This window comes from Pyrgilauda ruficollis, unplaced genomic scaffold (genome assembly GCF_017590135.1).
Source record: "Pyrgilauda ruficollis isolate IOZ18807 unplaced genomic scaffold, ASM1759013v1 scaffold25, whole genome shotgun sequence".
NCBI lineage: Eukaryota > Metazoa > Chordata > Aves > Passeriformes > Passeridae > Pyrgilauda > Pyrgilauda ruficollis.
The window spans coordinates 7,850,284-7,900,785 of NW_024523822.1; the positions used below are offsets into that span (position 1 = coordinate 7,850,284).

General features: G+C 41.5%; 1 protein-coding gene across 1 annotated transcript; it reads right to left on the minus strand.

Moving 5' to 3' along the window:
• Positions 1 to 306: 306 nt before the first annotated feature.
• On the minus strand, positions 307 to 49,312 carry NIPAL2 (NIPA like domain containing 2). The gene is given in 12 exon segments (XM_041470844.1): positions 307 to 401; positions 710 to 804; positions 2,171 to 2,234; positions 4,033 to 4,121; positions 6,471 to 6,606; positions 10,645 to 10,741; positions 16,732 to 16,853; positions 18,822 to 18,881; positions 28,066 to 28,237; positions 31,898 to 31,966; positions 49,219 to 49,293; positions 49,295 to 49,312. Coding segments are annotated over 12 exon segments (1,092 nt in total).
• Positions 49,313 to 50,502: the final 1,190 nt, after the last annotated feature.

Below are 50,502 nucleotides of genomic sequence, written 5' to 3' on the forward strand. Positions count from 1 at the left end.
TTTTATAATCCTGTTCTGTGCTCATTGCATTTAAAAGCAATTAAAACTCTAAAAATGTCCTCAAGAGGCATTGATACTGGGAGAATATTCCATTTCATTAATGGTTATTTGATTTTTGTTAAGGCTTCCTTTATCTTTAGGACACATTTGGTACAATCATGGGATAAATTAATTTGCATTAAATAATCCTATGACTCATCAACATACAGGAGTCCAATGTATACTTAAACATGTTCAATAAAAAGGTACTGATCCTTGTTCCGTGGTGCTCCTCCTGTTAATTGGCATGTAAAGTACTTTCTTCTTTCAGCTTTGCCTTTTCACCAAGCCATCTTCCTTGTTCAGTGTGCCATAGCATGAACAGTGAGAATCTGGTTGTATTTTGCCTGTCAGCTTTTGTCCTAAGGAAATGTGGTGAGAGAGGGAAAAAACAACTTTGTGAAGAATTTTAATAAAACAAATTCCCCACCAATCCATCATTTAAACATTCTTTGCTCCAGCAATCATTGTTTTCACTTGACTGGTTGTAACAATAGCTTGGAAAAACCCTGAAAAATTATTTGAAAAATCTGTTGGGAACAAGAATAGAAATTAAGTGAGAAGTATATTTATTAAATATGACTAGAGCATATTTGTGACTCAATTCTCCTAGGTCATCCCATTATCTGATACCTCATTTAAACAGAGACATAAAAAAAGCCCTACTTACCAGGAATATGTCCACAGTCAATAAAAGGAATTTGTAAATGCTCCTCTTTTTTATTTCTTACAATTATAATCACACCAAGGAAAGATAGGAGACACCTGCAACATAACAGTGGCACATTATCATTAGAAACAGTTCACTGCATCTGAGATGAGAATTTCTTTCCATGTTTCTTTTTCAAGGACTTCCAAACCCAAGTTGCTGAGTTTATAAAGAAACACTTCTTCCTGGCAGCTCTGTAATTTATTTTGGGCTTCTTTCAGTCTAGTTTTTGCCTCCTGAAGCTTTATTATCAGTTCCAAAGGCTCCACAGCCAGAATTACACTTCCAGCAATATATACCTAATCAGATGCCTGTGGGTGTGAGACCTCAACATCTGAATCCCTGAGCAAATCTTTACAGAGCATCCAAGCTAGCATTCTAGCATGTGCAATTTCATTAACAACTCAGTCTAGCTGCGGACAATCGACATCTCTGTTGTTTTTCTCATCTGATTGTGCGTCTCAGGGGCAGGCTGTAAGCCAGGAGCAGTGAAAAACTGCTATGGCTGGACACATCTTCTATCCACTGTGTCTTGGACACATCTTCTATCCGCTGTGTCTTGGACACACAACCCCTAACTCCTAGCAGCCAAGTACATGGTTGCTCATCTCCAGTTTTTGTGTCTTTTCCAGCAGTCAGACAAGATAGTGGCTGTGTGCACCTACTCCAGCCCAGCTGCAGAAGATGAAGATATCTGTAGCTATCAACCCCATTTATTTGACAGTACTGTGTGCAAGACACCTCCAGCAGTTCTTTTAAACATTTTGTATTGTAGGAGATCTTTTAAACATTTTGTGTCCATTATTATAACTGGCACCTCTCCCAAAAGTTGTTGTGGTGCTGATAGCCGGCAGAAGGTTTCTGCTCTCACAACACCTAGGCCATTCTTCAAAACAACATTTAGCATGCTCTGAATTTTTCTGTAGGCACACTGTGTCTTTCTTGACACAGGTAGATGGGGGAGAGTTATTGCAGCAGTACTGCCTTCTAGGCAAGCAGCTCATATAATTGCCCATACCTAGGGGTAGAAAAAAACCAGCCAGACACACCAGTGGAAGGTAACATGGGAGGAGATGTCTCACAGCTGAAAAAGCACCCCCTATAATTTGATATTTGGTGGAGAGCTGTGGCTTCTCCTTCCTGCTGGAGGAACACATGATGCTGGTTTTTCATTCCATCATGAGATTAGTAGTTCACAAGTGTCTTACATTTTTACATATTTGGATTCAAAACCAGGCCTCCAAACTCCCAAAGCACAGACATCAATCTTTCCTTTAATGTTTTTTTTATCCTACTATAATGGCTATTCCATAATACTTTAATAACAAGGCGGGTTTCTTCTTACTGAGAAAAGAAGAGATTCCACAAGGCAATGCTGTTTCAGTGCAAGCCTTAGTGCAGGTTTTAGGCTGATACACTTACCCGAACAGAAACATGAACATGCTCAGTAAAGCCGCACTTTGGAATTCCCGATAAAATATGACCCCTGGAATGTGACAGAAACAAGAATTGCAGATCTTGACTGGCTTCCAAGTGATATGAATTACAGCTGGGAGGGTCAGGAGAAGTGTCATGCTTAAACGGAGCAAAAAAATCCCAAATAAGGTATTAATACACATTGTGATGTGTTCACTTTATGTCCTATATCCCATAATCTAGGCTTTCTCAAGATGCTGCATAGGACTGGAGAAGATTTAGTCAACCAGGCTGGAACACGTGCTGGGTTAGTAATTGCACAGATGCACGTATCTTTTGCATTGTCAGCAACAATTTCTGTGCAGGTCAAACTCGAGGTCTTGCTCACAAGCAGCGACATACCAATACAGCTAAGAGGTTCTTCATGGACTTCGTTAAGCTACTCCAGCAGACCATGTGGACATTTTAACTCCAATTGGGAACAGATTTTCAATAACTAACTGTGTCCCTGACGTTTACACCAAGGGAAGGGCTCCAGTGGCCAAGTTTGCCAAATCTTTCTGGCTGAAGGGATCACTAGCTCTTTCTGGTCGCCCCTCTTCCAGGAATTAGCACCTCTGTAGTGGAGGTGACAGAACCAGATGTGTATCTGGATCTCAGCTGCCCCTATTAACAGCCAAGTATATTAGCTTTAAACCACTGATGAGCACAGCTCTGCTTAGAAATGCCAGTGGGACCCAGCGCAGCTGAAGTGTGAGTGTGTCTTCAGAGGCTGTAACTGGGGATGGGGGAATCATGACACCAGGTACCTTCCACGAGCACCCCAGCAAGATTCAGCAGAGGATGCATTTCAAAGCCCTACACTGGTTTAACTAACCTGGTGCAAATGCATGTGTATCCACTCTCAAAGCTATTAAGCCATTCCTGAATAGGTACTTGATCTTATAAGGAGGCACCAGGCCAAATTCCCCATATGGTCACAGGAACACAACCCCCTTTTGGCACAAGTTTCTTCTTGGTCACAAAGTGTAGGTCTCTTCTAACACAGGTGTTGAGGCAATCTGTGCGTGAAGCTAACTCCCCTTCTCATTAATGGCAGCTCTGCATGAGAAACTCCTGCACAGCAATGACAGGAAAGCCCCCAGCGTGTGTTAAAATGAGTCATAAATGTTCTAACAACATGATCATTTTGGCTCATTGCTGATACAGCATCTTAGTCGTCCTCCCAGCTCATGTTCTTACGGTGCACACCATTTCCAAGATTTGCAGTCCCTCTTTAACAATGCTGAGTTCAAAGTTCTCACCCAGAAGAAAATGTTAAATGCTTAAAAAGTTTTTGTAGTCATTTTATTTCCTTCACTTAACCCAGGATTCCACCTTCTGAAATGGAATATAAGCTAACTACTATGAAGCACAGCTGGTTGTCATTTGAGTAGTTTGCCAGGCTGTTAAAATTACTCTACCAGTTCGTATAGGGAGGGACTGGTGTGCACATGGTAAATGCATTTACTGGATGTCAGTAGGAGGCTAGGATAAATGCAGGTACTTCTAGTAAGCCAGCAAGGTACAGTGAATCACACATAATCTATTTTGGAAAGGTTAGAATTTGATTATTTTTATAGAATTATAGAATGATTTGGGTTGGGATGAACCTTAAAGATGATCTAGTTCTAACAACCTACCATTTATTTTGTTTTAGAAGTTGTGAACGTACTCATTTTTTAGAATTTAAACACCTATAACTTAGGAAGAAATCATTTCTGTGAAGACACATATGACTGGTTTGGGTTTCTATTCACAGAGTTCCTGTTCTTAAAAAACTGATGTTTAAAAAATCTTTCTGTACAGGAAGAAGGTCAGAAACAAACCTGAAATGATGGCACTGGTGGTGAAGAACACAAAATTAATGGGGACAACTGCTGTTGCTTCATACAGATGCATTGCTTGATTCAAGAACCTGAAAGATAAACATTATTATATCTCATTCCCAGAGGAGGTTCCTTGCACTTTAAGTCAGGTTAGGCCACTTGTCAGTTTAACAATAAGTGTGACCATTTCTTACCACAACAGCAAGTAGCCCTGGACAGCATACACATACTGAATTTCTGGTTTTGACTCTGCAGTGTACAAATGAATAGGTGAAAGCAAGAAGGTTGGCATGGATTCTTCTGGCCATAGGCTTTCAATGGACATATTTTTGAAGCATTGCTGGAAAAATTTTGTCTGCGACAGATAAGGGAGGAATGCTGGGGTATTATTGCTTATGATCTGCATTGGCTCTTGGAAGCAGGGCTGCCTGCAAGCAGCCAGGGACAAGTTGCTCTAATTCAAACAGGTTGGCTAAGGGTATGTTGGCATCATGGACATGAACATGTGAATTCTTGTAGGAACTGTTTCACTTTGCTGAAGTTCACATTGCTGCTACTGCTCAATCCAGCTTGGCTGAAACACCTGTTTGTATGTTTATCCATGCAATCACACCCAGAAACACTTTGTCCTACAGGGAAAGTCCAGGAAGGTGGCTTCAAGCTCCTTGGGTCGGAAACTCTCTGCCCTGCTCTTCAGAAAGGCAACATGACCTCTCACCAGAACCATGAGCAAGAGTGTGCAGGACCACAGGAGCATGCACTGCACACAGACCTGCAGGACTGAGACACTGGCCATGGAACATGGAGCAGACTGCACAATCTGCAAAAAGGCAGAGCAAATAACCCACTTGTACAGAGACCACAGCTATCACCATTCACCCACAGAGTGATGAATCATGAGCTGACATTGTGGATGCACCTGCAGATATTCTGTTATGTGAATGGTCATTTCAGAGAGAAAAATCAGGAGTCTGCAGACTGTATTCAAGCCTGTAAAAAGAACCACACTTGAGCATTTCACTGGTGCAATATATGTGCACAGTAAAAATCCAAGCTTGGATCTGTTTTAGCCATTAAAATAATTGCGTGGTTATTTTAGCAACTGTTGAACAGTCTCCATGGTGCTTTAAAAATAAAGAAATCCTACATATCCACAGGATAGTCAGGATTTTGAAGTCATTGAAAACACCTCATTATTTTCTCCCATTTGCAACAAACTTGGTCACAGGGACTAAAACAGTGATAGCAAAGCCTGGTGTTGGATCCAGGAGATTATTGCAGCCAGGCTGTTCTCAGCTAATGAATGACAGTCATATAAAATAAGAGAGAAAACAAATAAAATGAAACATTTAGACTGACAGCACTGTCCCTGTTAGTAAATGCATCCAAAAGAGTAGAGAGAAAGGGACACTGAGCCCAGCGAATGAAATGGGCACATTTCACTTCTGCCTTAATTTTGGCCAGCAAAAGAAAGAAAGAAAAAAATTACAAGATGGAGAGGTTAATTCAGCAGCTACTTATTTACCAAGCTCTTATTTCCTATTGTAAATGCCCGGAGCTGTTCTCCCAGCGAAGACAAGCTGGATGTAAATCACTTTATAATCTGTTACAGGGGAGTTCCTGAGTCAGCCATGGAGAGTCAGTGCATAATAATGCATGGACTTTCTGATTCCACATGGGAATGGTATGTTCTGCCATGAAAAAGCTGGGTTGGCTTTTCTACCGGAAAATAATCATGCAAGTAACTACTCAGGCTCACGCTGGAGCAGTCTAGATGAGATTACTGAAGGCTGCTATCAGCACCAGAAGCAGAGGGACAGGCAGAAAGGGAACAGCCGCTGTTCAGCTGCAAGACATATTTTACCGTGCTGGCACCCCCAGCAATCTGCAAAGGCAGCATGAACCAACCACTTCACAGAGCAGGGGCGCGCAGGGGAAACTTGGAAGGTACAGCCATGCAGGACAGCAAAGTGCAACATGCAGATTTAACAGAGACTGGGAGAAAATTGGGGAAAACTCCCTTCTTCAGTCTGACTAGAGCCATAAAGCTGGGGAACAGACATGAATAATGAGCATAATCACGGTCATTTGATTATTCAGCAATAAAGATTACTAAAAGTAACCCCCAAATGACTACATAAGCATAAATTTCACTTAGTGTGTTAAGACCTGTGCCAAAACTAGACAAGTAAATTTGGGAAGACCTTGTTGAAGGTGATAATGAGAGGAGGTGGTGTCCATAACAATAAATTATAAACTAAGAAATAAAGTTTAAATAAACAATACAACCAGCTGGAGGCAATTTATGCATCTGTCAAGGCTCTGCCAGAAGTTGTTGCCTTAATTTGCATCTTGTATCTGGAATCATTATCAATACCAAATAAAACTGTCAGATAAAACATGTGTGAAGGTTAATAGGTAAGTAGAATCTCACTTACTTGATTTGGAAAGCACAAGAAGCTGCCATTAAAACACTCATGATATAGAAAACGGAGTAAGTTAGCTGCATTTTCCCCTTCACAGAACGTGCTATCATGCTGGACACAGCCTTAACAGCAATGACAGTCAGTGATGCTGAAAGGGAAGGGAAGAGATTAGCAGGGCAGGACTCAGATTAGCAGTGAATTCAGTGCATCAGTGAGGGAGGACAAGGATCCAGGTCAGAGCCACAGGACTGATCACTTAAAATAAGACTGAGGAAGGACTTGGGCACCTAAACCAAGTGTATGATTTGATAAATGCTTGCTGAGCTACTGTCTAAGCTCAGTGACCTTAGGTACAAGTATGCTTTGTGTTTTGCCTTTAAGTCTTTTTAGCACACTGGACTCCCAGTTGAAGGTGGTACAACAGCCTCCACATCTTCCACACATACTTTATTTAGCTCCACATACTTTATTTCGAAAATTTGGAGCCCATGTTACAGTATTCAGGAGACATCTGAGAGGTCTGGCTATCTGCTCAAAGCAGTTAGGATGCCTCTTTATAGCAGCCTGCAGTGTCACTGGCAACCTCAAATAACTCATCATCCTCAGGATTTCTCTTCTGAAACAGGAGCTGGACAAAGTTGACTTCTGGGATCACATCCCAAAGCCCCTAACTCTCCTCAGGCCTTACACATATGAAGAGCAGACAAACAACACAGGGGTCTGCAGTTCATTTCAAGAGCCAGGCTCTTGAGACCGTTTACTGGATTTATCCCACAGAAAGAATATTTCAGTAGTGTATTGTCAATCCATTTAATCACTACCCTTGTATCACCACAAACAAATTTCAGACAGCAGGCAATGGTTTTTATACATGCCCCCAGTTTAGAGAGGTGTTGCAAGAGAAATCTTTCAGAAAAGAGAGGGGCTGAGAGTTTAGCTAAGAGTTACTTTTGATTTCCTTTTGGAGCTCTTGGTTTGTGGAAGCTAACCCAAGAAGTCTGTGATTACTGCAAATGAAATGTAACAAATTCAAAAAACCTTAAAAAATTCAAGAGTCAGGCTGCAGAGATGACCTTTGAAGAAAGGTAATTAATTGTCAGGAGCACCATCCCCCAGCTGAGATCCAGCTCCACCCTCGTGCGGAGCTGAGGAGTGTTGGATTTCAGTGGTCTCATTCATCCTCCTGTAACATTCAGATTGGCAAGGAGACCTGTGCTGTGCAAAAGGTTCAGGCCAAAGGTTGGGAGAAAAGGAGGGGGAAGAAGAATGAATGCAGGTTTGTGGGTTTGATTGCAAGCATTTTTCTTATAGAAACTCCAAAAGTTCAGGAGGAGTTTAAGAGTTGCATACATCCTGTGATGATCCTGTTCATCACCACAAAATTCACTGGTTTCATGACAACCTTTCCCCCCAGCACTTCTCTGTAATGGAAACAGGTGAAGTGCTTTAACAAACCCAGCTGTAAAACTGAGCAGAGGTCAAACACTGGCCTGCAGTGCTGCAAATGCTATGATAGAAAGTCAAAAACACACTCAAGCCCAACAAGACATCAACATAAAACTGAGATTTGCATTCTAACATGGGGAAGTTTAAAAGAACACTTGCAGGTAAAAAATAATATTTTGAATTGTCATGCTAAGGGTAAAGATTGCTATTTTTTTTTTAATTTTTTTTTTTTTTTATTTTATGAAAGGGCAGTTTCCAGGCCTTAAAGTTTTAACAAGACAGAAATGAAAGCACCAGGGTGCTTAGTTGGTTGGTTGGTTTATATTCTTTGAGAAGTGAAACTACCTTTTCATTAAAGTAACTCCAAATCAATTTTCAAACCCAGGAGTTGTTTTCTCTGTCAGAATGACCTCCCCTCAAAGCTAGTGTGACAAATGATGTCACTTTCCAGCTGTCAGGGCAGAAACCTCTGAAATCCCACTATAATCTGAAATGTTTCCCCCAAACTGATGATAACTGAGTATATGCATGAGGTAAGATGATTCTCACCAAATGAATCTGCAGAGTTGTACTAAGCAAAACTTCATCAGGTTTTGTGATCACCTCTGCATTTTCTTGAAGGTGAAAGTAGCTTGCATATGCAGTGAAACACAAGGCTGCCCTCTCTGTAAAGAAACCTTTCCACATTTAATTTACATCTGTATGAACACTCCACCAGGACTATATCACCGTCTATGAGCACTCTTCTATGAGCACCCTTCAGCAGGCAGGGCCTTGCAAGGGCAGTGCCTGTGTCACACAGCTGGGAGCAAAGTCATGGACAATTTTTCAGCCTCTCCATCACTTCACTCAGCAGAAAGGTCAGAGACCAACCAGAGTGCTCTACGTGTGGATTTGTGGGGACTGCCAGGCTCCAGGACAGCTGCAGGAACCAGAGTCAGGTGCAGTTCTGAGTTTCATGCTCAAGGGAAATGTCAGTATTTCAGAAGGTCCCGTGAACCAGGATTTGCTTGTTTGTGTCTTTTCTAACAGAGCAGAACCAATGACACATTTTTCCTCAGGTTGCATAAGCTCACACCAACCTCAGCAGCCCCCAGCTGAAGATATATTTTTGGCTGATTGCAGGCAGAGCAGCGGACTGCAGTCACTCCCTGCCAGGGCACAGGATTGCAGCGCCGCTGCCATCCCGCACTCCGCGGGTCCCTTTGCCACCGGGGCTGGCAGGACACGGGGCAGAGGCAGCAGGGCTGCCCACACCTCCTGCCCATTCATCCCAGGGCTGCCCACACCTCCTGCCCAGCCATCCCAGGGCTTCATCGGGGCAGTGTCACGGTGGGCCAGCCCACAACTGCAGCAGTGATGTGGAGGAACACATCTGGAAATCTTCAGGCTTCCAGTTATGCAGGAGGAGGACCTGGACCCGGTCCAGGACTGGCTGGACCTTCGCTCAGGAGTGCACAGTGCTCCACACTCCTCACGGCCATGCTGGAAGCTGTGGAGCAGCTCAGGAGAGCTTTGCCAAAGCTCCAAGGCTCTGTGCTAGGAGCTGGGGGATAGCCACCCTCACACTTCCCTCCTCCAAACCGAGAGCAGTTAGACCTAAGGCTCTGGGGGCTCTTCCATCTCTGCCTCATGCAGGGAGCATGGAAATCCTGCAATGCTTCTGCAGAGCTACAGATCCTAATACTCTTAGGGCTGGGAAACCTATGTAGGAAGACTGTCCCCAAAAAGTTGTTCTGAAAGTCTGAGTTTTTCAGCTGAATAAGAAACCACTCAGGATTTTTACCCTGAAGGAAGGGGGTTAATATAAATCTGTGAGGGTTTTTACATTCAGTTAAATCCAGTTTTGTACCTGGCAAACTGTAGTGAAATTCTATTTTATCAAAAACCCTCATGGTCATCTCCATTAGAAATGTAGACTGATACATGCAGCCACCGAAACTGCAGAAAAAATAACCTTTGACTTCAATGGCACCTTTCACTTCAACCAAAGACTTGTGTCCCATGAGGGTTTCACAGAGAAATGACAAGACAAGGACAGGAGAATTTGTCACATGAGGTGGTGAAAATTCTTGATATAACCCTACAAGAATAGGAGCTTTAGAGATGAACTCCTGACATTTCTCAAAATGGATTCAAGTTTAACTTTATTGAAAGATGCTGATAAAATTATCTCCCGTATTTTCCCTGGTTATTGATTGTGGTGATAATGATAGCAAACAAACTGCAGTGGCCCACTGAGTTCTTGTTCTTCTTCAGGAAAAGTGGTAAAATATGAAATGTTGGATATGCAAATAGTCATAGATAATTTAAAGTTGTTGTATAGTCTCAGCACATCACTGCATTTGTTTAGAGTGCTTGCAAGGTCTTCAGCTGCTCTGTTTTAGAGAACTGATTTTCACAGCCTGCTCTCCAAAACAAAGTTTTGAATAGTCCATTTTCCCAGGATCAAAACCTAAAGTGTTATTTAAAACAAGTTTCAGAATACCATTGCACATAGCATATTAAATTGAGGGTATCTGTAAAAAGAAATGGTCACAGCAATAAGCATAGAAACTGTTTAATAATCAGCTTTTCTCTTCAAAAAGAGACCCCAATAAAAATCCTGTGAAATGTTTCAATGATTCTTCTTCAGCACACTGTTTTGAAATGGCTCTAATCTAAACTGTCTGGAGAGATGGAGTGACAAGGAATTATCAAGTAACAGACAGGAACATTAAAGTGAATAATGTGTACTTACCCAGTAGAGCTACCATCATTAACAAAACCATGATGTGTTTCACAGCCTTTCTTTTGTAAAAATAGAGGAGAATGCAGAATATTAGAATTTCTAAAATCTGAAAATAAGAGAAAAGAAAGTAGAGCTGTGAAACTATGTAATGAATGCTTCATGCAAAGTCTTTGAGATGTCACATTCATTTTTGCTGCTCTATATGTTCAAAGCAAAGAATGGCTTTATAAAATATCTTCTTCTAAAAAATAAATGTTGACAGTTGACTGAGCTATCAAACAACTGTTGTCATTTATCTTTTCTGGTTTAGCAATAAGTTAAACTTTGAGTATTTTTTATATCTTCAGTTTTTTGTTTTTTACTTCTATCTATATTTTGTCACAGGTAATATTGAGAAACCTTTTTTTAACGTGACAGCAAAAGCACCAATATTTATCAGTAAATAATAATACTTACAGAGAGTCTGCCTATAATTCCTATGGAGTAATGTACTTAGCTAAAGAAAGAGAGCAATCTCTCCTTCTAGCTATAGTATTCCTAATGTCACTCACTCTTTGTTATGTGCAAGCTTATTTTTGTTACCCTCTTTGCCCTTCTCACCATTCCTACGCAAAACTCCCATCAAGACTTTGTCCAAATTTTCTGCCATACATCATAAGGAGGAAAGCATTTATTTCATGTGGTAGTTCTCAAATCACAGGTACCTGCCAGGACCTTGCCTTGAAAAGTTCAATGGCACACTAGCAGACCACACTATTGGACATGTTGAGATGCTGAAGCAGCTCCACCTACACCTGCATGGTCCAGTTGTGCTCCTTCAATAACATGTGACAACTAAATGACAGTTAAAATTGCTGACTTCCTGTTCTTATATCTCTGCAGATTCCCTCAGTAGCTCTTGCACGGGTAGCATGGGTATTTTGCCACCTACCCAAAGGGGTTGCCCAAATATCCCTCTATGCCTAAAGAGAAGAGTCAGTGCAAGGGCCATAAAGCTTCTGTGAAGCCCAGAAGACTTGTGAAAGCAGGAGAGATGCACCTCTGCACTAAGGGGTGCTCAGAAGCCTGGTAGCCTTAGAGACAACATGAAGATGAACAGGTTCATTTGTGCATGTCAGAAAGTAATCAAATGGGGGAAATAAGACAGAAAATTAGATTGTCATCATTACTGAATCTCATTATTGTTATTTTTTGCCAACAAAGCAAATCATAGAAACACCTGTTAATCTCCTTGATTTTGTCACCAGCATACTATTTTATGTTTTATCATGCCACTTCACTCTTAAACCAACAGCCACCTTAAGGCAGCAATAGACTCAAGAGTACCTGGGTGTTGTGCTGCTGAAATATCCAAAGAGGTGACTGAACAGTTACCAGCGATGGTTATATAATGTAAGTAGCCCATTTCTCATTTTGGAGAGTGATTGCAACAGGAAAGCTGTCAGCTCTGCCCAGTTACTAAAATTCCCTGCCACACTTATACCCTCCCCAACTCAGCACTGTTTAAAAACATTAACAGAAGATAATTATACTTTAGTTCAATTTTTAGTTACCTTCATGTGGATCCCTTGCTCCCAAAGACAACCAAGAGACAATTGTATTTCAAAGCACGAAGAACACAAATTTGGATTTTATACCACCTTTCTTTAAAATATGTCAAATATTTATCACAAGATTAGAAAAACCAAAACAACAAAGTTGAGGGGGAGAGGGTGTTTGCTTGGTGCTTGTTTATTTGTTTGTTTATTTTTCAAATGCGTTGAATAGAATAAAACATTTGGCTGTTAATTTAAAAGAAAAACAACCCAAAAAGAACAAAAAAACCATTCCTGGATTACCAGGCTAATCCTAATTGAATAATCTTTGCAATCTCTTGTGAAGTGCTGGTCTCATCTTCCTCCAGATTGATGTCCCTCCCTACCAGGCTTGCATCCAGAGATGAAAACTTGGCCACCAGCTGGGAGAAAAGAGGCTTTTGCCTCAGTCTCACAGTAAGTAACTTGGCCAGCCTCTCCAGCTTTATTCAACTGCGCAACACTGGGTAAGTCTAAATCAGGAGCCAAGGCACAAGAAATGTCAAGATCTGCAGACAGGTGAGTTCATCTTGGCCTCCCTGCTGAAAACTATGGCAAGGTTTTGAAGGGACTTGAGAAGAGAAGCAAAGGTGACAGCTTTGCTTTTTGTGCTGCTGCCAAACACGTCTTAGGGCCAGAGGGGAATATCACATTATCCGGCTGCAGCTACAACAGCCACTAGGCTGTTCTAACGGGGAACAATTGGTAACAGAACAGAAGAAACCTGTGCTAAGTAAATATTCCCCACTCAGAAAGGTACCCATGTTAAGAAAGGAGTCCCAGAGATGCCTTAGGTATCCTCTTCCATGACACAGCAGTCCATGGGATGGTGTGACTGGGACTGGGCCATGGCAGCAGGTAACACTGTGACCTCTGCTTCCCTCACCAGTGCAAACCCGAGCACCAGCCACTCTTCCAGACCCTTGGTGTGGTTACCAGAGGTTGTACAGAAACCCAAGAGACAGCCCTACTGCAGGCAGCTACACCTACACTGATTCATTTTATGTCCTCTAGGCAATCACAGCAGGGGGAAGCCCACCATCTGTCCTGTCACTGAGATTTCAAACTATGCAAGAACAATCATGCAAAAACAAGTCAAGGGGCAGTCACTGGCTCAAGCTGTTCCATCACAGCAGCTCTGTCATTCCACTCCCTCTTCTACCTCAGTCCAACCTGAGTGGCAGGTAGTGCCAAGCAGCACCAGCTTTGACTGAACCAGGTCATCATAGCTGGCTCTGTCCATCAGCCTTCTGTTGGTCCTCGTCATTTCATCATCTCTTCTCTTGCTAAAGCTACAATAAAGCTCCACTGTCATCTCCTCCTGTTTAAAAGCACACCAACCCACCAAGAAGACATGTCTCCAAGGAAACAGCCAAGCAAAATGATAAAAAGGACACTGGAGGCCGTGATGGCAGCTCTGGAAGGGGTGCACAGGGCTGTGTGTGTCACCACCCCTACCTCCTGGGGAAACCCAAGAGCAGCCGTGGTGTAGGACCAGAGGTGGCAGTCCTGTGGCCAAACCTAGGGAGATAAGCGATGTTTGCTTTTCAGGGCTGCTGTTTAAGTTTACTCAGCTCTGTCTCACATACTAAGATGGAAATCCAAACAATTAGTTCTCAGTGCTGCCCAGCAGCCTAACTATTCTTCTGTGGTTCTCTGCCACTTGGTGACCCACCTACAGGTCATCTTTAATCAGAAGACAAGGGACAGTGTGTGACAATTAAGTGACACTGCAAGCAGAGTCCATGGCTCCTAACAGGGCCTCACACAGCTGGGGTGCCCCAGCTGCTGCCTAAAATTTTCTTCTAAGAACTACCCAAAACAGTCCTTAGTCTTAGTCATCACTGATAGCTGTGGTAGTGGTAAACATGAAGTCCAGGAATGGGAAGGGCATAGATTATATCAGCTTCACATACACTGTTTAGAGGAAATGAAGTAACTTCACCTGCTTACAATCATCTTTGCTGTTACAACTAATCTCTACTGAGGTCTCCTCAAGCCCACATATCATCAACATTTTTTAATAATCATATTTTCCATGTTTCTAAGCTCTACCAGAAGGCACCAAAACAAAATACCGCATTGGCTGCCTCAAATGCTTTTCTGGCATATACAGGATGGTTTTCTAGGCACTTCAAAAGAAAAGCAGAAGTGTTTTGAACCTGATTTTGCAGAGATTAAATATTAACAATCCAATTCTTACTATGATTCTGTTTAGGGAAACCTAAGAGCTTCATCTATAATTTATGTCTTCTGTAGGGATTCCAAGTGCACATAAGCAAAAGAGAAAAAAACAAGCCAGGGTAGTCATTCTTGCTCAGACATAATTCTGCTACTGCAGAGTCTCAGATGGTGACTCAAAGTTGTCTTGTGGGAATTAGAGGCTACTTCTCCAGAATATACCAGTGGAGTGCCACATGGGGATGGTTTACCACCCACAGAGAACATTGTGTACCATTGGAGCTTTGTATTTCTCAGCAGACCACACTTTGGGGCTACTTTTAGAAAGATCATTGGACTACGTTATACTTCTGTACTGTCTCCTCATTGTATATTTATTCTGGAAATTCTGCAGCTTCTGCTGCACTTTTTTATATCTCAACAGCCAACCTGTGCTAGGTATTTTATAACCAATTTTGAAGAGCTTGTTGCCTGCCCAAAGAGAATGTTTACAGCAGGGTCTTTTTGGTCTTCCAGGAGCATACCAGGGTAATCTGGCTGATATCTCAGTCTCTTGTGGAGCCTTTAGCTCGTCCCCTTTCTTTGGTCAGAGGAAGCTCAACACAGATTATCCCACAGAACAGGAGTAACACATAAAGTTTGATACATTGTTGAGTCAAGATTTGCTGTGTATTTGCTCCATCCTTCCCTACAACCTATGCTATACATGCAGAATTAGATGCTGGCTGAGGTAGGGAAAAGAAATAAGAGGAGAAACAAAGTTCAGAGGTTACGTTCTACCTCCTCACAATGTGTCCTAAGAAGAATACAGCACACTCTTCCTACACATTCAATTGTATTCTTGAAAACTTTTCCTGAAATTAAGTCAAAAAAGTCCTTAGATGGGGAAAAACCCTTTTTCCAGAAACCTGTTGTTTTCAAGAAAATGTGAATGATATATCACACAGAAATTTCTGGTGTCACTGAGTGTGGATAGGAAGTTTTCTCTCTTCACTGTTTCTACATAAATGGGTGAATCAACAATTTAAAATCAGTGTCTAAAATGTCAGGCTACTTTATCATCTGTAAGTGGAACTGCATGGTAGAGGGTGATATTCAGTAGAAAAGAAAGAGCATTGATATCCCTATTTTGAACTCCCTCCTCTTACTCTGCTGATTGTATGGACTTCTTGAAGCACTTGTAGATGCTGAAGCTACCCTTACTGGGTACCCCAAAACTCTTGGGTATTGCCTTCAAAAGCCTCTCTACTGCCTGATTAAAAGTACACGTTGTCAGTTATACAGCATGAATACGAATTTTTTCCACTGACCTGAATCAGCATCTTTCAGGCTCTTTTAAAGGGCACAAAAAATTGAAAGAGAGTTCCAAAGGCGCAACAAATTGAAAGAGAGGATCAACATGTTTTATGGTAGCATGTAATTTGTGTTTAATCGGTAGTTAGTGGATAGTTTGATGCATGCAAAATCTGCAAGTTGGCTAAAAGATTAAGGTCCTTAAACTGCCTACTCAGTGGCTTTCTAACTGAGATTCCTACTAAGAAAAGCTTGGGCACTAAGAATCTAACTTGAGTGAGTCTCTATTTTGGGAAATAGTAACTGCTTCTGAAGCCCCTATATTGCATCTTTTACATTCAGCTGGAAGAAAACATTTTCAGCTTTCTAGAGGAAAAGAGGGACAGAAATTCATCCTACTCACTCTGGTCTTTTTCCTGATGTTAATTAAATACATCAAAGAAGATGTATGGTGTTTGAAGTTTGTATAAAGATACTTTAATCAAAATGGTATATTTGTATTTGAATTCTATCTCAGGTTCAGATTAATCTAAGTGGCAGTGAAGTAGGCCACCCCTTCACATTTCAGCTCCATACAAAGCTCCTTTCAGCCAGGCTTAACAACATGGGAATAAAACAGAGTGATATGAAAGACAAAAAGCACTAGGAACATAGATAGCCTGATTTTTAAAAGCACAATTCCATCACACTCCAGAAAAGCCCTGAAATTTAGATGTACAGGCAGACAAGGTGGCATGAACACATATATAAGAAATTTAAACAGTACCAATATTTAAGTTTTCCCTCAAGTTCCCCAAATACCAAAATCTTTCCGCTCTTCTTAATCCTGCACAATTATGACTTTCCCCTGACATGTAGTTAAAAATAATCTTTTGTTGCCGCATATTTTCAGTTTGGATTCAGTAGGATGATGAGGGACTTTCTCTCCTTTGAAAATCACACAATTTATCTTCAGGAGCAGTTTTTCTACCACTAATTCATAATGCTATAAAAAGCCCAGTAAGCCCAGTTTTTCTGATTAAGGGAATAGTATGAACCAGATACTCACTGAATATGCCAAAAAAGGCCAGCTCACTAAGTAATTCTGCACTTGTCTTGCTGTGAGCTCTTGAGGTACATTTGGAGTGAATGTCACCAACAAGTATATCCCTGTTATTGTCAGTGCTCCTCCTTTAAAGAAAAGGACATGTTACTTTGGCAATACAGTATTTGGTAATCATGGTTATACTTGACTTCAATCTAATTAGGAAATAGTTTCTAGAAGAAAATTTAAGTCCATTTAAACAGATCTATACCTAGGCAATTGGATTGCCTTGCATTTGTGGTCTTATCTAGTCTAATTTTTATGAAGAACTCAAAGAATTTTGGAAATGTGAAAAAAAGTTGTCAGTAATGCCATGTAAATTAGGGTTCCAACTCAACAGCATTTTCAAATACTGTCAACTCTAAACCCAAGTGTATGACAAAGGCGAATTAATCCTTTGTATTTCCCCCAGGCACAAAGCTCATCACACAAACTTAGCCTAAACTGAAGGGACAAGTTTCCTACTAGTGCAGTCAGTTAGATCATTAACCAGTGCAAATAAACATGACTGTCTCAAAGTCAGTGTGGCCACAGAGATCTGCACCAGCCATCAACCTGCCCTGGAAGCATCAGATGCAGCACACATGTGCCAGTCCAGTGCTCACGTGGAGTTGTCATAGGGCCAACATTCTGGCTGCTCCCTGTTGTATTTGCAGATCTATGAACTGTTTCATAAAAGGATGATTTGCAATAGACTGTTCAGCCACTAGGCTGCCAGGGCCCCTTTTCAAGGTCGAACTTGCATTATTATGCTTTTAATAAAAATCTGCAAGTTCTGCATTGTGGACATCTGCCTGTGACAAACACAGATGTTCACTGAAGTATCAAGATAGAAGTGAGATGATCCTAAGATCATAAACTGTATTGGATTAAGGAAGATATTAGCTAATCAATTTTTCTTCAAGTAATCTTTAAAATTCTTGGTAAACCTATAAATCGGTGAGGAATGCAAGGCTCAGGAATACAAAACAAAGCACATCCGGAGGGCTTTGTTGGCACTGCTGTCTCAAACAGCTCCCTTGGAAAAGCAGAACTGTGTTATATTTATGTTCTTGCAAAACCATCACCATATTTCCCATCATACAGCTCATTCTTATGGAATGTAGCAACATTGTTAAATCCATCTTGCAAAGTCAAACTCACAGAAATAAAATAAATCAGCTGAATGCTAGTTAAAGCAACACACAGTGTTTAAGGCCATAAGGGAAACATGATCTGTGAAGGGAGGGGGGGGTTTGAATTTAGCAGCTGAGCTGGCAAACTTGGATTCCAAACCTAAATAAATCGTATATAGTATTCCTGGAACGATACTGAACAGATCTCTCCAACACATTCACGAGAACAGCTGTCCTCACTACAGTTTGGACAATCAAGCCTAGATGTTAGGAACCCACAGAAATATCAGGTGCCCTGCATCAGGTGCACTGTCCCAGTTGAGATGGCTTGGTGTAAAGCCCAAACCCCGAAATCTGCTTTTCTCTCACTATTACTGTGTTCAAGGTGGGCAGTTTTAATATGCAAAAAAATCTTGGACACAGACAAAAAGTTGACAGGCTTTTACAGTGAAGACCACATTTCCCAACTGAACACTTGACAATATGATTATTTGTTTTTTGAAGTGATAAAACTACAACCAAAGAGAAGTTATCACTTTAAATTGAGCTTGACTTTTTTTGCAGTAGCTATGCAGTAAGAAAAAAAAATTCTTATATCCAAACAAGTAACTCAGTAACTTCCCTGATTTTATTAATTTTTTGTTGTACTCATAAAGATAATACTAAAGACAACCTCAGAGGCAAAAATAGAAAATGAAAATAAATAAGGACACATAAGGAATGAGTTATGGTGTAAGAGCAGAGGATTTGGGAATACAGTCTTTTCCTCATGCATTGAAAATTTTGTCTCTTTTTATCACTTCTTCCTAATTTTGAAAGTATCTGCCTTGAAACACTTGCTTGGGAAAGTGGGAGTGTGAAGGTGGGGGGCTGCGTGAGAGTTACAGCTTGCTAAGCATATGGCAGCACACATGTCTAAATTAGCAAATGCTTACTTACCCAATATATCAGCAGTCCTCATGGTCTTCTTTAGGAAAAAGATAGAAATAAATGCACTACCTAGAATAGATATATAAAGACCTTTATATATACACATATATTTGTTAGAATATCAAGTGCTACAGCAAAAACCTGCCCTGGGACAAGTTTAAATATACCTCATGGGTGGTGTTGTTGCACCATACCAAAGATATAAACAGCCAGCAGTCCATTTGTGCAAGCCACCAAAACTCAGTTTCTGTAAGATTTCAGATGTATCCAGCAGTGATACGTGGTTGAAAAGATGCAATGCCCTTCTTATCTCCCACGCAGGGACACTGCTTAAACTGCTCTGATTCAGTCATGTGTGGAAATGTCAGGAAAACTGGGCACTGATCAACCTTACTGTTTCACTGCCCATTTGGCTACCAAGTCACTGTATGGACTTGCCCAAGGCAAATTGCATCATAGAACAATACAATTCTGCTTCTTTAGTCTTCAATGTATTAGAGGCTTAAAAGCAAAGTAACAGCAGTACAGCTGAGAAGAAGAAAGTCACTGCAAGAACATAGTATTTAGTATGATCTAAGTGGTCATGATGTCTGCAGACAAACAGGGAGAAAACCCCACACATGTACAGGAGCACTGTCTGTGGTCTTTCACAGTGACTTGCCCTGAGGAAGGAGAAAGCTGGAAGTGAGTCCTAGAAATGATTTCCTGTTTTCTGGGAAGCACTTTCTCTCATTCAGCTCTTGCATCTGACCTGTGGCAGCTCCTAGTCCTGCCTCCTCAGGATGGCAGCAGTGGGGAGAGCAGCAGCAGTGGGGAGATGAGCAGCAGCAGTGGGGAGATGAGCAGCAGCAGTGGTTAGGGCAGGTTTTGTGGTTAGCAGCTCAGTGTGGACATGTGCTAGAGAGGAAAGAAGGGCTTTGAACTTAGGATGGATGAGGCTGAGAGACATGGCTCTATTCCAGCACACAACATCTACCTCTAAAAAGAAGAAAAAGAGGCTGGATAAAAGAGATGAGTAAAGTCCTCTGTGAGAGGTGCATCAGCAATGTTAGATTCATTCAGAAACCTCAAAGAAAGATTGCTCAGGAGGAGCAGTGAAGGAACACATAGAAATAGTCATGGGATGCTGCTACAAGAGCTCTCTACTTCTCTACAGCATGGTTTATTCTTGAAATAATGGTTCAACATTTTTACAACTATCTTTGCCTCTTTATCTCTATTGTTCTCATGGAAAACTTAATTTATGGTTAGCTAGTAGATGTACTCTAGAAAAATCTAGAGAGGTTCATACCAAGAAGTAAACAGAGAACTGGAATTCAGCATCAGGCCTCTGTTTTCCAGTCAGTAGAAAATCAGATAGAGCAGAAGCCATAAAATTAAACTGTAGCAAGAGTGATGGGGATCTGTGCAAACGAGTAAGTGCAATAAAAGGATCTTCAACTGAAAATGCTTCTTTGAAATTAGGTTGCCTGATATGGTTTTCTTTATTCAATTTTGCAGTGATGGCATTGCTGGAGTGAAGACACTGATGGTATCCAGGCAACACTGGTAATAGCAGAGCTACGTAGGTTTAGAAAAAAAGAGACGAAAACCGGTAAAGAAGCAGCAGCATCCAAGATAGTGCAGGAATTAATTACTGCTTTGTCTCCCTGCTCTCACAGCTTTTACAAATCCCACCTCAAGCCACTAACCTAGATAGTCTCTGTCACAGCAAAGAGCTGCTGCTTAAAGTACTGATACCTCAGTGATTTTTTTTTTGCTGTTCTTTTTGTTTGTTTGTTTGTTTTGAGTACTCCATGTCTGGACTCTCTGCCTTCAGCAGAGGTCTAGTAAATGCAGTTCCACTGTTGGCATCCAGTGTGGGGTAAGATGAGTTATGCCAATGTCAGCTTGGGGATCACAACCTCTGAGGCTGGCAGTGGGCACAAGGAGGTGCTGGAATGCAGCCAGATGAGACTTGTCCCTCTGCTTTAATAATGCATTCAAAAGCAGCAAGCCCTGTCTCCAGAGACAGCTGGTATTGCACCAGAGATCATGAGCTTAACAGAATCTATGTATAATTAATACTCTATGATGTAGAGAATATGTAGAGGAATCTAAAAATAGGAGAGATTTTAAGAACACATATTAGACCATCTGGGAGTAGAGAAAAAACTGCAGTAGGAAGGGAGGTACAACACCAAGATGAATGAGACCCAGGAGATACTCTGAACACAAAACACAACTGTCTCTGGGGTAAGCTGCCAGTGCTCCAGTTCCATTCAAGTGAAGAAGAAAAGGAAATGGGGTAAATAAAAAAGAATAAGCAGAGAACAGTTGCACAGACCTGATGAGATGCTAGAAGACATACATGACTGATCAGAAGCCTCGCAAACTCTGGCTGTTACCTCCGGAACTAAACTTTAAGCAAGTTATGGTAGCATGGCCAAGAGAATGTGATATTTTAATTTTACTTTTGTTAGTTTTCTGGGGTCTAAGCTCCCAGGTTTGACCTTGGGGTAGTCTTCCATATTCTTCAATTTTCGAGGTAGGCTTGAATCAGATTAAAGCAAAGAATCCAAGAGCTGCTTGTTTTGTTGCAGATGGATCAGGGAGGAGGAGTATGAAAGGAGGCCTGGGAATGCAGGCTAGTGTTTGCCAGTTTTGCCTTCTGCTGGCTTTGCAGCCTTTTCTGGCTGGTGAGACAAACGACAGACATCAAAGTGTCCCCCAGGAGCCCAGTGAGACATCCACAGCACTCCCAGTGCTCTGCTCCTCCTCCTTAGCCTCTTTGTGCTCCCACTTACAACCCTGGGTGCACTCAGTGGCTCAGGACATCAACTCCTCCCGAAGAGGCAGCTTAAGGCACTTTGCCAAAAGGCCAACACACGCTCTCTGCTCTCCCCTCTGCTGGGTGGCCTCCAAGCTGATGCTGCTTTGAGCAGGAGGTTGGGTTAGGCACTTCCTGAGGTTCCTTCTAACCTGAGTTCTCCTAGGACTCGTGGACTCTTTGCAGGAGAGTGGACATCCAGAGGCTGATAATTAGGCCTACCAGACATATGAATATAAGCCCTTAGTGTATCCCAAATTCAGTTCTTAAATGCAGACCTGCTGAAACTCCCCAGTCTCTCCTCTCCTTTCCTACCCTCTCTCTGATCACAGGGGAGGTGTCTTGCATCTTCCCACCTCTCCTCCTCTCCACCAGTGATTTTATACCCCCATACTTTCCTCCTAGCCCACTGCCCCTTGATTTCACCCCATCACCACAGTGTAAGTTTAATTCCCTACCACTCAGCCCAAATTTTTCCTTTCCCATGCCAGAGTTGTTTTGCTCTTCCTCCACAGAAACCTCTGCCTCCTCCACCATTATACTGATGTGAGAAATAAACTATTGAACATTATGTTTTTGTCTGTGAGTGAATAGACTGAGGAACCTGGGTAATTGCTGTGCTAAAAAGTATGAATACATCTTTGCAATTTTTTTTAAATTTGCTTTCTTTTTTTAAAAAAGACACATAGTTATAGAGATTGAGATCTGTGTCAAAGTGAGGAATAGTTTTCTTCTTGTTGGTTTGGTTTGTGGTTTTTAATTGGTTGGCAATAGAATGCAACAATACAGAAACCCAGACAAAAAAATCATGCCAAAGCTGGCAGTAGCTCAGGAGCAAAACAAGCAATTTATCATTGTTCTGAAGCCTTGCTGGTTTTGAACCACTGTCTCTGGGAATGCTACACACAGACAGCCCTAGGCCTGGATTATCAGCCTTCAAGTCATCAAGGCAAAGCCTGGTCATCTGAGAAGACTTGTGTACTTTTGGGTGAATCAGAATAATTTTTTAGCTTTTTCACTAATTATTAAGGTAAAACTTCCAAAAGTAGGCAGAGATGCAACTCCCTTTCCCAGTGACAATGGTAGCCTGCTAGATGAAGAGAAGGGCAGAAAATCTGTGAGATGATCTGTTAAGGATTAAACATCACAGAACCAGCACATCCTAAGGTAAACCTTGAGTTTGTTTCATGCCTTGATTGCATGCTTATATTAATACCCATAATTTGAGAAATAAATAGGTCCTGTAAAATACTTGTATCTATACTACAGAGCCTTTCTTAATGCTCCTGAAACTCAAATGGAAAATATGATTTGACACTACATCAGAATCATGATAAATAAAATAAAAACTGTTGGGTGGAAAAGGGGGGAAAGGGTTTGTTCAGGAGCATCATTGTTCTCTAAGAATCTTCATCTTTTCATACATCAGCATAAACCAGGCTGGTTTACATTCATTATTGAATGAATATATTAATTATATATTGAATGATCATATATTCACATATATTGAATGAATGTGTATTCATTGCAGCATGTGAACTTTAATGTAAATTGAAAAAAATGATAAAAAAAGTGATGTTTTTTGTGGTATGCAATTAAGTGACTTGAGGAAGGGCTGTAATGGTGCTACACATAGCTCAGGCAGCTGCTCATTCTCTTAGGAGAGTGATCATTTACAATTATCTCCATATGTTGGTTTTCTCCAGCACAAATAGAAATAAAGAGTTGTGCGATGTGTGGGTTCTGCCACTAGCAGACAATGAATTGTGAGAATCCAGCTCACAAAATAACTCCTCTGCTTCCTAGACATGAAAGCTGCAGTTAGGATAAGGTTTTGTTTCTTTCTTTAAGAAAGGGATAATACACAACAGGAGGAAAATATAGAAAATACATACTGACTCATTGCATGTGTTCTGTGTATTTTGTCCAATCCAGCCATAAAAACTCAAGTGAGTGTGCTTGATTTATTTTTCCTATCCAAAACTATTTCACTACAATTCACTATTAAGTTGTTTTCCTAATACTCAAGCAATTTCTGAATATGATCTTTTTACTTCTTGTTTTTACTGTCTAATCTTACACTAAATAGTTTTTGTAACAACAGCTCATAACTTCAAATATTATTATATTATTTCTTTTCCTCTTTTCAATTTCTACATGAGCTTTATGCACTCTTTAAACAATTAGTGCTCTCCTTACAAATGCAAAGACTGCTTGCATTACTGTCTTCTCCAACAGTTTAAGAAAAAAAAATCCACAAAATTTCATATTTGCTTTAAATGTTAATTCTCTTAAGCTTAACAGATTCAGTCAGGTAAAGGCATTTGAACTCACCCATGCAGAAGAACACTTCACCAGTGGTCTGGATGAAAATACTAAGGGAAGAGAACTAGATATGATTCCAAGACTATTGCACCTCTCTCAGTTTGTGCAACAATATTTCACTTTGAGACCAAGCATTTACTCCGTTTTATACAACTTAAGGGTGTGCTTCCATCTAATCAAGCAGATTAAGTTCACCCAGTTGATTTTGCCCTAAATCAGTTGAGCAGTGCTCAAGTTATGAGGATGCAGCTGCTGGCAGTCACATTCCAAGATGTGGCCTCAGATTATGCTTTATATGAACAAACCCTCAGCCCCTCTTCCAAGCTGAAGTGATTCGGGACCCTCCCAGTACTGAAAACTTGAAGATGCTTCAATCCATCCCCAAACACAAGCTATTGTAATCTGCCACAGAGTCAGGAAATTCTGGAGAGTTGATGAGTTACATGGTGCATTTAATTGCTGCAGCTCAAATGACACCTGGGAACAAATTCATTACATCTAACTGACTTCTAAAACCTATTCTTAGTTTATATGATGGAGATTAATGTTCCACTGAATACAAAGAAAAACATTACAGATACCACTTGACAGCTGTCTTGCACACTGAACCTGTAACATTTCTAACATGATCAAAGATTAGTACTGGAAAAGTGGTGAACAAAACATGAAACATTTTCCCCATCAGAGAAACTGCTCAAAAGAGAGACCATTAAGGTGAGGTTAATTCTGGAACCTGAATTATAGGACATACACACTGCAGAGAGAAGGAAAAACCCTGAATATCCTTTTTTTTTTTGCTTTTTCTAGACAAGTACAAATCAAGTCTTTTAAAAAAATAGTTTAGTGAATGTTTCTTAGATATCATTAGTAACAGAGTCCTCAGAATTCCAAGTTCTTGGGCCACAAAGATGTTACATTACAGTGAGTGGGAGAAATCCATTTCTACAAGAGTATCTGAGAATCTTCCTAAAGCACCTCAGGAATATAACTTTCCTAAGACTGAAGCCCCCCACTGCTGTTTACAAGAAGCATATAAAAATGCAAAGGGATCTTAACAATGTCAGGCTAGGTGAGGCAAGTGTAAAACAACTCCCCACAGAATGATGAACACTGCAGAAGAAATGGTCTCCATTGCCACTGACCTTTCCTCACCTTTTCCATCCCCAAGTCGTTCCTGCAGGCAAAAGCAAGATGATGAGCTAAAAACCACTGCAACCTAAAATTACCCAAAACATGAGTTTTACTTTTTAAGTATAGAAAGTTTCTTAATGATCACATCAAACATGTATTACTCCTCCACTTTTAAATTAAAAATTTACTAATTTCTCCTCTTGAAGAAAACAACTGCTGTCTTCTCAAACTATTTAAAACCCTGAACAGATGTAGAGCTTGCATCATTGCAAACACACACAGAAATATTTCTACTGTGTAAGAAGAAAAAGATATAGTTTTTCTAGCTTAATTCTAAAAAAATTTAAATCTTTTGGCACCATGCCAATTCATGATCTTTGGTGCTGTATTCTTTTTAAAACAAGACACTGGAACAATCCGGCTCAATAGAAAGAGGCACAAAGTTTTCACTATTTAATTGATACCGGGTTAAGTGCAAAATCCAGTTGGATGTAGTTAAATGTGGTAGCAGAGATAATAGATGCTGGCTCCATCTATTTTAAGAAGCTTCCTGTCTCAGAAGTCTGGAGATATATGATGGGTACAGCCCAAACTCATTCTGGGCAGAGACTCCAGTCTGTCTTATCCTCCTCCAAACCCTGGTTTCCAAGCAAAGGAAACTCTCCCTGCAAACCCAGCATCACGGAGACCTGCAGAGACTCCCCCTGATGCCTGGACATAGTGCAAAGCACATTTCTCCTCAGCACACCACAGGTACTGCATTTCCAGTGTCAGAGAGAGTCAGCCCCTACCATATGGGACATGTTGACACCGAATTTGGGAGCAAAGTGCTTCTCAGAAGGTTGGACTTTGGGTTCAGGTATGCATTTGGAGTTTGTTATAAAGTACTTAATTTGTTCATTAAAAAAACTAATTTATGAAAGACATTCAACAATACCTCAAAAAAAAAAACCCTATGAGCTATACTCTGCAAAGGCTACCCTCCACCACTTAAAAGTGGTCACAACTCAATGAGAAAACTATTGCTTGATCTTTTAAACTGGAAAACCTGCCGCCTAAACTACCCTTGGCCCAGTTAGCAGAGGATGCACATATGACTTGGGCAGTTTCTCATTGCCCTAAATGATGAACTCTTTTGAAATTGAAAGGATGCTCTCTCTCTCTGGCATTAATTTCAGAAGACATGAAAGTATCTTGTAGTAGGAAGTGTTACTGGGAAGTTATTGCTGTAATTGGCTGTCTGTACAATTTTTACTTGCTCTTCCTTAAGGGAATGTTTGCTAGACTAAATAAAATTTCAGATATTTCTATTGTTTGGGCTATGAAATGGATACTGTCAGCTGATTTATGGGAATGGAATACAAGATATTAAAGTGCTTTCTGGGATCTTCCAGAATAAGCATTCTGGGACAGTTAAAAAAAAAAAAAAAAAAAAAAGTGGATGAGAATTTTGATAAGACATAACAGTGAGAAAAATGGTTTCTTGGCATTTGTTGTAAGTAAGGGAAGTGGAGAATGAAGGAATCACCAGATGTAACATTTTTTCACATTTTGCAAAAGCAAAGAAGGAATCTGATTGGAAAAAAATCAACCCTAAATGTGTTCTCATCTTTTTCAGTTTAATAAATATTGGGAATTTTCTTCCTACTCATTGATTTTTGCTTTTTCTTTCTAATTTTCTATATTTGCATTTTATTCCGTTTGGACAGCAAATGAGATTAGCCAATGTTCTTGGATGTTCAGCAATGTCTGACAATGCCTACAATTGTTACAGATATAACTACTGCCACCAAAATCACACTGGGATATGTCATATTAATTTACATTTTCATCTCAGGTAATATGTCATTCATTTCTTTGAGAACTCTTTCCTATTATGATGAACTAACATGGCTTTAAATCTGAAATTCTGCAATAGTTTAACATTAAAGGTTAGCAGTAAATTGCCTGCAGTTTCCTTCTCCCTCTCCTAAATTGCACCTACATATTGTTAGCTGCTTCCTTCCACTACAGCTAGGCAGTCCACTGGGAAGCTATTTCATCTTTTCTACCTTCCCACGGAGAATCACTCACTGCAATGTCACTTCCAAGCATGCAACTGGTAGCTGGAGACCAGAAATGTTATCACTTGCCAATAGCAAGTAAATGAGCTCCAGCATATTCAGAACTGTTGGGATCTCTCAGTCCTGGATGTTTCAGCTGTGGATGTGAAGTGCCCAGGTTAAGGGATGCAGCTGCACCCTCTATTCCTGTTTTTACAGCTTCTGTGCAATATTGCCCTGTCTACCCTGCTTTACACTAGCACAACATAAAGACATATTTTCAAATGTGTGTTACTTTGTCAAAGAGACAGACATCTCATACCTGAGCACCTTAACAATAAAAACCCCCACATGAGGTAAAGAGTGAGATCATGTCGCTTCAGCTAAAGTCCAATTAATCTGTACATAAAGGAACAAATGAACATGTTTAATAATGTCCTTAAATGTACTAAACATTTTGGAAATTTTGAGGCCCTTTTTGTCACACACTATGGGGTGTCAAGCGAGTTTGTCCACATCAACATGAATCATGGTGAAGGGCAGGGAACAGGCAGCAGAAACCATTTCTGTGATGGTAACACAGAACATGCATTGTGGGTACTCGGGATCAGAGCACAGCTCTGAGGATGCAGCAGGATGCCAGTCCCCCTCTTTGGGGGCTTGCAGAGCTGGCAACACTTACAGCACTGGGCAGAGCTAGCAGAGCACAGTGACACAAAAGACAAAACCAAGGAAAAAGAAATACATAGAAGAGTCTTTGATTTAAGTAGACAGTTTTTGTCAAACTGTCAGTTCATGTAATTATATGAACAATTTCTTTTCAAACGACGACATTAACATTTTCCTCTTGTGTTCCTGCTGCAGTTTCTGTGGTATTATTCCTCTAGCCAGAAGCAAGCATTTGATTAAAGCACATACCCGAGCAAGAAATGGCAAATTGTCTCACCTATGACAGAAACACATCCCAGTGGAGCGACCAGAGCAATGGGGGCGAGTCCATAGGCTGTGAAATTGCCCAGCTCTGCAAGCCCCAGCAGGGCAATCCCACACCACCACAGCTTGCTCCTGTAGCAGGGCTTCGGCTCTGCTTGGCAAACCAGTCGCAGATGAGCGCATTTCTAGAAAATTAATTATTAGGAACAGGCATGAATAGAAAGACTTCCATTGTGTTCTTATGTCTGACAAAAGTGGAATAATTAAGGGGGCTGTCAACTTCAAATTCCAGGTGTATTGAGGTTTTCTTTTTAAACATGACTTTGAACATGTTGTTGCAGAGCTGTGTGTTAACTCGGTGCTGCTTCAGATGTGCTTTCTTAGCCATGGTGGAAAGGGCTGAAAAATTAGGCCTCTGAATAAACCTGAAAAATGCTAAGTGAATACTCCTAGTGCTTCTTAGCTATCTCTGCACACAGCTGCTCCTGTCTCAAAGCAAAGTTCAGCAGTTGTGCTCTGAATCTGGAAACACTCAAGGGCAGGAGATGGGGCAGAATCAGAACTGTGGCAACAAACTGGGGCAGGGGGAACAAACAACAGGGTGTTCCTGTCTGTGAAACCTATCCTCACCACAAATATACCTTCAAAATGAAAAAAGCAGCACTTACATCTTCTGTAGGGAGAACTCTAAATTATTAAATAGAATTCATGATTTGGCTACAGTCTCCTGTTTGACCTCAGAAGGAGATCATAAGTAAAGCATTATTTTCTAAAGAAAAAACAGTTGGCACAGGTGTAAAATACACTCAAGTAATACTTCATCAACACTTCCTGTTACATGAAGAAGGTATCATTGGCACAAGTTGTAATTGTTTTTTCTCTGGCTGTACAGCAAGAACATGTATATAGCAAGACAATTTGTCTTTGATCACACTGATCTTCTGAAACAGAGTCCAGGCAGTCTCCATCAAGAAAGTGTCATAACTGGGAATGATGCAATGTTTACCAAATTAATTCTGCAGATTATATTTTCCTTTCTTAAATTACTCTCCAGCCTTTCTGCACATGGGTCAAAAAAGGTGGAAATCAAATGATACAGTTATTACAGTACAAATGGTAGTAAAATAAATCTTTTTCTCCATCGCTTGATATTTGATTTTAGAAGTCTCCCTGCAGAGCCCGGGGAGGTTGTAAAGGATTTTCCTCATTCTCCCCTCCCTCTCTGTAGGCTACTTCACAGAGCATGGGACAAACAGCAATATCTGTCTGTAACAGCCCATAGTCTTAGTCAGTGCTCTTGTTGAGAAGATGCAGCACATTATTGCAGCTTCATGCTGTGGAATGTGTTCAGGGGATGAAATTCTAGGAGGAAGTTTAGCCCTCCAAGAAGAAAAAAGAGCAAAAGAAAATCAAACCTGAGCCACCCATCCAAAATGGATTTTCCATTTTTATAAACAAATAAAAAAAAAAAAAGCCCAATAAAGATACAAATTAAATTAATAGTAAATAATATTCAAATTATTATTCAAGAATCCAAGTTTCTGACAAAAATTAAATAGGACAAATTCTTAACTGAATCCTGAAGTGTATTTTCACACCAGATTCCTGTAGGATTAACTTTTGAAGGTCCAGTGAGATTGAAAAGATGTGCAGCAAACCCAGGAAGGTGAGTTCAGCAACTCCCCTACAGCCTTCTTTCTCCAGATGTCTGTCTTTGCACAGTGATGTGTGCAAATGGTATTTAGGTGGAGGCTGTCTATAACTCAGCTGAAATACATTGCAAATGATGAGCTGTTCTTTAGTAGACAACCTGCTAGAAGGAAGAGAAGCAGGACAATGGACCACATGGTCAGAAAGGGACAGAACAAAAAAAAATTTGGCCTGTCCAGTTAATAGGATGTGAAAATAAATGTTGAGATCTAGGAAAAGTCATTATTCATATTTAGAAGATATTGTACTAAATGGAGAAAAACCTAATTTAAGGATAAAAAAATCAGTTTAAATTTTCTGTCAAATGGCAATGGGAGCCATTGGGTTTCCCTAATCAGCATTTAAAAAAATGATAGTTCAAATCCAGTAAAGTTATGATTACATGCCAATGGAAGTCTGCTTGTATGCCTTGGAACATCCTCTTGCAAAGCATCTACTTTGGCACCCAGTACCCTCAGCAGACAAAAGATATGAAATCTGAACAACCTCATTATTATGGCTAGACTGAATTTCCACTTCACCTTCACTTTTCTTCACTTCATCTTTACCTCTCCACTTCAACTTCAGAAGTTTTCCTAGAGCCTGTTCTAGCACTGTCACCACCCATTGGAACTCATGTTGGAAAGGCAGCAGTCTTCTCACCTTGACTACCTCCTCTGGCTAAATAGGTTTCTTTCTATGGGATTCTCCAGCTAATGATGTTTAAATAGAAGGGAATCACTGAAGAAACTTCTAACTTTAATAAATTGGGTTATTATGAACAGAAGCTTTCATATTCCACAACTTTCTATTTTATCCTTTACAGAAAAAGCAAGAAGTAGCTTTATATGAGACCTGTACTTCTTCTAAAATACTAGCTAGCAAAAATACTTCTGGACAATTTACACAACAATGTCTTCTGTGCTTTAAAAACTTTTCTTAGAAGACCTCAAAATACAACGAAGCCTACAAGATACAGATTATAATAAAAAAATTAACTTTCTACTGATATGTATTCTAATTATTAAAACAGAAAGGATTTTATAATTGACATCCTGCAATGCTTTACCACAGTTTTGAGGACAACACCTTCCTTTATTTTTATTATTTAAATAGTGTTTACTCAGGTTATTTTATCTTAATTGCAGAAGAAGAACTAAACTGGCCAAAGTTGGTTTGGGGTCCAATATTGTAAAAACATTTATGTCTGTATGCATTTATGGACCAGGTCCTCAGGGACCTGACTCAGAAAGATGCCCTCCTTGGTCTGCTGCCTGTCAGCTCTCGTGAGTGACGTGGTGACTGGCACCGTCTTGGCCACAGAGACCACAAAATGCTCAAGCTTAAAATCTTTGTTGACAGGAGGAAAAGTGCAGCAAAGTTCTGAACGTGTACTGCTCCAGCTGGATCCCTACAAGTCTGTAAGGCCTGATGGGATTCATCCAAGAATCCTCAAAGAACTAGCTGATGTCATCACAAAATCTCTCTTAATTTTTGAACTGGGAATCTGGAGACATCTCAGCTGACTGGAAGCTGGTGAACATTGTCCCAATTTACAAGGGCAAGAAGGAGAACCCTGAAAAATTCCTGTCAGTCAGACAGGAATCAGAATTGAGAGCTGTCAGTCTCAATCCAGTGCCAGGACAATCATGGAAAAGATTATTCTGGGAGGTATTGAAAAACACCTCGATGTCAACGCAGTCATCGGTCACAGCCAGCACAGCTTCATCAGGAGAAAGTTATGCTTATCAAACCTGATTTCCTTCTGTAACAGGGTAACCCACCCAGCTGATCTAGGAAAGCCAGTTAATGTAATCTTTTTGGACTTCAGCAAAGCTTTTGATACTGTCTCTTATAGTGTCCTCCCTTACTCCCAGGTTCAGTGGGACCATGAGTGACTCACAGCTGGCATTTCTTTCTGGCAGATTAAAAGGAGGAGGAGGAGGAGTTATGAATATTTCTTCTATTCCTGTATGACAATCACAACACAGAACAGGCTGAGAGCTCCCAACAACTCCCAAATCCCAGCAACTATAGCAAGGCACTACTAGATTACAGTTAATGAAAGCTGCATTTTGAACTTCATCAAAACCAAACAGCAATGTAAGTACTTGCTAAATATAAACAACACTGAATAAAGAGAAACAATATCATACCTGTATATTCAAAGAGACACTGATGAGAAAATTTGAAGCAGCAGCAAGTAAAACTCCAAACAGTTGAGTCTGCAAATCACAAAGCAAAGAAATACAAAAATACTTATTAGTTTAAGAAGAGCAATATAATGCTGGTTTTTTGATAGCACATTATGACTCAATCAAAACCAAATTATTGTACTTCTCAGGCACTGAGTTCCTGCTGCAGTGAGTAAAGTGATAAGAAATACCTCTGCATAGTTGATTAATAAACTTGTAATAAACAAGTGGGAATGGAAAGGCATGTTGGTTTTGCTGTCCTTCAGCAGAACACCTTCTTAAATCTCATGAAAGACAAAACCAGGCAGTTGAAACCCAAAGACAAGAGTTTTTTCCCCCCAAAAAGCACCTAGTTTTTACATTATCCAGAAGGAAAACCATCAGCAATCAAACCATTCCTACTGGAACACAATTATCTTATGTGTTAACATATCCACTATTTGACAGGGCAGCCAGGAACATAGGTCTCCTGAAAGTTTCTTTAATGCATTGTGTTATTTCATTAAATAACTTTCTATTCAGGCTGTCTAAATTTCAGTAAGATTTGCAAGCTTTCTATGAAGCCAAGAAATTAAAAACACTCAAGCAGGATTCATTATTTTGGAAAGAAATCTTTTAAAGATGCCATTTCAGCAAGGTCAAACAACATGTACTTGATAGAGCTCCTTGTCCACTGTCAAAATGTTCTAACACATTGCAAGCCATCCTAAGTGTATTAAAAACCCATTCAAGGTCACTTCTGTAGTGCTGTGAGGAGCCCCATTAGCTTGTAGAGAAGACAAACATACCATCAGTTTTTATAAACAAGGTCATGGTAATATAACCCAGCATAACGACTGCTTCCAGGCTGTAAAGCAGCATCCAGCTCTGTGCTTACAGCCTCATGTTTCATCATACTTACCCAAGAAGGTCCCTGGGCAGCTCTGAACAGGCAGTGCCTACCAGCCACAGAGACTGCTACCCCTCAACATTTACAAAGAGCAACATGTTGTCTCAAAAGCACTTGGAGGGGGGATTGTTGTTGTGGCTATATAGTTCCCAGACTAAGCAAAGGCATCCCCAAAAGTGTGAAGAAACAACAGCCTTATTACAAATCAAATATAATATTTAAGCCAAGTAGCAGAATCCAACTGTTTCCAGCCCCTCTGTTTCTGTAGTGGCTTGGAGTCAGCAGGAGAAGCAGACAACAGAACTGCTGTGAGAAAAATGCTTGGCTGCCTGCCAGGTGTCACCAAGACATGACTGATGGGTCCAAAGGGATTCAGAGACAAGAGAGCAGGAAGTGAGAGGGCTCCCTCTGCTAACTATTACAGCATCAGTGCCACAGCTTGTGTACAAGAAACATCCAGTGAGAACCATCACTCAAGGTTTTAGCCCATAGCCTCTGGTGCTTGGCCTCTGGAGGTCCTTCCCCACTTGCATCCTCTCCCTGGGATCCTCCAGTGGGATGCAGCAGCATGTTCTGGGCTCTCACACACACTCTGGGAGCACACCTCACTGGAGCCAGTGTGTGATGTGACACCCCAGCACAGACGTTCCTGCAGAGATCAGCACCCACTGTTACAGGGACACAGCAGCCTCCTCCCACTCTGGGGACACCAGCTGTTACAGGGACACCACCCAGGCCTTGCAGAAGCAGAGAGGATGCGTTTTCTTTCCTTATGCCTTGATGCTGTAGCATCAAATTCTGAGCACTGATCTTGCCCAGAGTTTGACCACTTCATCCTGCCCACACAGCAGCTTCAAAAAACACCAACTAAATCAAACTGTTTTCTTGCTGCTGAAGACTTGTACTTTTGAAATGACAACATGCTCCCTTGTGAGGAGGTGGAGAAGTGGCCTTGTCAGCCTTGTCATGAAGTGTTTAAGAAAAAGGAGACAGAAGGGAATAGAAAACAGAAACTGCCCCCTCATTTACCCCATCGTTTTATTGCACTTACATTAGTAATTGTAACAAATCCCCACCACTCCCAGCAGAGAACTCAGTTTCTCTGTGGCTCTTGTTGTTCCAGAGGCTGATCCTGTCATTATGGTTGCATCTCTGGATGCAACCCCTTGGAGCTCCTTCCTCCCAGTTTTCAGTTGGGGGTCACAAACCTTGCACAGGATTCAGTAGGCAACCAGCACACCAGGGAGGAAACACCACTGATCTTAAGCCAGACCACAGGAGGGTCTCCATCCAGCTCTTGAATGCAGCTGGTAAGCAGAGGGTGAGGTCATGTGTTCCACTGGTCATCTGAAATAATGTGCTAAATCAGATCCATGTGTGGGTACTGATGATGACCTGAGTGTGTGCCTCTAGAGGCTGTGAATCAAATCTCCAGCAGTGGGTTTTCCAATGCCCTGCATCAGGGGTGTCCTCCCCAGAGCAGCAACTGCTTTTGCACCCCAGTGGTTGCTTCTCCAGGTACCTGTGAGCTTGGCTCAGATATCACTGTGGGACACATACGATTTCTATCACGATGACCAGCCTGTGTCTGAACAGAAACAATCTTACAAAGGTCATTTCTCTTCCTGGAGAAACACAGAATGGTTTGGGTTGGAAGGGAGCTTAAACATAATTTAATTGCAACCTCTCTGCCATGGGCAAGGACACCTTCTACCACGCTGGTCAAAGCCCCACCCAACCTTGAACGTTTCCAGGAATGGGGCATCCACAATTTCTCTGTGCAAACCGTTCCAGTGCCTCACCACCCTCATTGTGAAAAGCTTCTTCCTCGTATCTAGTCTAAATCTACCATCTTTTAGCTTAAAATCCTTACACTATGACACTCTTCTGTGCCTAACTTAAGCAGCCTCCTGGTCTGCACCCAAGAACAAGCAGTGCCCGTGTACGATCACTGCAGGCTGGGCTCAAGCCTCTCCCACATGGCTCGGGTCACCTTAGGGCACTGACCACGTTTCACCTGAGCGCTGCTGTTGCCATGTGTACTGCACTGCCTGCTCCAGGCTGGCAGCTGTTAATGAGCCTGCTTAGCATGGAGATGCAGCATCCTTCCAAAGCCAGGCCTGGATAGACCCCTTAAGATTAAGAGCAGAGAACGATGCCCTAAGGAGGTCAAATATGACACGGATCCATTCAGGGAGATGAGACGAAAGCACAGCAACACCAAGCAGCTGCAGCATGGCAAAACTGTCTCATGTGGGTTCATACCCACACATGCTAATATTAAATTAAAAAATGGGGGGAAATGCAGTGAAGAGGAAAACTACATTGCAAACGTCTCAAATCAGAGTGAATCAAATCAGCAGCAATTTCTAATGAACCAGGGTTACCACATACAGCAGCGCTCAGAGGAGAAAAACCATATCTCAGGTTAGAAAAACCATTCATGAAAGACAACCTGCAACTGAAGACAGATTACAAAATTGCTGTACTGCCCTGAAAGCCACCAGAGCCCTTCTGTTCCCATCTTATCTGTGCAGTGTCTGCCATTTAATATGCTTCAGAGGAAAAAGGACTGGTGGAACAGTCAGTTTAATAAGTAATAAACATGATATTCTCTGAGTTTCCAGTTGTGATATCCAGTTGTGATATCATCCACAGCACTGCAGAGCTTCCCACACATAAGTCTCAAGACAAACCTCAGCTGGGGAATTCAGTTGCAGACACAACTTCAGAGCCATGGTACTACTTCAGTCAACTAAGGACTTCTACAGGAAAGAGCTTTAAATATTCAAAACTGTTGGCATAAAATGCAAGTTTCTTCATCACCGAAACATCTGTCTGAGCATACAGGCCACTTTGTCAGACCCCAGATTTCAAACTGTTGACACATTCTTCCAGTGCTTCCAAATGCGTGAGGCTTGTCACAGAAACATCTTGCCCTTAAGTTTTCCAGAAAATAAAAAAAAAAAAACCAATACAAAAATGCAATTTACTTCACTTTAATGTGTTTTGGAACAAGCCATGAAAGTCACCTACCCACTTTGAAGTTCTTCCTAGATAACCCCTGAGCACACAGACCATGGACTGAGATTGTGGATCTGCCAGCATTTTACTTGGTTGCAAAACTGGCTTGAGGATTGCTCTCCTCTGGCCTGCTGCTCCCTCACTGCCTCGTTTAATTGCCTGGAATAATCCATCCAAAACATACCCCATTACCATTATGTTCTTTATCAGCCACCTGCCAATGTTTAACACTAAAGGAGGGTCAAATTCACAATTCACAGCAAGAGATTAAAACTGGTGACCCTGTGCAGTTTGTCAGGGGTGACACTGACCTGTACAGGGGGTCCTGGGGTAAATGAGTTCAAGAAATGACAATTTTGCCTCAAGCAAGGCACCCTCAGCACTTGCCTGGCATCCCCATCCCAGCCACATGAGGGTCCTGCACAAGCTGAGCCATGGGGAAGGAGGTTTGAACCATCAGTCAGAGAAATCCTGGAGTGGCAGCACATTGCTGTTCAAAATAAGTGAGCAGCAGTGTGGCCCTGGCTGGGTACGGTCCTGCTCCCAGCACTCAGGCAGGACCTGATGATTGTTTACCAGAGAACCTTTTCACATCATTTTGACAGTATTTTAAAATGACATTTTACATGCAAAGTCTCTATTTATTGTCAAAGTAAAATAAGGGTTTTATGGCAAATGAAAGCCAGGCTGAAATCTGTATCTTTGGCAATAATTCCACTAAGTTTATCACTTGCAGACTAAAATCTGCATTGGAGACCCAGTTATATGGTGAAATGCAATTTATCCATATTACATGTGTGTTTTCCTAAAGCACATTAAACTGCAGTTGCCAGGTCTGTGAAATGAAAACTTAGAAAAAGGAACATATTTTGCATTGACTAAAAGGTATACACCATTATTTATGGAAACTTGCTATGCATATAAATTGAACTGATGAGCAGAAAAAACCCCAAACACTTTAAATATCTGTTGTCAGCTCACTCATCAAGGCTAGTTAAACTGTTGCTCTATTTTTTCTTGATTTCTCTATGTATTTGTGATCTAAAGGTGTTCCCAACAAATTTAATGGCGTGTACTGTTTCAAAAGCTGCGCACCATTTCCAATAACTGGGATTTTGTCAGACCTCAATGGATCTTATTAAAAAAAGAGAGAAAGGGGTGGAACATGTTCTAAACTTCCAATTATGAGTTAACTCTGAAGCAAGAGGAATTCAGAGTCCTTAACAAAAACCATATTTTTCAAAGAGCTACCATGTGGAATTGGGAGAGGCTTATCATTTAGCTATTATTATTCACAGAGCTCTGGCTGTACTCAGTACTTCACAGATGTATAAATAAAATAAGGTCCTTGTTCCAATGGTTTTCATAGTGAAATTCATATACTCAGATGTCAATTAAGGTCCATATGAAGCACTGAAGGACAGCTGAAATAAGAGTAAAAGGGCAATTACCAGTGTGGGAACATAAAATGAAAATACACTTGATTTTTTCACTGTGACATAAAAGAAAAGAGGCATTGTTCAATATATGAGAAGGAGAGAGTTAAAACATTTGGCATCATCATTGTTAGGAATAGAGAGAGGAGACTTGGTAACTAGATTACCTCAGAAATTTAAAATTTATCTTTTTCCAGAAAAGTAACAAATTGCAAAGGCTAGAATGAGAGTCTGGTAAGTTAAGAAAAGGTGGGAGAACTTCAGAGGATACAGCAACTACAGAAATAGGACTCTTATTTATCTCTGTGTTTTAATCACTTTCCTGAGATCCTAATTATATTCATCACTCTGATTATTTTAATTCATATACATAGCAGGTAACAAACCAAGCTGAAGAATATGAACTGTGAAATAAAGTAACCAAAGTAACTTTTTATGTGCTTACTAAGGTTATATACAAACATATCCACCCACTGTATTGTTAATAACCCTAGAATCATAGAGTTATTTAAGTTGAAAAAGACCTCTAAGATAATTCAGTCCAACCATTAACCCAGTACTGCCAAGTCCACCACTTAAACCCTAAGCAGCACATCTACGTGTCTTTTGAACACCTTCAGGGATGGTGACTCAACCTCTTTCCTGGGCAGACTGTTCCAATGTTTGAGAATCTTTCCTGGGAAGAAATTTTTCCTATTTTACTATTCAAACCTTCCCTGACACAACCTGAGGCCATTTCTTCTGGTTCTATCACTTGTTACTAGGGAGACAAGAATCACCCACCTCACTACAACCTAGTAGCAATTTTTTTTTCCTTTTTGAAGAGTTAAAGCCAAAACTCTCAACTTCTACATTTCAATTTCTTATTCTCAGGAATGAAGTCTTAAAACTAGAAATAAATGGGAGAACGGAGAAGGGGCAGAATAGATTTTTACACTGTTTCCATGAGCAGCCTGTGATACTTTGGGACATTTTAGTTCCTGGGACATTTTGCTGCACAATCAAAGACTATTTCATATTTTTAATAATGTCTGCTAGATTGCAAATAAAAACCTCTCCCATGACTGTATAAAAACATCAATCATAGCTGAAAACCTCTTAATAAAAGATTTTCTCAAGTACCATCACATACCATCTCCATGGCAACTACAGAAATTAAATACCAGGAAAAGCAAGAATAGGATTATAAACTTTTGCCAGTTTCCAGGTCCCACAGGAGAAACAGGGAGGCAGGCTAGCACTGCCTGACCAGCTTCTCCCCCAAAATGGCCAGTTGCCTTGGGGAAATGCTTCCATTACTGCCTAGGAGCAGACTTTCTGGATATTCCTGTTTGACCAGGCTAATTCCTGGGGTACAAGGTAAGGTCCAAGCCACACCACTCCAAGCTTAGGAATATTAATTCCCAGAAGCTACAGTCTGGCTCACATTGAGGGGCTGTGCTGTTCCTATCACATGCTTAATGTGGCTCCCTGGACCCCTAAACTGAGAGCCAAGGAGGTGACACAAGGCTTATGGCAAGCTGGAGGCAAGCTCAAAAGGGAGCTATCTGAACAACTGAGTAAACAGAGCTGTTCAGGGTCACAACAGGCAGGGCAAGGCACAAGGAGTACTCTCAGAGAGATGTCTCACTCTGCATGCACACACAACCTCTGCATGGGCACACAAATGGGTCTCCAAGCCAAGCACAGAGAGCTCGCTCCCTCTTGCTATTGCAGTACAACTCTTGCTAAAGTACAAATGAGCTATTTCTGACTCCACCTCAATCAGAAACAGAAAACCCTGAGAGAAATGTAACCAGCTTAATACATTATTTAGCAAATCCTCAAAAGAATTTTTATATAAGGATCTCCCTTTACCAGTTGAGAGGAATGGCATGCCTCTTCCAGCATGCACCTCTCCAGCATCACTTTCAAACAAAGGCAGGCTTGTCTCCCATCCTAACTCAAATAATCTTCTGTTGGCTGCAACTAACTCTTCCTTTGATCTTCATGGAAAATGCTTCTCCATGTCACAACTGAGTGAACATGCTCAGTTGTTGAAACACAAAGTCACCCTTGTCAGACAGGGGTAAACACAGGCAGGAAATCACAATGCTCCCAGGCCAGTGGCACTTCAGAAATATTCTAACAGGAGTAAAAACAAGGCAGGGAAAAAAGGAAAGACCAAACTGCAATTAGAATGAAGTTGGATCCATCTGTTAAAAGAATTACTTGATTTCATGTCAGGGGAAGGAGCTGCCCAAAGGCCCTTCCAGTCTGCTGTTCCTGCAGAGGAGGGGTGCTCTGCAATAGTTCTCTCGCTTTCCTTCCTGCACCTCTCGCACTTGGCTCTCCTAGTTTGATTTCCAGAGTGTTAATCATTTACAGATAGTTCCTAATGCAAAAAATGTGAGTGGACTCCAGAAGGCAGAGCCTTCTGCTTAGCAGCATTATTCATTTAAATATAAACAACTGCTACATTATCAGTGGTGACCTAAAACAAGAGGTCCTGCACTCCCTGAAATATTCACACGTATGTAGATGGGTGCATACACATAAACAGACAGCTGGATGCTTTTAATTTGTAGATACTTATGTTAAAAACTGTAAGATGCAAATCTTGGAATAAAAAAATAAACTCTAAAGAAATGGCCTCACGTACAAATTTCTTGCAAGAGCCTAAGATATAGGTGGGCTCATGTTTGCTCCGCTGTCTGCCTGTGACACATTGCAGTTGTACATCTTGACATTTTACTACAAACTCTAGTTTACTGGTTTAAAATATAAAAAGTATTATTAGCATTTTGGAATTCATGGTGAATACTGACATAAAGAGTAGGTGTTTAGTTCACAAAAATCCAAAGCATGTACATCATAGCTGCCTTCTGCAAGAGAAAACTAAGATCAGTGTAGCTGAATGATCCCTTCTACATACGTTTAACACCTTTGTTATGCTCTGTTGTACTTACAGAGATAATAAGGTCGTGATCTTTTTTCCCTAGTTTTGAGTATTTTAGATCTTTCAGCAACTGTATCTTATGTGGATTCTCCAGTATAGAACTTGCTGCCTCTTTTTTCTGCTATTTTAGCATTAGTATGGGATATAATGCTTATAAAGCTTCTTCTTGACAGGGATTACTATGGAATGGGGTGAGGAAGATAAATTCCTTTTCAGGAATTGAAGAGATGAAGGAGAACGGAGTATTGTTTTCATGAGCCAGATGCTATTATCTCTCACATGCATGCTTTTAACCATGCACTGCTTTTCAGTTTGTCCTGGCAGCCTCTGATGTGTGGTTATCACACAGCCAGCAGCTCAGCCTCACGCAGCTGGAGCCACTCTTCCAGCAAGATGGGGGAGAAAATTGGAAGGGTAAGAGTGCAAAAACTTGTGGGTTGAGACAGAGACAGTTTAATAGATAAAGCAAATGCTGCATGAGAAGCAAAGCAATATCAGGAATTCATTCACTGCTTCCCATTGTTGTATGTGTTCAGCCACTTCTACAGAAGCAGGGCTCCATCATGGGTAATGGTGACCTAGGAGAACCAATGCCAAATGTCCCCCTTTTCCCTTCTTCCCCCTGCTTCATATGCTGAGCACAGCACCATATGGTATGGAATATTCCTTTGGTCACTTGGGGGCCACTGTCCCAGCTGTGTCCCCTTCCTGCTTCATGTGCATCCCCAGCCCACACATTGATGGGGCAGTATGAGAAACAAAGCACACCTCAGTGCTGTGCAAGAACTGCTCAGCAGCAACTAAACATCCTGATTGCTAGCAATACTTTTTCATCATAAATCCAAAACATAGGCCACACAAATTACTATGAAGAACATTAACTCTGGCAAAAACAAGTACAATAGTCAAGAGATGGAGCTAGAGACTTGATCAGGTGAAAGCTACTATTATTTATTTGACAGAAGCTTCTGCAGACATGGCAAGCTTTGCTCGTGGTCATCTTGACATGATGACTGAGTCATTGCTGCATGATAACACAGACACTGAATGAAAATGTTCACGGTGCTTTAGTCACTGCTGAGAGCAAAAGACTGTTACTGAAAGAGAGAGAAACAAAGGAAAGTAAATAATATGATATGAAGTCAAAAATAAAAGAACCTTTTGACAATTAGCAGAAAAAAATCCCCAAACCCATGACAATACCCTCAATAAAAATGGAAAAGAAACATTAAGAAATAGTATGTTAGAGTCATAAAGCAAAGTAAATGGAGTCACAATCTATTTACTCCCAAGCTGGAGCTCAAAAAATTAAACTAGGTTTTAATTGAGAGTTAACTGTGTGAGTACAAGTCTGTTATGCACACAAACCCCATATTTTTGTTGTTTTTCACAGGAACATATTTACAGTGGAGATATCCTTGGCTGTTGAAGAAAAGGGCTTCAAGTACAATCCGTATCAGCTGGCAAAATTACTTTGTTTCCATCAGGATGACAGCCAAGTCATTGAACATATTAGCTAGGACTCTGGTGGAGATCTCAGCTCCCACGCAGCTGATTTGGTTCTAGGGAATTAAATCAGCAAGAGGTAGACTTGCCCACAAAGGGATGTGCATTTCTATGTTACTACCTCACCTCACCACCATGAAGTCCTGCCCAAGGAGCCAGTATTTGCTTTGCTCTGAGTCATTGTTTTCGTGCCTGGAGGGACTTCCTCCAAACCTTGCACTTCACCAGAGAGCTCTACATTACAGCATTGTTTCTGCAAACCTCAGCAGGATACAAAGGGAAATATAGCCAGAGACTGGCTGTGGCCTCATCCAAGAGTTTCACAATTCTGTGACTTCTCGCTATTATAGTTCCATAACCTCTCTTCATTTCCCCATTGTGGGCAAAACAGTTCATATCACCAAACAAGGCCAAAGTTTCTAGGCTAGATGATGTAAATCAGCCATGAATGTCGTTGAGGAGAGTGGAGTTACACCACTATAACCTCAGTCTAAGCAGCACACATCTGTTCAGTTTGATGTTGACTATTTACTTTTGAGCACACTGCAAATATCCCTTCCTCAAGAGCTCTGCTCCAGGCCTGGTGTTGATTCACACACCAACTGGCTGTTCTTTGAAGCTGCTGGCCGCATGTTTCAAAGTTCACATTAGTCAAAGCATGGAAAGCATATCTCCCCACTGCTCACATTAGTGAATGCCATTCTTCTGGGACAACCATGGTGACATTATAAACATGAGTATAACAGTTTATGCATGTCACCAAAACTCCAAATGAAATAATCTCAATCTTCAGTTACCAGGCTAGTCAAAGGTCCCCACCTCCTTTATGACTGAAGTGCACAGTCTGTTGTATGTTCGTCTTTTTAAAGATTTTTTTTATTTTTTTGAGTTTGGTCAGATTTCTGCTTGAATAATTTGGGATTTTGTGCTTCCTTCAAAGAGGACTTAATCAGGTATGGCAGATTATTGGAGACAAGCAAGGATAAGATTCAGACATATTTTTTGTTAATTCCCAAAGCAAACTTCAAGACCATACTAAAAGAAGGATCATTCTTAAGATACAAAGAGCAATGCAGTCTTTGGATCACAAAATCTTAAGGTATTACAGGTGAGATTTTACATGAAAGTCGACTTTTATTTTAAAAATTACATCAATGAGTATTTTCCTGCCAATTTACCCAGAAAAATTGCCTCATTAAGGAGTCAAATGAGTGCTAGGGCAAATGAAGCAGCAGAAGCAGAGATTCAAGGTGGGAGCAGCACTACTCCTTTGTGTGACAGCAATGTCAAAGCCAAAGAGCAACCTCATGAAATCTCAGGAACAGACAGGTGTTGTATCAGCAGCCAGTCTCTCACCCTCCATCACTTTGCAACTCACAGACATGCTGTGAGACTGAAAAATCAACACAGTGGCCACAGCCAGCTTAATTTAAAGGCATTCTTTGTAGACTAGTCTGGAAGATGGGGACAGAAAGGGCAAAACACTGCACTGAGCCAGGCACGTCCAAAGCAGTGCAGGGATTCAGATTCATGCCATGCCTGGTCTTTCCCACTCAGTGCTGCCTAAGGGAAGAGGAGGACTTTCCCTGCTCTGCTGGCTCCACAGTTTAAGCCCTCTAGTCAGTGGCTAAGCTGGATAGCAGACACAGCCTGCACTATGCACCCCATTTTTCTTCAACATACCATTTTGAAGCAGTCTGAAGCAAAACTAAATTCTGCTCTAGGTAGGATATGTGTAATTAGTGACTCAAGTTTCTTTGCATCTGTCTTCTGCACCCCACTTTCTGACAAATGACAAGTATTGTAATGTTCCTTACCGCCTAGAAATTTCCTAATTAACATTATCACGCCTCTTAAAACAGATTAGTATAATTACAAAGCTCCTGTTTAACTTGCAGTCACCTCAATCATCAGTGAAAAAAAGAAGAAATCGAATGCAAATGTTCTTTGATGTCCTCAGAAAAAAATTAAAACTCATTTTACTATAGCATCTGCTGGGAAGGGAAGCATGGAAAACAGTCTGAGATTTGTGAACAATAGCCCAGTGAGAATCAGGCAACAGCTTGGACAAGCTATAGCTGGTGCTTAGCATGGCCCAGCTCTGTAAGAGCATTCATTTCCAATGTCCTGCATGTGGTGTCCAGGAAGAGCTACCAAGACTTTTTCAAAATTAATTGTGAGCTATCAGCCTAAATAAAAGGGTTTTTATCACCAGCTTCTGTTGTCTGTCAGGCAAGAAAACACTCCTGCAAGCAGCTCTGCCAGCAATGCTGAAGAGAAGAAAATGCCCAGAATAGATGGACTGTGAGCTCTCCCATCATCAGCATTTGCTTTGAGCCTGTGTGCCCCAAGCTCAGGGTGTGGAGCTGGGTTGGTTTGCTGTTCTCTGCTGCCAGCACCACGCTGGGCTTAGCAGGAAACTGCCACGGGCACATGGCTCCTTCCAGGCTTTGTAGGGGGAACCCAAGCAGGATACTAGAGCCTGCCAATAACACACACTAGGAAATTCTGCTCTGGGACCCCAAAAAGTGCCTGGTGGAAACCAGATAAGCAGGTGACTCCTCAAGCAGGCTCATAAAACTGCATACTGCCTCCAGTCTTGGGGCAGCGTTGTTCCAGACCTGCTGCCCCATGTCCAGCCTCCTCTATATTCACAGGTATAAACAGCTTCATGGTTTGCTCCCACTCTGCTTGCAGTGGTTGATGGGAAAAACCCCTATATTTTCCTATGGAATTTGAGAGCTGGAATGATACAGACATGCTTACAGTATTGTGCAAAAGGACAGGCAAGGGCTAATGCTTTCCTGTACTAATTTCCCTTACCTTTGAGTCATGAGTAAGTTCCCAAGCAGCAGCTGATCTCTCTTTAAGCTGGACACTGCAGTCTATAAGCTGTGTGCTCATTTCACATCAGAGATGTGATCTTTATATCTGCAGGGACAATTGATGTTCAGCACAGCAGGACGGATGTATGAGGTTAAAAAAAGATATGGGCAATATTTTCTAAGCAGTGTTCAATTTTGTCTTCTTGTGTCAGCTTCTTGGTCACACTAAAGCTAATCAGAACAAACCCTCAGCAAATCAGACCTACAGCTCTGGCAGAGCCTGAGAGCTTGTCTGCAAGCTAGCCCAACTGAGAGTCCTGCATTTATGAGCCAAAGCCACAAATTATTTTCTAGCAGAAAATAGTTAAATGGGCACTAAACCATGGAAAGTTGCTGGATTCTTGACAGCAGAACAACACTGGAAAATCGTGCAAAGCTTCTTGCTTCTAGCTGCAGTGAGCAGAAACTGAAATATAGGAGATTCCTTCTGAACATAGGAAGAGCTTTTTCACTGTGAGGCTGACAGAGCACTGAAACAGGCTGCCCAGAGAGGCTGTAGAGTCTCCTCCTCTGGAATGATTCAAAAATCTTTTGGACACAATTCTGAGTAATGTGTTCTAGGGGGCCCTACTTGAGCAGGGAGGTTGAGCTAGATGATCTCTAACCTTACCCATTCTGTGATTCCTTCCAACCTTACCCATTCTGTGATCATGTGCTTCATTATAACATTTAAGTTTTGAATTCCCCTATAAGAGATTCAAAAAGGTTGTGTTTGAAAGTCTGAACATAGTCCTCTTCCTAAGTTTTGATTTACTAGGGTTGAAAATAATACACATTTCCCTAATACCTAAGAAATGGTATGCATTTTCTCCCAAACACATTTCCCAATAAGATAAAAGAAATTGAAACTGCATGAACTCTGAAATCTGACAGGTAAAGGACAACAGGATGAAATAGACTCAGTGTTTTGATACCCTTGTTTGCTTTCAGTGAAGAGTTTTAGAATAAAGAGCTGAAGGGATGGTGTTGAACAGGAAAAACTTCACTGCAGTCTTCAGAGATGAGTACACCAGCAGAAAGCTGGGTGAGGACATTTGTCTCTACTTTCCCCACGCTCAGGGACTGGTTTACTGATTAACCTGAAAAAGCCAACATCTGCAGTGCTCCAGGGAGCAGACTGGAGACTGAGGTATCCTACAGAGACTGAGAAAATAGCATTAAAAACCCCAAGAAAGTTTGCCTTCAACAGCCTTTCTCTTCCTTCCTGCAGAGCAAAGATGTCCTGATTGAAACCCACCTATGCTGTGGCCATGCTGTCCTGTGATTCCACCACACTTCCACTGGACACCTTGACTTGCTCTAGGGCTTTTCCTAATTAAAAGCCATGGTTGGAAATGCCAATGCTTAAGTGTTTAAAATGTCCTGGTGAATGTTTTTAGTGATGAACCATGACAACATTTTTCTCTGGTAATGGTGCCAGCTGAAGGAACCCTCACTGTTTCTGGGGTGCTTCCTCAGCCAAGGCAAATGGAGAGAAAACGTTTCTCTCCATGGAGACAGCTCCCTACCTTCCTGCCTTGGGTCCCTCATAGCACAGGTGAAGCAGCCCTCATGGCATCAAAAGTACCAGCAGGCACTGAAAAAAATGGGACCAAATGATGCTCCCACCTTTCTGAGGCTCAGTGGCACTAGACATCAAGCCCCAAGTAAAGAGAGGAGAGTTGAAGCACTGAAGATGCTTCTCTTGAACAGCATAAGCTAAAAACCTCAATTGTGGCATTCCACACAAATTCTAGATTTCATCTATATGTTAGAAGGCAGAGTAGAAAAACTTCTACAAGAATCTGCTTAATCTGTGGGATTTCTCATCACACGTGATAGCAGCCAGCACCGCTCGCTGATGAGACCCCTCGAGGCATCAGGCACACACTCACCAGCTGACAGGCTCTGATACACTGTGAGGGGACAAGAGGCCACAGAGCCATATGAAGGAACTGTCAGCACTGTCAACCCCTAAATACACAGCAGAAATTATTTATTCCTGCAACCCACAATATAAGACAATCTTTCAAGGTGTCTGTCTGGGCAGCCAGTAATAACTCAGAGTCTATGAAGTGACAAGCAAAGAGCGGAAAAAAGCAGAACTGAAATAAATTTCTTTCTCTGGCTCAGCTTCTGCACTTGTATAACTACACACTGTGTCTACACACCACAGACATGTGAAATGCTGAGTTATGGGGCTCTGAGTAACATGGTCTAGTGGAAGCTGTTCCTGCCCATGGCAGGGGGTTGGAACCAGCCAGCCTGTAAGGTCCCTTCTGACCCAAACCATTCTGTGATTCTATTACATCTGAGCTCTCAGTGACTGTTCTCATCCAGATGTTTTCTCCTACTCTGATAATACAAACTCAAACCAAGATCAGTACTGTAGATAGTAATCTCAACTAATCCTGCAAATTGTTTTTGTCCATAAACATCAATATTGTAAATAACTAAAAAACCTATGAGAAGTCTTGAGGGAAATAAAAATTTATTACACTGAGGCAATTACATACACTTTCTATTAAGCAGACAAAGCCCACATGTTGTGGCTTCCTACACTCATTACTCCAGCAGACACAAAAATATTACAATATTATTTTGCAGGAAATACTTCAGGTATTTCTAAGTACATATTTCATCAGATTTTACTGCACCATTAAACACATGTCCCATAACACACCTTGCCTGTACAGGGAGGGCTGAGGGAGCACGGCCTGGGTGTGGCTGATTTCAGAGATGCAGCACTTCAGGCAGTATCAACCAAGCTATATCAGATGTGATGATGCCAAGGGGAAATCCTACCTCCACTGTTCTTCCCCATGGCCATGTGTGTCCCCTTCCACCCTTATGCCAACAGCTAGCATACAATCAGCCTGATCAGGGACCTCTCAGGAGAATAATCCCAATTAAATCAAAAGACAAAGAAATGTAATTCCAACAGAAAGAAGCATTATACTACACAGCCATATGGACACAGCCACTTTAAGTTTTTCCAGGGAGCTGAGCGTTTACAGACATCACTGAAGGCCTAGTCCAGTGCCATGGATTTCCCTAAAAAATGTATCAGATCTCCTGCTCCTGGGTGGATGTGTCTGATGCCCATGTGGACTAGGCAACTGCAACTGGCAGCTGTGCCAAGCCCCTCATGTCTAGGAGCTCTTGAAAGGGGATCTCACTCTTTCACCTCCTCATGGGGTTTAAGGGGCTGAAAAATACTCCCCCAAAAGTAATTCACCTCAGCTGTCTTGGGTTGTTCCCCGGCAGCTCAGAGCCAGTGCAGTTATGGTCCCTTGTAGAGGGAGAAAACAAAGAGCTCCTTTTCAAACAAGAGGACGAAAGGACCTCAAGAAATGGGGAAGGGAAAGAGCCCTGTGTGAAGACCTGAAAATGGAATGATCCACTGAATCACAGCCAGGATAGCCATGAATGGGAGGAGGGAATTGTTTCTGAGGCTTCAAAAAAAGTAAAATGTGGAAAAGGGGGCAGACAGAAGAATTTAATTATTGGAAAAATTAAGGTTGGCATCAACACATGACCCATAGTTACCCATTACATCTCCAAAGCTGCAACTAAAGTAAATAAAAGAAAATAATATCAGTCTCAAGCATCTCTAAAATATTATTGAGGTCTACCCAGAGAACTACCACGTTTACAAAATAGCAATACTCATGCAACAACCCCAAGGAGTACAGGAGCAGGACCGGGAGGTTTCCCAAGCAAACAAAAACCCCCCACTTTGACATGAAGGTGGGTATCCCCATGCCAAGGGAATTCCCTATTGCTGCCATCTTCTTGGCAGCTGGGCAAGCCTTGGGACCCCAATTCACAAACCCACAGTAAAACCATTGGCTCCACATTCTTATCTCCCAGTAGGAGACCCCAGCTCTTGTCCTGGGAAGCACTGCCACCAGCCATCAGCCAGGAGTCCTGCTGCTCCAGGGACCTGTGCACAGGAATTCTCAGTTTTCCTTTGCTCTGAGAACATGGGGCTGAAAAATGCGCCCTGCCAAATGGATGTCCACCCAGCAGCAAATGCACAATCCCGAGGGGAAAGTTTTTGGGACCTTCTTCAGGCTGTCACCTGCTACTGGGCTGCTCCTAGAAAAGGAGAGCAGCTAGTTGCAAGCCAATTTTTGCACAATTTATATCAATACTTTACATCATGACAAAGTGGTTTGCCTCTTATGCAGAGAAAATCAAGAACGCTGGGTATCCTTCCATGCCTTCTAGCTCGGGAAACAAAAAGCAGAGAAAAGGTAAAAGGTTTAATCAACCTCCAATTCATTTTTATTGTTAGCAGATGCTTCAAATTGCTAGCTTCAGTCTCTCTTTTGCAGTTGCCTAAATCCATTGTCAGCACTGACAGTGACAGAAACACAGATGACAAAAACCAGTGCTGCTCTAGCATAGAACAGAACAGCTCTGCCCAGTTCCTGCTCAGAAAGGACTGCTCGGAGGGGGAGCCAGGGCGGTGCAGGCTGGACAATGGGGTGAAGAGGGAGCAGAGCCAGCAGCAAACAGGTGCTGGAATGGGGCTCTTCAGAGGACACAGGACAGAGGCTGAATTCAGCCCCCCTCTCCCCAAGCCTTCTTGTTGCTGGTGCTGCACGCTGGGCACTTACCTTGTGTGCGCTGTACCAGGGGCCAGACAGGGGCTCACTCCCAGCTCCTGGTCCCCCAAAGGATGCATTCCAAGATGCCTGGGATGATGTCCATGTCCCTGCCCTCAGGTCCCAGCCACTGGCCATGCCATGCAATGTCACACCAGTGGGGAGCAGTGGCTGTGAGGCGAACAGGAGGTGGACGTGGCACTCTCTTCCTGATGTGAGGAAGGCTCTTCTCATGGGTCACCCTGCATGTAGCTGTGGTGTGCACCAGGACACCCTTAGCTGGAGAGTAGTTGGAGCATAGGAGAGGAAGGGGAGCTTGACAGAAGGTTTTGCTGCTCCTTCCCAGGGCATTCAGGTGCCTTTTTTTCAGTCTCTGACTTCCCCAATGCCCCACCCTGCTCTGAAGAGGCAGCCTGGGAATTTAACTCCTTCAAATCACTGCCTAAACCTAATGGTTAAGTATTAATTCCTCACTGCTAGATTGCAAAACTTAGAAGTTGTTGTTCCCAAAGGCAGATAGTCACTTACGTAAATTCTTACTTATGTCCTGTATTTTTCTCTTCTATCTATTTCCTGAATAGTTTCTTTTCAGAGACTTCAGGCAATGTGTTCGTTCCCAGTCTGTGGCTTTATTCATTCATTCTTTTAGTTTTCATTTCATAATTTGTTTCTTCTGGGGAAAACAATAACTAAACAAGCTCATTAAAGGGAGTGTAAAGCTAGCAAGGTTGAGCTTGGCAGAATTACATAGGAATCAGAAGTAGGCCTCTCCAGAAAAGCATAGAAAGAAATATTAACATTCCACATCTTCAGGCTGTTGACAATAAATACAACTATGTGCAATCCAGAGAGCTCATACTGTACCTTGGAGGAACCAACATGTATTAGCTCATTCCTTCGCTTAGCTGGGTTTGAAAGCACCCAGAGTCCTAACAAGTATTGCAGCAGACAAGGGTCAGCAGGCAGGTATTCTGCTCCCTGCTACAATGGCTTTCTCCTACTCTTAAGAAGAACTGGTATTGATTGCTTAGTCCCAGTAGGGCCTGTGGCCCTACCATCAGCAAGATGCATTGAGAGAGAACAAGTCAGCATGCAGGAGAGCAGGCTGGGGACCGAGCTTCCAGCAGGCAAAGAGACATGATCCCTAACAGAAATGAGCAGCAGCAAAGCTGACTGCCAGTATGATTAATTTGGTCAAAAATAGAAGAAACACACAATTACAGGAAAGAAACTGTAGCTAAATTAATGCTTTCCAACTTGAATGCATAATGTCTTAGCCACGAGGATGTTATTTGA